Below are 72,089 nucleotides of genomic sequence, written 5' to 3'. Positions count from 1 at the left end.
TCAGGATGTTCTACCAGTCTGTTGTTGCCAGCGTCCTCTTCTATGCTGTAGTGTGTTGGGGAGGAAGCACAAGGAAGAAGGATGCGGGGCGAATTGACAGGCTGGTAAGGAAAGCTGGCTCTGTAGTGGGAGCTGAACTGGAGTGCATCACTTCACTATCAGACAAAAGGACCCTGAACAAACTGATCAACATCTTGGACAATGAGTGTCACCCACTCCACAGCACTATTGTTAAGCAGAAGAGCCTGATCAGCTGGAGACTTCGCTCACTGCCTTGCACAACGGACAGACTGAGAAAGTCATTTGTCCCCAGGGCCATTGAACTGTTCAATGCCTCACTTAAGGGAAGAGGAGAGATAGACTTCTCTGCATAGTCTGTCTGCCTCTTCACCCCCTTCATGTTTGGTACTGTCTGTCCACTAGCCACTTGTACCACTGTCTTTATGCCTCACTGTTTGCGTGCTATATTAGCACATATGCATAACCCCCCCCCCCCCCATGCCACAGCCGAACTGTGGCCACACTTATACTTTTTCTTAAATAGTTAAATATATAGATATATAGACTTTACTTTACTTCTGCACTGTTGCACTGTTGGACTTACTCATTTGCACTATCACCATGACCACTATCACCATTGCACTACCACCATGACACTCATTCATACAGAGCACCTTAGAGCACCTTACCATACCTTACTATGCACAGAGAATCACAGGCTCAGTCCCTGCCTCAGTCATTGCAAGCGCCTCTGATTGATTAATCACCACTATGTGGATACTGTTTTTTAGAATTGATTTAGATTAAGTGTTAGTTAGTATAATATGTATTTTTGTATATTTTTATATATTGTATTAAGTGTTAGTTAGTATAATTTGTATATTTAGCATATTCTTTATCTTCTACTGTCCTTATTGCTTAGTTGTGTTTTTATATTATATTATATACTTTAATTACTCTTTCTGCTGTTAAAGAATGTGTTTGTGTTGTATGTATGCTGCTGAGACCTTGAGACCTTGAATTTCCCCTGGGGATCAATAAAGTATCTATCTATCTATATTCTTACCAACGATATAGCGTGTGTGTGTCGTGTGTTGTGTGTTGTGTGTGTCGTCCAAAAAGTATTGCTACACCACAATACTCAATATATTGTCCAACGGTGAGTAATTTTTCCCTGTTGCACCGACACTGGATTTTAGGGTTCCCCCACCTGCCAAATCCCACTTTAACCACTGTCCGCACCCACTAAGAAGACAGTGTCTGTATGAGCCTATTCATAGGCTTAATAGCCTAGTGTGTATTCCACCCCTTAGACGGCCAGGTTAGACACTTCATGAGGTGGTTCCAGTGTGTGTATATTCCACCCCTTAGACGGCCAGGTTAGACACTTCATGAGGTGGTTCCAGTGTGAGTAGAAAGAGGTACAGTTGACTGATCTGATACAGCACATAAAGGGCTTTCACAGACTGAGGACACAAACGATACGGTCTTCTCTGCCAGTTTGGAGCTGTCCACTGTCTCAAAGTCCCCTTCCTGATTGTGGATGGTGTCACATCCCGTCCCACTTATCTGCCAGCTTCCACATTAACAGGTTGAACCTTAGCACTCCTTTCGTACTGTTCAGTCTGACTACGCTGCTGCCTCTCAGCATTCGACGGAGCCAAGGCCATGGACTCTCTCAGGTCCCTCCGCAACAATGCAACACTATATTGTGTCTATGTCTACTGTGTCCCCTCCCCATTCAGCAGAACCGGACATCAAGTCAATGGGCAACCTGGGAGTACGACCTTGCAAAAAAATGGGGGGAAAGCTGTGGTCTCATGAACAGTGTAGTTATATGCGAAGGTGAGACCATTGAGCCCACTTGACCTTTGATCTTTGTGGCAGGGCTCTAATCATGTTCCCTAGAGTGATTGATCCTCTCTGCTTGACCATTCCCCATGGTGCTCTGTTCAGCTCTCTGATTACTCAAAATTACCCCCAGAGAACCCGAGCTACAAATTTAGCAGACTGATGACTAGCAAAGGATTCTAACCAGACAGACACTTTTGTCTCAAATTTTGTTTTGTGTCAAAAAGAGTGCGTATATTTCAACAGAATAGTGTTGTCTCAAATTGAACACCAACTCTGTGCACTTAATTTTATTGGTGTCCTCTATTTGACAGTGACATCGTACTGTGTTGTACTGTGTCAAAACATGAACAGTTTATGTTATAACTTGCTTGTACATCTGTAATGTGTGTTTTTCCACTGCTGCACTCATCCACTCAGTAATCTGTGATTATCACAAGTTTGAAAACACTCCATTCCCTTCTGATATGTAACCAAGATGGTGTTCGTTGAGGGTGAAAAGTGTCCACTGTCCACCGTTCCACACTCCACCATTAGGGGACTAGCAGTGCACTTTGTGTCGTTAATTTTCAGTGTGAACGCACTTGTGCACTCAAATTAGGTAGTAGCAGATAGCATCCATCAGGCAAATGTTATTTAAATAAACTCCTGGTGTACATACAAACTTTTCAATGCCTCGTTTTATGAGTAAAGAACATACTGTAGAAGTTTCGTACCATTCAGGGCATTATTAGTGGGGTAATTTACGAGATAAAAGTTGGTTCCATTACGCCTGCAGAAACTCATTAGTTTCTGACAGGGCTACTCGACCTGGGCTCGGGGTCATGGTGCAAAGGACCCTAGGGTAAAATGTCGTTATTTTTCCCATCGACACTACTCTGCGATGTCTAGCGATCAAGATCCGTGTAAAAATCGGCTGGATTTCTCCTTTAAGTAGCATTGGGAGGTCTGGTCAGGCGATGCATAATTCTAGCCCTCAAAGGTTCTCTACTCAATGCATCCACCACATTCTTGGGGCCTGGAATACAACATGTCAAAATCAAAAGGAGCCAACTGATGTTCTGGTTGGGAGGTGAGCGTAGTGTGTGAGGGGCACAGAAATTCTGATTGGTGAGCTTCACAGTCGGTTGGGGTGCTGTTCTTCTTATGCACCAAGCATGCTCACCAATCAGGGGTGGCACAAAAGACAAATTTGGAATACTGAACTGAATCAAATCATTGAAATTCATAAAATATATCGCAAATTGCAGTATCCGACTTTCTTTGTGAATGAATAATGTATGGTAAATAAATAAATGTTCCTCCTTAAAATACAGGGGGCATAATGTGCACCCCTATAAATTCCCATAGAGGCAGGCATATTTTTATTTTTAAAGATCAGTTATTTCATGGATCCAGAATACTATGCATCCTGATAAAGTTCTCTTGGTCTTTTGAATTAAAATAGCCCCACATCATCACACACCCTTCACCATACCTAGAGATTAGCATGGGGTACTTTCCATAAGATCATCTCTCAATGCAAATCAAACCAGCTATTAGGCTAACTGAAATAAGGCCATGCAATCACTAGATATGGTGAAGGGTATGTGATGATGTGGGGCTATTTCAATATTTTGAAGGGTGGATACTTATGCCCCCTGTATTTTAAGGAAGGACATTTATTTATTCATTACATGTATTATTCATTCACAAAGAAAATTGGTGTCCTTTGGATTTTCCCTATTTTTTTGTTAATTAAGGCATTAAGATCAATTTCCAAAAGATGATTTTTTTTATTCCTCTTTTTAGTCAACTTTAGCATGGGTGTGTAAACTTATGAGCAAAACTGTACGCATTTGTTTAGTCCATTCATAACAAAATACATGTCCTTGTCTTTAAACACCATCAATGCAGCCACTGGTTGTGTTAAATGACACTTCTTTATCTGTTATCATAAAATCCGCTCTATGCCGGATAAGATTGGTTCCTAGGTTTTTGGTGATTCATAAACTGACAAAGGACCTTCAGATGGACCTGCAAAGCAAGTTATGTTATAATATGCTAACAAGTTTGTCTGGGTTCAACTAGGCATGACACTTGGCCTAACAGGTAGACATTTTGGACATTACACATTCATTCAAACAACTTATTATAAGGGATAATTTCAGTGTTTTCTTGTGTGTATTTAATGTAATTTAATGTTAATCAAATGGAAATTAAATACATTTTCCCCACAACATGTTCACTAATTCTGTGTTCTAGTAGTATGTTCCAACAATTTCACTTTTATGGGCTCTCCTGCAACAAACAATATTTTTCTTTGGCAAAGTTGCCAACTGGAAAATCTGAAAGGCAGAATGACAGTTCATCCCATGCAAAACCTGCCTCACAAACAGAACTGGATCACCCACACAAAAAATCTTGTGAAGCTTGTTGAGCAATGTGAGTAAGAACTGGGATTTACCCCCATGGCATGCATTTTCAACATTCTGATTATCTTTAGAATAGTTTTGAATGCAATGGCGGGTTCGAGGAAAGTCTATTAGACCGCTCTGCTTGTTGGAAGACAAAAGGAAGTAGGCTATAGCCTGCTCCATCGAAAAATGTCAATAAGGGTTATGTTCTGGACCAGCATGACCACCACAGTTAGTGTGTTGCTGTGACAGAGTATGCTGACAGAGTGACTGAGTCGCCCCCTATGTGTTGTTTGAATACATTGTTTGAAGGTAAAACACATAGCCTTAATTAGTGTTTCTTCACAATACTGAGGAATAGGCCTAACAAAAAATCCGTCATGACTCCCATGTGGTTCAGACTAGGCCTATTCATCATAGGTCACCACATTTCTGGGAAAGTGTCACAGATCTGCTTGAGCTTTAGAATCACAAAAATGCTTGAGGCCTCGTTTTCATTACACAGAGACAACAGCTTTTCAACAATGCATTTCAAACATCCCTGTAGGTCACGCAAATCTCTGTCGCTTGGAGAAATCCCAGAATCATCTTCAGCCATACGCAAACAAATGTTCTTCAGGTCAATGCTGTCCTAAGAGAGTAGAGGGAAAGGCAAGAATGAGACCAACAGCGGAACATGACTCAACCGGTCACTTCTCTAATAGTAGGCCTAAATTGGGTACGTACCTTTGGAAATATGAATAGTTTATGTGACACGTACATATCCTCCTCTGCCGCAACGATCTGGGAGAGAATGTCCATTAAGCGCGAGAGCACGCTTTTGCGCGCCCTTTCAGCGATTGCCAAAACCCTTCGAGGTGCAAGAGTTTGCGCCGAGATGCCGTGGCACACCCGGGTGACCAGTGGACTCATCTCCACGTTGCCTTTGCGAGCGGATGAAGTTATCCTTTCGCTTTGGGTGTTGTTACGAGAGCGCACCTGATGCAGAAGAGCCAAGGCTTCCAGCTGCCACGCGCGATACCGGCCATGCATCCTGCACCCAACTTGAACAAGAGACGCACACTTTAGTGACTCACTTGTGAGCTTATATAGCTCAGATCTACCGGTGAAAGGGCTGTGCATTGTGAGTTGAGACGTACCCAATTGACTACTAAACAACACCTTAACTGTCTGGGTGTGGTTAGCCTTCAGTTTCAATTGTTAACGAACATGACTGAGCTGACATTGCCTCAATATGTCAAACTTAACTCATTGAATGCCAAGCTGTTTTCGGGAGCTTTGTCCTAGAGTGCCAGCAATCTAGACCATTGTTGATGATTTTTGTACAGCCACAGCATATTCTGTGTTATAGCTATGAACACGTAGAATAGCTCGATTAAAAGGTGAGACTTTAAGCTCTCGGAGGGTGCAAACCGTGTATTTCTACACGCCCCTGTTCCTGAGAAATCCCAAGCTTAACAGTGGCTAGTTTTCATCAAAATTGCTGTTTTTTTCTAGAAATGGAGATATAACGTCTTTCATGAAATATGAAGTGTTGCCTGTTACTTATTTCTGTAAACATTCCGGGAAGTGATCAGCGAGACCTGGCGAGACTGCCACCTAGTGATAGACCCACGAAAATGGCCTGGTTTTGACATGACGTGCATGCGTCACTAGGCCCTTTCACACTGGCGAAATCGCCGCGATTTTATGTACCAGAATCGCGGAACGACTACTTTCACATAAGGCCCTTTCACACAGAGATTACGCAAAATTTGCGGGAAGAGGAGACGTCTTTTTGCCGCAACGTGTGTCTGAAAATGAGGTGAAAATTTGCCGGCCTGCTGATCTGTTCACAAGTCCCGGCGATTTGGGGAGCCAGGAGACAGGACCTATGGGTGGGACCAGTGGACCAGCTAGCAAATGTAAACGTGACGTGCAATAGGGGGCGTGTAGACTGATATGCGTGGGCCTTATGCACCCTTCAGATGCAGCAGGTGTGTAATTTTCAAAGCCATGGCAGGAGAACCGACAACACTTTGGCTAGCTGCTGCCCACATCTTTAGTAGGCCTACCTTGCAGATGCAATTGAAGTTGCTTTGCATCATCGTGCAGTGCTATGCTTCGATAGAATCGGATTCATCTTGCGAGCAACGTCTTCGGACAATAAAAAGTAATTTGGATGAGAAATTGAAGAGAAGCAGGGAGCAGTTGCATTAAGCATTACAATACCTACTCTTGTTCAAGAGCATTATCGCCTGTCCTCGAACAATACAGCAGGCATTCCTAGCATTAAAGTCCACAATATTCTAAACAGGTGCAGTTACCAAAGCAATCGGTATACAATGCATTAAGCATTACAATAAGAAGTGTGATTTCACCGATTAGACGTCCACATTTGAATAACCGCGGACTTAGGCTGTATTTGTGAAGTCTGGCGAATGTAAATGAGTGAAGTACACAGGAAGATTAAACTATAAATGTTTTAATAGAAAGAAATGTGCTTGAACTATTTACAAGTGCAAAATGAAACATCCAACAGTGCAATGTAGGCATATTATAGCCTAACTATTTACAAACATTAACTATTTACAAGTGCAAAATGAAACATCAGTGCAACAGTGTATTATAACTATTTACAAACATACAAAAAAGACCATCCATACCAAAAATAGAGCCCTATAACTGCAAAATATGCAGTGCTTAAAAATGTTTTTAAAAAATCGCAAAATTAAAAACAACAATATGATCAGTCCAGCTGCTGATAAGACGCAGACGGCCCGTTGTGTGACTCATCCATGTGGAAGCTGGGGAATGGTGGCGGAGGAGAGTGGTAGGACGCTGCAGCAGGTGCACGGTAGTGGCGTGGGGTGCTGTGCTCTGGTACAGGAGCTGGTATTCTTGCAATCATGTCCCGCATAAGGGAAGACTGCGACTGCATGTCCCTTTGGATACTTAGTCGGGTTGTTTCATAGGCAAACAAATCGGTGAAACACACAGGGGAATGTTATGGCCTGCAATTGCGAAAATACGAATTAACCTGGTTGGTTATCGGTGGCTGATTGTTGGCTTTCGGTGTTGGAATCGCTGGTGCTGGTGTCGGCGCCAGAACAGACACTGGGTGCTGGGGATGCAGGTGTCGCCTCCATACTGCTCTGAAGAGCGACAGGGTTGGCCGAGTGGCTGCTCCCCCAAATCGCACAACAGAGGTGGAAATATGGCCAATCCAGTCTCCCCTGCCACTTCTGCCGTTGTGGTCATTGACGCTGTTGAATTTTTTGCAGGCTTTTTAATTTGCTGGTGACCTGCATCTTGTCCCGTGCATAGCCGAGGTCGCAGAGTTTTCCGGCCAGTCTTTCCAATAGACCATCCTTTACTGTCCCGTTCATGTGGCGCCTCACCTCATCTTCTCCCCTAAGGGCAAGGAGCGTCTGGATTTCTTGGTCTCCCCAGTGTGCCATGTTTTCTTTCTCCTTGTTGTTGTTGTTCTTCTTTGTTCTGATCAGCTGTGTGTGTTTTTTAAATCTACCGGTGGTGGGTTGCATAGCGTCACTAGACACCCCCGCCCACGTCCCCTTCCCACGCCCACGTTCCCCCTTTCCGCCTTGACCCATTCACACTGGTGGCGGAACGAAAAAACTCGGCAAAATGTCTAGGGGGCTTGGTAGTAAATTTGGCGAGACCCTTTGTCCCGCCGTTCCGCCTCGTCTATGTGAAAGGGACACTCGTTCCGCGATTCTGGTACATAAAATCGCGGCAATTTTGCCAGTGTGAAAGGGCCTATAGACCGAGGCGGAACGGTGGGATAAAGTGTCTCGCCAAATTTACTACCAAGCCCCCTAGACATTTTGGCGAGTTTTTTCGTTCCGCCACCAGTGTGAATGGGTCAAGGCGGAAAGGGGAATCTGGGCGGGCATTTCGATGCTATGTCCAGCCCACCACAGGATATTGCAAATAAATCTGATCAAAAGCAGCAATAGCAGAGACAGCACATTATGTCAATCTATAAATTCACAAAGTCTCCAGTCATTCAATGCCTGCTAGAGTTGACTGTAGCTTGGAATGCAATCAGTTGTCATAATAGGCTATCATAAAATCCAGCGAAAAAACAAAGCATGAACTCATGAGCGTCTTTCTGCCCTATATGTATATCCTCTGATTGTAATGCTTACATATATCTAGGCGATATTTGTAACATTTGTTTTGTATTTGGCCTGTTATAAAATCATGTAGACCTATTGAACAATTTAAACACATTAGGAACCGCAAAGTTGGAGACATGCATAAAGACATTGCTGCAAATTTAAAACGGGATTACTCTGGAATGGCTAACTGTACAGGGACATGCTTTACACCTTTGTGTTCCGTAAGGTCTGCTGTTTATTCTGATATATGGTTTGTCATGTGTTGAGGTAAAGTTCGCGAAGTATTCCACCAAGATGAATGGATAGGGAGACGGGCGCAAAAAATATGATTAAATTAAAGTTACTTTTCTCGCGAACCGTTTACCACAACAACTAACCACTAACATCGTTTAAAAGCTGAGAAAAAACATGTGATGTCTGTGATGAATAGGCTACTTCGCAAGTAGTTCAGCAAATTTGGGTGGGACAGAATACCTTTACAGAGCAGCAGCTCTGGCCATATCGGCTTTGGCTCACATGATGTACTGCTTTAAATGCATTATCGCTTCACTACCCAACACGCAAACACGAAAGAAAAGACAAAAGAAACCAATGTGCTTATGTCGCGATTTCCGATAGGCCCAGGCCTAGAGAAAAGACATCTATGGTAACCTAGCAATTAGGATTTGCTTTGCCTACACTGCTGTTTGGTTGTCCCAAACTTTGAGACGATCAATACTCGCATTAACTGAATCTTATCAACCCGAACTGCGATGTTCCAAACAGAGTGACATGATGCAATGCCTAATAATCTCACTGCCTTCGGCATAACTGCTACAGTGCGCCTAGGCCTACTGTTAAACACCTGAAAAATATTAAGCTGCTTTTTTCTTTTCATGACGAGCACTAGGCCTACGCTTAAATGATTTATGACTGAATGGAACGTTGCGTTTTTAAGCGCCAGAACTGCTTATCACGTCGTGTGACAGTTTACACCAATCATCATCTTCTATGTTGAGATGTCCATTCTCTTTAGCCTCGTGAGACCATCCTGATCTCGCGAGCTTCAGGGTTTCACTCGCAGATCAGTCTGGATACTTTCCGTTAAAGAGAATTTGGAGCAGTTCACCAAACGAACGTCCAATCAGCGTTGGCTTTGAGGCGGGTTGAGGTGTGACGCAACGAACAACATGACGGCATCCACAGAGATGAGCATAGCTATCGCGCAAGTTTTATTCAAATTAGAAAGTATTCCTGGGTAAGCTGTGAAGCTATGAGTCTCAGCCATGCAGCTGGGAGGAATGAAAGACACAGACATCCTCCACGGCTGATTCCAGTTCACAATGGAGGAATATAGCCTACTTTCTTCAGAAGTGTAGGGCCTACCGTGAAAACTTGATGGGAATTGTCGTTGATTAGGTTCATGTCACATACAAATGGTAAGTTAAAACATCTTAACGTTAGTCACGTTACCTAACTTAATTGTATGTTAAACGAAGGCATTAGAAGAACACTTTGTTCATCTAATTGGTTGATTTGGCCCGTCGATAACCAACAAAGGTAGTGATAGACAGATGGTTTATCCAATCAGCTAACCAGTATTTCCGCCCCTTCCCAAAAGTTCTTCAATGAAAAGTTCCCAGATGGATATGCGGAGCAAATCCATCTGGCGGAGTCAGGTTACATTCTCTTTGCCCTAGGCTATAATTTGTGCGCGAAGCATGTTTTTTAATTAAGACAATATATAAGCTATTTTTTATTGTTGTAATATTGAATGATTTCATGAATAAATTGTACGCACAGTGCGTACAGGATTACGGCTGGCGGCGCCACTGACCAAGGCCACAGTAGCCTGTGAACCTCTGATTTTCAAAGGGGAATCACGGCGAACGCAAGGGGCAACTCGTCTCTTCAATTTCCCTTCCAAATTACTTTTTATTGTCTGAAGACATCTATCGCAAGAATCTAACATTCTAACAGCAACAGCAAAGCAAATGCAAGCTAACCAAAGTGCAGTCGGTTCTCCCGCCATGGTTTTTGAAATCACACACCTGCTGTATCTGAAGCCCCACGCACGCATAATAAGGCCTACGACTATCACTCTACACGCCCCCTGTTGCACGTCACAATTTAATTTACTATAGCTGATCCTGCCTCCTGGCTCCCCAAAATGCCGCATCATGTGAACAGATCAGCAGGCCGGCAAATTTTCATCTCGCTTTCAGACACAAAAAGACAGCAAAAAGACGTCTCCTCTTCCCGCAAATTTAGCGGGATCTCTGTGTGAAAAGGCCTAGTGATTCGACCCAAAGCGGCAACCGAGTGATAAAATGTCCAGATTGTGCGTTTTCATGAGTTTCACGATCGTCATATATTTCATTTCCATTCATCACAGAGTTCCCAAAATCACATATAAGGTGTATTAGAGTGTCTAGTTTCGTAATTTAAAAAAAAAGCTAAAAACGTAATATTACGTTTTGGCACTCAACGCATGGGAAGGAAAAGGCACTCAATGAGTTAAGAAGTAAACGTGAACCCCACCATGAACAAATGACTACATGACAAGATGATGAGGAAAAGACAGCAGATTCTGAGACGTGCAAAATGATGAAACTGAAGATGAAGATAAAACTGGGTGGCGCACTCAATTTTCAATCAATCTTAGGACTTGGTAAGTGGTCAGATGGGGGCTGGGAAAGTCACAAATTCAGATGTTCGCAGTGATTGAGAGAGTCTGACAGTCAGTAATAGGGTCCTTGGTAGTGAGACCTCATGCATAATAAAAGGTCCTGTTCATACCTCAAGGCCCATTGATTTTGTAAACACTGTAACAGGTCTGTTCTGGGAAAAGTATGTCATCATTTCTGTTTTCATTAGATGGGAGACGAAATTAGGCCAGTTGGCAATAACGCTACAGTTGATTAAAATGATAAGTTATATTTTGTAAAATTTGGTTGCGCCAAAGAGACGTTGGCAAACATGCAAAAGGTAAGCCTGACGAGCCAGACCCACATCAAGATGTAGGGTCTGGGAACTAGGCACTGTTATGTTCTCCTAATTGTATTGTTGCATATCCAACACCTTAGGTGGCGCTACAGAGACAATCAGACTACAGATTACCTTCAAGTGACCAGTTGTAGATGCATGAAGAAAGACTCAGTAAAGTTCATGCAATGAGTACTTCTGTCCTCCTCTTTTATTACTAGTTAAGAATAAGAACATCGCAAATCGCAAATTGGCTACGAGGATGGCTGTGTCCAGGGGCGCCGCTAGGGTTGTATTCCATAGTACGCACCATGGCCCAGCACTAATCCCCCCCCCCCAAAAAAAAAAAAAAAAAGAAAGAATGGTGGCTACCCTACACGGTAGAGGTGTTTCAAGCTTGTTAAAAGTTATGGGATGAGGAAGATTGCACCCCCGGGATTTTTTTTATTCTGGCTGCTAAACACACCATTTTAACGCGTGGGACAGAAATACCTTTACAAAGCAAGCAGCTCTGGCCATATCGGCTCTGGCTCACATGACGTGAACATTGCTTTAAATGCATTATCGCTTCACTACCCACTATCGCTTCACTAACACGCGAACAAGGGAAATAAAAGAAAAAAGAAACCAATGAGTTTATGTCGCAATTTGCGATAGGCCTAGGCCTAGAGAAAAGACAGCTATGGTAACCTAACAATAATGATTTGCTTACACTGCTGTTTGGTTGCCCCAAACTTTGAGATGATCCATAGGCTACTCCGCATTAACTTAATCTTATCAATCTTGAAACCCAAACTGATGTTCCAAACAGCGTGACTGTAGGATGCAATGCCTAATCTCACTGCCTTCGGCATAACTGCTAGAACAGTGCTCCTATTACTGTTAAACACCTGAAAAATATTAAGCTGCTGTTTTCTTTTCATGACGAGCACTAAGCTTGAATGATTTATGACTGAATGGAACGTTGCGTTTTTAAGCGCCAGAACTGCTTATAATGTCGTGACAAAGTTTACACCAATCATCTTCTAATGTATCCTTATGTTGAGATGTCCATTCTCTTTGCCCTAAACATCATTTGTGCCCGAAGCATGTTTCAATTAAGACAGTACACAAGCTATTTTTATTGTTGTAATATTTAATAATTTCATGAATAAAGCGTTGAAAAATTGTAGGCTACACACAGTGCGTAGGCTGGATTACGGCTGGCTGCGCCACTGGCTGTGTCTACAACTTCATTACCTCCCACTTTCTTAAAATGTCCGGGAGAACCTGCGATTCCGTTTGGAAAATGGCTTAAAATGTTCGAAAACTACCTAGGCTAGTCGCGATAGACGCTGAGGGAGCGAAATGGCCTGATGCCCGCGTGCGTGCTACATTGCTACACTGCATAGGAACCGAAGGACAGAGGATTTTCTACACCTTCTCAGATACCGGTAGACAGGCTGTTATTGCCCTTACTGCTCAGGTTCATGTCAGGTTCTTTGCTTCATAAGATGTCGCGGGCGATCGGGAACGCGATGACCAGAGGGCAGCGTCGCGTAAAACAACGTGAGACCGCAACGGCCATCGGATTCGAACCGGCGACGCAATTCTTAAAATGCTATGTAGCACAGCTCTGCCTTTCCTATGTGTGCCACGGAGACACTGATTAATGCAGTGCTCATTATATACATGATTAGAGTCTCGTGACTGCCGGCTACTGCGTGTGTAGGTCAAAGTCCGCCGATCGTGGCATTCCCCTATTTTGTAAAATTAATTTGTATTCCTCTGGGTGTTGCAACTGATAGCAATGAGTAATATGATTGCCCTCAGTAAAAAAGCACAAGAAACAGGACGCAAACGGTTACAAACAGTCAGGTTCTCTGCTTCATAAGATGTCGCGGGCTATCGGGAACACGCTGAGCAGAGGGCAGCGTCGCGTAAAACAACGTGAGACCGCGGAAACGGCCGTAAAGGCGGACGGTGCTTCAGGCCGGATGCTAACCGGCGACGCAATTCTTAAAGTGCTATGTAGCACAGCGCTGCCTTTCCTATGTGTGCCACGGAGACGCTGATTAATGCAGTGCTCATTAGTATATGGGTATTTCCCAGAATTGGGGCCTATTTCTGTCCACAGGGTGTAATTCTATTAAAAACACATTAAATCTAATAATGTTTAGCATCACTAATAGTCAGGACCAGATTTCAGGATTCTGTAACCCTGTAGGCATTTTTGAGGAAAAGTTGTTATACAGCATTTTTAGATAGACCAGTTCTATCTAATTTTCATTCAAACATAGATGCCTTGCACTCAGGTGATAAAAATACTGGTAGATAGGGTAAAATTTTAAACTTTTATGTATCACCACAAACCTTTCCCAGTTTGTCACTTACATTAAGACAAGTATTTTTTGTATTACAAGTTTTCTGAAATGTAATGTTTAAATATGCAAATGAGGCTTAATCTACTGAAATATGCGCTAATATGCATACATTTCCAAATTTGACACGTACACATTGGATGAAGCCATGTGAGGGTAAAAGTTGTTATACATGATATTTTGAAGGTTCAATGTCTCCTGAATATAAATCCACTATACAACATATTCATTAGGGTACCAGTTCTTAATATTTTGTACTGAAACAATATGCGTCTCAGACACTTTCAAAACACCACCGTATGAATGGGGCAAAAAAAAAAAAAAAAAAACATAGATCACCGTAAAACCCAGTTTTCTGAAATGTTATTTTTACTTATTATTGATTCATACAAGTATCACATGAAATTCTGCATTTGCTAGCAGCAGTACATGGGTTAGGCTTACAACTGCATCTAGCTGTCTTGCATCCTTTGGTGCAACCACAGGAGATAAACTCCTCACAAGCATCCGGAGGTAGTGACATGAGTTGAGGAACAAGTGAACTTTCCTCCATTTTCCATCCCATGGTCTCAGGGGGTGGCAGAATTGGCTGCTGCATGTGGGCCTGCCGCCAGACCAAAGCCTGGAAGTGAGAACGCTGAATGTGAGAGTAGAGAGAATCTCTAGTTGGTGGCAGTCTTTCTATTGTCATGCCCTTCACAAACATGCTTACTTGAACGTCGTTGATGTTGTTAACATTCATTGCTCCATACAGTTTGCAGAAAAAACTTTCTACATTCTGAATGGTGAGTTCACTAAAATCAGGACCTTCACCAAGCCCCTTTAACAGATGATGATGCTGTACAAATACATCCCAACATGACTTTTTTGTGCGTCCAGCAATGTACGAAGTCACTTCCACTCAAGCGCATGAAAACCTGGAAGCAGATCGAGGACCTGTGGTTCCATCTGCAAATGTTCCACTATGGCATGAACTGGAATGTACTTTTTGTCCTTTGCTGTACCTGCCTTCATCCAGATCATGTGGAAATGGGCAATCATCAGTACCAAGATGTCGGTGTCTCTCGATGAGACAACAATATTTGATGCGTTGCTTCTAATGCAGTGAAGAACAATTCTTGTGTCTGCTTCTTCATGCTTGGCTTCCAAGCAGTCAGTGTTAAAGGTTGAATTTAGAGGCTTCAACTCTCTCTTCATCACTGAAGCCACCTGCAGCAACTATGATCTTATTTGCTGGAGCTCCAACAATCAGCTGTTGGGATAAAAAGTGTGCAAGATCAGCCTTGTTGTCTGCATGAGCAATAAAGTTCTCCCACTTTGCAGGAAGAGGCAAATCTCTGCTCTCAATTGGTCTTCTGATTGCCACCAAGCCTTTTCCACGGCGCTTTCGTGTTCCAGTTTTGATAGAATGTGTGTGGTAGCGATCAAACAAAACATCAATTCGCTGGAATTGTGCTCCACTTCTGAGAACAGATTCCACAAAAACATCAGCAAGGTCCCCAAAACTCTTTGCTGCTTGTGGCTTTCCAATGGCAATGACCAGAGCTTGACCATCAATGATGAGCATTGGTTCATCCCGAAGGTCTCTGTTATCAAGGTGGTTGGGACATGGAATGCCAGCAGCTAGAATCTTAGTAAACACTGCCTTTGAACCTGAAAGAAGCTGTCCATTTACATCTGCCAGAGACAAGGGCACAACAAATAGTTCATGCATCATAATGCTGTCAAGATTGACTGGGCGCCCTGCATCATATGCAGCAATGAGGCGTTGCAGAATGTTTCGGTCTGCCTTGACAGTTTTCACCTTTCCCGTTTTTAGATCTGACTTCTTAAAGGAGAAGTTCGGTGTGAAATTGACCTTAGCTGTACTGAAAGATGTTGCCGAGTACTTACATGTGTCCAATATGCACCTTCGCTCACCCCCTAGCATTCCGAATTATGCAGTTTTTAGCCGAGTAGCTGTGGGGGGCATAGCGTAGCCTATGCAGCTAAATCGCTATTTTTACACAATTAAAAAGGTTCCAAGACCCTCAGAAGTCTACCAATGCAGTGTGGAGTTACTTGGAACCTTTTTAATAGTGTAAAAATAGCGATTTAGTTGCATAGGCTACGCTATGCCCCCACAGCTACTCGGCTAAAAACGGCGTAATTTGGAATGCTAGGGGGTGAGCGAAGGTGCCTATTGGACACATGTGAGTACTCGGCAACATCTTTCAGTACAGCTAAGGTCAATTTCACACCGAACTTCTCCTTTAACTTCAAACAAAGACGCAAACGTTATACTTGTTCTTTTTAAGTTTGTCCCTGAACGAGACTCTCCCCCCTCCCCCAGATGGCAACAGCCTCTCAACAACAAATGTATCTAATTGACTTTGACCTTTCTGTGGTGCTGTCAACAGCTCGCTTTCAATATCCTGCGTGGCCAAGTTTTTGTTTGCAATGTGTTGCAGGGTCTGGGACAGGTTGGCAAAGAAAAGGCCAAACCTCTGCAAGACTGCAAGCAAAGCATCTTCATCTGCATTGTCCCGTTTCATTCGGACTTTTGTCGTTTCACTATGGATGTAGTTATCATCTGGTCCCTGGCCAAAAGCAACTTTAGTGTCATGGGCAAGACTGGATCGGAGGTTGAAAGACAGAGCCCACCTACTTAGTGCTGAGGATGTCTTTGTGTTTCCAACAATGCCTCCGCCTTTCTTTCCAATACACCATAGCCACTCCTGACTATGATCAGGGTCCACTTGGTTGAAGCGGTGACTACAAAGTTTCCGGCATCAAACTCCGTTTTTACTGGTTTAGGAAGTTGGTGCATTTCATTCAGGTACATAGTGCCCCACCGTGCATAATTGATGTGGTTATACCGCATGAAAAAGGGCAACATTTTCTGGAATGCACAAAGGTGCAGATCCCAGATTCCATCCCTCTGTGCACAAATGAATAATGCTCGAGTTATGTAGGAAGCCTGATAATAGTACAAGCAAAGTGTCCAGTTGTGTCAAGCCGCCTTAGTATTTTAAAACTAGCCATTTTGATGCGATCATAGTAGTACCCCTAGCCTAAGTTTGGAAATGTGTGCATTAGTGCATATTTCAGTAGATTAAGCCTCATTTGCATATTTAAACATTACATTTCAGAAAACTTGTAATACAAAAAATACTTGTCTTAATGTAAGACACCAACTGGGAAAGTTTTGTGGTGATCTATAAAGGTTTACATTTTTACCCTACCAGTATTTTCTCGCCTGAGAGCAAGACATCCATTTTTTAAGGAAAATTCTGAGAAACTTGTGACCTAAAAAAAATGTTATATGGTGGATTTGTATTTAGGACCCTTTGAACTGTCTAAAAATGCTGTATAACAATTTTTCCTCAAAAATGCAATTGATGCTTCATCCAATATGTGTACGTGTCAAGTTTGGAAATTTGTGCATATTAGCGCATATTTCAGTAGATTAAGCCTCATTTGCATATTTAAACATTACATTTCAGAAAACTTGTAATACAAAAAATACTTGTCCTAATGTACGTGACAAACTGGGAAAGTTTTGTGGTGATCCATAAAGGTTTACATTTTTACCCTATCTACCAGTATTTTCTCGCCTGAGAGTAAGGCATCCATTTTTGAAGGAAAATTCTGAGAAACTTGGGACCTAAAAAAAATGTTATATGGTGGATTTGTATTTAGGACCCTTTGAACTATCTAAAAATGCTGTATAACAACTTTTCCTCAAAAATGCCTACTGCCTCTTTTCTGAGGCCTTTTTTCAATGTTTGGTCCAGACTATAATTAGTATAAAGAAAAACAAGCCTAGACTTTTTTAATGGTTGCTCCTACTCATGATTTAGACACATTTTATTGGTGTTTTATGGTACAATATCAGTGTTTTGGTGTTGTCCGCAACCAGAGTTTGCACATATTGTGCCATATCTCAAACACTATTTATCAAAAATGAATTAAAAAAATCATGCATATGAATTAAATGTTATCTGAACTAATGAACTGCATGCACACATTATGCATATATATGCATTTCCTGCTTTATTTTGCTTAATGTTTACCTGTCCCATGGTTTAGCCGTCATTACCAGCACACTCTACATAAAAGCACTTTGCTACTGTTTTTTCATCAAAAAAATATTTGGTAACCATGGTCACCTAATATCACAGTGGAATACATGGGTGTCAAGCAGAAAGATTGATGCCTTGATGTCCAGAAACATAAGAAAATCTACTCTTTATCCCTCGTTTTGGGCATGTACACTTATTATGTGTCATTACCATACGCATTGTATTTCTGTATTTTTGAATATTCCTGAAATTTTACAATTATTTTAATAGTTTAAATGATGTACATTACATGTAGAAAGCTAGCTACACTTGCATGGTGATCATTTTTGCTTCTCAGGGTAGTTTTTAATGTCATCACCAACACAGTCATTACCAGCACATTATAGCTTGAAATGTAGTGGTAATGATGACTGTGTTGGTGATGACATTTTTGCAGATACATTTAAAGTACTCTTTTTAAAAGAAATAAGTTTTTTTTTTTCACAAAGTCAGTTCAACTTGGGTTTCTAAATTATAAACATTTAATTGCAATAGATTACGATCAGTGATTTGTCATCACCACAACAAATGTCATTACCAGAACTGCAATGTCATCACCATCACCATGCATATTTTTGCCAATAGATTATGTATAAATTACAATAAATTACATTAATTAGATATTTTTGACAATGTTGGACAGTCTAAATTGCCACTGGATGAAAACAGATATGATATATGCCATTTATTTCAAATAAATGAAATTCCAAGCCAGGGTCGAGTGAAAAAATCCAAAAATAAGATACTTAAACGACTATAATTCATGTTGTAAGTAAAATTCAACAATTCTAATAAGTTCAAGATAAAATAGACTTCATGTGAAACCATAATTGATCATTGATTGATCATTGATTGACCATTTCATCTTTAAAATGTACATATTAGATGATGTGATGGTAATGACATTTACCTGAAAAATGACAAAAAATCATAAATTCCCTTAAATTGTGGTCTCAACCAAGCTCACAAGGTTACTCCTATCAAAACGACTGATAACTTGATGCATACCAATTAGTAAAATTTTGAATTTTATTTTTCAAAATTTCAGTAACCCAAATAGGCCTGAAATCTGAGAAATGCCCATATACATGATTAGAGTCTCGTGACTGCCGGCTATTGCGTGCGTGCGTGTGTAGGTCAAAGTCCGCCGATCGCGGCATTCCCCTATTTTGTAAAATTATTTTTTACTCCTCTGGGTATCAATGATTCATATGATTGCCCTCAGTAAAAAAGCACAAGAAACAGGACGCAAACAGTTACAAACAGTCAGGTTCTCTGCTTCATAAGATGTCGCGGGCGATCGGGAAGACGCTGAGCAGAGGGCACCGTCGCGTAAAACATCGTGAGACCGCGGAAACGGCCGGACGGTGCTTCAGGCCGGATTCGAACCTGCGATGCCATTCTTAAAGTGCTATGTAGCACAGCGCTGCCTTTCCCATGTGTGCCACGGAGACACTGATTACTGCAGTGCTCATTATACATGATTAGAGTCTCGTGACTGCCGGCTACTGCGTGCTTGCGTGTGTAGGTCAAAGTCCGCCGATCGCGGCATTCCCCTATTTTTTTTTATTATTTTTTACTCCTCTGGGTGTTGCAATGGATATCAATCATGGGCGTATATTTAGGGTGGGACGCTAAGGACTAGTCCTAATCAAAATTTTAAGATGACAAAATTGTCCCCACCAATATTTCAGCGAACTTATTTGTACTGCTGATCATTCCGACAGCCAGCACGACAATACAAGAAACGTCAGGGTTATCTGACACGCAGGCTACACGCATGGAGAATGCCAATGCACAGGCTACTTTGCAGTGGCAGTCAAGCCAGCAGGTGTGTTGTTGAAAGACGAGTGACACATCATTCAGGATTCCGTATTATAGCTTTTACTCAGGAACTCGTAAAGGCATAAAGGCATTACAGGCAACTTGGGTCAGACTCCTCATTCACTATAACGACTACGCGCATGCGCAGTGCCCATTCAGAGTATTCAAACTGATCTCATTACTTATGAACATTTGGTGAGTAACATGACATAGACAAATGTTCTACATCTCCTTTCCTTAGCTTATGGCTGTGGGATAACAATAAACAAACCTGTTCTAATACATGTGCATTAACAAAGGATTACAATGCCGTTTTCACTTGAAACTGAGATGGTTAATTCCAAACTCTAACTGAATCACAGGTAAGGTCAATAATACTGTAGGCATGTCACATACTACAAAATTATATCACATGTCGATGTAACAATTTTTTTTTTCTTTTTTTTTCTTTTCTTTCAGGCCCTTAAGCTTACAGTGCTTACTGTACATCCTTGGGATTTGGCTTGCAAGCCCTCCCAGAGCGTGTAATGTAAGTATTGTTTGCTGTCCCATTGAAGGATTGGACTGGGTCTTGGCTCATGTTTTGTGTGTGGTTGATTGTTTGTTCTTCTGTGTTTTGTACAGGTGTGTATGTATGCTGGTCGGAGTGGGATGTATGTGACTGAACTGCAGGAGTGGGGTCATGGGGGTCTCTTTGTTGTGGTGGGGGTTCAGAGACTGGGAGAATATGCCTGCGGTTCCGTCTGTACTCGCCTCCTTCAGATTGGACGATGTATGACCTGGGTTCCTTGCAGACTTCCTTGATGGTTCCTAAGCGGTCATGCCCATGAGGGGTTTGCATCCGTACTACCTCGCCTTGATGCAAGGGACGAAGGGGTCTGCTGGATTTGTCATAGCATTCCTTTTGTGAAAGGCGTTTACGAATGAGCCCTGCCTTGACAACTGTGTTGTTCTTGGATTTTGGGACTAACAATTTCTTACTCACAGGTAGGGTCGTTCGTGTCTGCCTGGACATCAGCCTTTCGGCTGGGGAGCCAATGGTGTGGTCACGTGGCACATTGCGAAGATTGAGCAGGTTGAGGAAAACATCTGTTCCATCTCTCTTCGATCTTTCCATTAGTTGCTTTGCACTACGAACGGCACGCTCAGCTAGCCCGTTGGCTTGTGGGTATTTTGGGCTGCTTGTTATATGACAGAAGTCCCAAGCCAGGGCAAAGTCTGTGAAGCGTTGGCTGGTGAATTGAGTGCCATTGTCCGAAATGAGTTTGTGTGGGCTGCCATAGACAGAGAATTGCCTTTTTAGTTTTGTAATCACAGTGTTGGCAGTTAAGTCACGAAGTAGGTCAATCTCAAACCAACCTGAGTAGGAATCAACTAAAACTAAATAGTGTTGGCCGTTCCACTCAAATATGTCAGTTGCGACTGTTGACCAGGGTAGGTCAGGGACCTAGTGTAGCTTAAGTGGTTCCTTTTGTTGGTGAGGTTTCGTACTGTTGCACACAGGACATGCAATTGTGGCCCTCTCAATGTCCTCACTGATTGTGGGCCAGAACACGATTCCACGTGCTCTGCGTTTAGTGGATTCTGTGCCTGGGTGCCCTCTGTGAAGAATGGTGATGTAGTCCTTTTGCAATGACTTGGGAATGACTGTCTTTGGGCCCTTCATGATAACACCATCTTCAACAGCCAGTTCATCTCTGTAGGGGAAGTACTGGCGGATCTCTGGGGATATCTGAGTTTGTTTCAGGCCAGCCCTTTGATATGACGCTGCTCAGTTTCTGCATCATACGTTGCAATCTGGCTGGAGCTGAGTGTATGGGCTTGTTGAGTATTGTCACTAAAGGCTGATGATCAGTCTCAATCTCGATCCGCTTTCCATAGATGTAATCATTAAATTTCGAGCATGCAAAAACGATTTCAATTTGCGCTTAGCGCATTTCAGTCTGTGTCATTGTTCGGGAGGAGTATGCGATCGGAGCACCTTCCTGAAGGCATGCTGCCCCGAGTCCATACTGTGAGGCGTCACAGGTAAGTGTAACCGATTTCTGGAGATCGTAGTAGCGCAGAGTAGGTGGACTGGACAGGCACCGTTTCAAAGCGTCAAACGCCTCCTGATGTTGTTCCAGCCAGCACCACTGAATGTCTTTGCATGTTAGCTCGCGCAGAGGGGCTGAGATCTCGCTAAAATTAGGAATGAACTTTCCTAGATAGTTGATCATGCCTAAGAAACGCTGAAGGGCTGTGACGTTTTCAGGTAAGGGCATCTCACTAATTGCTTTTGTCTTTGCAGGGTCTGGCTTTAATCCTTCACTTGTGAACACATGTCCGACATAACAGACTTCTTTAAGTCGAAATTTGCACTTTGTGGGGTTGAACCTAAGGTTCACTTCCCTTGCACGGTCAAGCACTTTTTTGAGGTTTTGTTCATGCTCTTTTTCGTCTTTCCCGCCTATGATTATGTCGTCCACTATGACAGCGCAGGGGTACCCAGCAAAGATTTGCTCCATTGCACGCTGGAACACCTCACTGGCTGAGTTGATTCCATATGGCATTCTTAGAAAGCGGAACCTGCCAAATGGAGAGCTGAAAGTCGTCAGCATGGATGACTTGTGATCAAGTGAGATCTGCCAGAATGAACTTTTCGCGTCGAGGACAGAGAAGACTGTGGAATTGGGCATTTGTGCAGCTACTTCCTCTACAGTACGCATGGGATGATGCAGACGTTTCAGGGCTTTATTTAGATCCCTTGGGTCAATGCATAGTCTGATGTCATCAGAGTTTTTCTTATGAGTTGCAACCATAGAAGAAACCCATTCAGTGGGGTCTGCGACAGGAGTGATTACGTCTAAGTCAACCATACGGGTCAGTTCTGCTTTGACTTTATCTTGCATTGGCACTGGTATTTTACGTGCTGGTTTTACGGCTGGCGGGACCTCGGGGTCTAGCTTCATGGAATAAGTGACAGGAAGCTTGCCAAGCTCGTCTTTAAAGAGGTCTGCATACTCTGTAAACATCTGGTGTGAGAAATGTGTTTCTTTGCTGATGTCTATGTGATGAACTTCTTTGTTCAAGCTGATTAAGTCCAAGCGAAGACAGTCTGGTAGGCCAAGCAGAGGTTGTACGTTTTGTTTCACTATGTAGAATTGTAGGTTGTATACTCTGCCTGCAGAGTGACACGAAAGTAGGGCTAACCCAGCTGTATGGATTTCTTCACCTCCATAGGCTACCAGTTTAGTACCCTCTGATGACTGGAGGTTTTCATGCTGTCTCACTTGTGTGAAAAGATCCGCAGACATGACATTACATTTGGCGCCTGTATCAACTTTGAGTTCTACGGGTTTTCCATTAATGTGTACAGTGGAGAATATGTCATTCCTTTGTAGCAGATGGGAGTCAACAGCATCTACAGTTCCACTTGTAACACTAACTCCATCCACAAAGAACAGTTCCTCATCACTACTAGTGGCCTGCACAGTTTGAATCTGATTCACAGATCTCTTTTTGTAGCCTTGTGTTTGTGATGATCTACAGCATTTCTGGAAATGGTTCCACTTTTTGCACTTGTGACATTGCTGACCATAAGCTTGGCATTTCTCTCTTTTAGCCTCATGGTTATTTCCACAATTATTGCAGTTAGTTATGGAATGTGTGGGACGCTGATCTGAAAGTGATTGAAATGCATACTGCTCTGCGCCTGATTTTGGCTTTGGTGTCTGTCTTTTCCATACTTTGTGTTGTAAACTGTCCACGTTCGGAAGTGTTTGTTTCGGGGCTGCAAGGGCCTTTGTATGTTGTTCAGTCTGTTCATACATTTGACACATGTCAATGGCTTTGGTTAAAGTTAACTCATTGTCACGCAGGAGTTGCTTTCTCATGCCATCGCTTATTATGCCACACACCAATTTGTCTCTGATAAGCTCGTCTCTGAGTTCACCGAATCTGCAGCCCTTGGCTTTGTTTTTCAGGTCGGTCACGTAAGCCTCAATTGTTTCATCTGGTCGTTGGTTTCTTGTATTAAATTTGTGTCTTTCCATTGTTATATTTGTCTGAGGGTTGCAAAGTTGGCGGAATTTTCATTTAAGACATTCAGGATCTTCTCTCGATTCTGCTCTGGTCACTATACGTCTGTTCTCTCCCGCCCCCGTATAAACAGCGGGTGCATAAACGAAAGCACTTTCCCTTTCAATGGCTTCCGAGCCGGCTAAATTTAGGAGTATGAAAGCTTGAGTACGAGCATCCTTATCAGAGTGAGCAGCTGCGATGAATATATCATATTCTTGCTCGAACACACGCCACTTTTCACCAATGTTTCCATCAAATATCAGCGGTTCTGGCCTACGGAATCCTTCAGCCATGGTCGTTGGTAGATTAGCCTTTGCAACGATAGCTGTGCAGCGCTAGATCTAGCTGGCTGCGCCTGTTTGCTATGTCCTCAAAGCACAGAAAACGTCGTCTTACCACGTCATAGACAGTCCTTTCACTCACGACCAAACCTCAACTTCTGACACCATGTTGAAAGACGAGTGACACATCATTCAGGATTCCGTATTATAGCTTTTACTCAGGAACTCGTAAAGGCATAAAGGCATTACAGGCAACTTGGGTCAGACTCCTCATTCACTATAACGACTACGCGCATGCGCAGTGCCCATTCAGAGTATTCAAACTGATCTCATTACTTATGAACATTTGGTGAGTAACATGACATAGACAAATGTTCTACATGTGTCAACGACAACGGTACCAGGGCTGTCTGCCAATACATAACCCATAAAAGGCCAAAGTAAAACATTTTGATATTGAATTTGACTGACAGAGCTTTCAAATCGGCAGCCGTGGCCTACTGGTTAGCGCTTCGGACTTGTAATCGGAGGGTTGCCGATTCGAACCCCGACCCCTCATTGCTACATGAGCGCTGCTGTTGTTGCAGGCAGCTCACTGCGCCGGGATTAGTGTTTGCTTCACCTCACTGAGTGTTTCACTAATTCACGGATTGGGATAAATGCAGAGATTATATTTTCTTAAATGCAGAGATTAAAATATACTTATACTTACAATTAACCACATTATAATCAATAGGCCAAAATCATAATTGTGTATCTGTGCCGAATTTCGTAATTCAAGTCCAGTGTAGAACTGAATAAGAAAATCATAAGGCTGTATATCTTGAACTTCCAGTATGTGAGAAACTTGACTTGCCTTAATATCTCCAACCTCAAGTATGCAGCTAATAAGGAAATATAATTGTTATTTAATTAAACAAGGTGAACTTCTCCCCACTGTGCAATGCAGAAAAGGATGCTACAAGGAAGGGAATTCAAACACACTCAACACCTTACCATCTATTGATGTCATTGTGGTTCATTGAGATATCTGACATTTTTTTTGTTAATTGGCTTGGATACAAAAGGACATTGTTGCCTTTGTCGGTGTCCTTATGTGAACTTGCACAGGTAACCTTGCTCATCTTTACTTGCGTACGACTTCACACCAGTGCTTCAGGGCAGTCGTGGCCTACTGGTTAGCGCTTCGGACTTGTGACTGGAGGGTTGCCGGTTCAAACCCTGATCAGTAGGCACGGCTGAAGTGCCCTTGAGCAAGGCACCTAACCCCTCACTGCTCCCTGAGCGCCGCTGTTGTTGCAGGCAGCTCACTGCGCCGTGATTAGTGGGTACCTCACTGTGTGCTGAGTGTGTTTCACTAATTCACAGATTGGGATAAATGCAGAGACCAAATTTCCCTCACGGGATCAAAAGAGTATTTATACTTATACTTCAGACCAGAGCTGATGCTTCAGCAAAGGCCGTCACTGAAAAGCTGTAAATGTCGTTGAACACAGCTGTTCTCACATTAGCTGATTGCGATAAACATTAACCATTGTTGCCAAATTACCAATTATTCATCAAGTGGTATCTACTTTTTTTAGTGTTTTTCACATAGTATTTTGCAGTATTTTTAAAATACAAAAATACACACCAATAAAGTATTTTGATACAAAATACAGAGCCATTTCCTTCAACCCAATAAAATAAAAATTACAAAATACTATTTTGTATTTGAAATACATATTACATGTTTCAGAAATCTTGACATGTCTAAGTCTTGGGTTGCAATATACAGGTAGTGGGCTCTCTGTTAATTTTAATGAGTAGGCTAGGCCTAAGCCTAAAGTTACAGCATTTCTATCACACTTGACCAGACTTTGACCTTTGGTCTGCTTTTAACTGGCTATGATTGTTCCTTGTATTGCATCATGAGCCATCACTGTGCCGATTGCATTCTACTGTTGTTAGCCTTAAAGTGCGTATGTCAGGTTAAAAAACATTTTTGACAAATGAAGGGACATGAAGCAAGATAGTACTGAGTAGTGATTTTTCTTGAAAAATCAACTTTAAATACAATAGAACAATATTTACAGTTATTTTTATAACTGAATTTATGAACATTCCAGACACAGTGATGACCTCATAAGAGGGAGTCCAGCAAAGTTGAGCATAGGGGAGAAAGGGTTTTAACTGCATTTTCTTTTACACTGATAAGGCCAAAAATGTTCTCTATGATATACCAGTGGTTCATAAGCATGAGCTTGACTGGCAGGGACAAAGTAAAGACGAATAGGCTACAAAATTTAGGTAAATCATGGCCATCAAATCATCAGTGAGAAATTGATTAGGGGTGTGAGTAGGATCGGATCACTATTAGTATGTATCATGGCTTCAAAATGGCAGTTGTGTCATTTGCCATCACATAGGCTTTCATATACAACAAGTTAAGTAGAATCAGTAAGCAAATTAATAGTCTGTCTATAGCTAACATTAGTTGATAAGCAGATGTATATAAAGAGCAAATGTGTGTTAGCACATATACACTCAGGTCAGGTCTCTAAAGAAAAGCATATATGCCCATGGTTGGCTGAATACAGACTAATGAGGCTATATAATGGCCTATATGTGATGGCAAGTGACACAACTGACATTTTACAAGCATTGCTACTTACCCATATCCTCTTCATCACATTTTAAGATCAATAATGGTTGCCAGTAAAGAAAAAAAGGTATCAGGATATTTTTATGTCAGGCAGGTAGTAGACTCTAGCATGACATACTGGAATGATGTCATGTTTTTGGCCTCATCAGTGTAAAAAAACCTACTGTATGATCCCTTATCCCATGTGTTTTAATTGACCAACTTTGCTGGACTCCCTCTTATGAGGTCATCATTGTGTCTGGAATGTTTCCTGGAATGTTCATAAATTCAGTAATAAAAATAGCTGTAAATATTGTTCTATTGTATTTAAAGTTGATTTTTCAAGAAAAATCACTACTCACTACTATCTTGCTTCATGTCCCTTCATTTGTCAAAAATGTTTTTTAACCTGACATACGCACTTTAAGCCTAGCTCAGTCATTATGTTATACCACATCACCCTCCATTAGAAGTGCACCCTGCATTGAGCATAATAAACTGCATTTAGAATTCCAAATTCATATTTCTAGATATTTTGGTGAAAGTAACTCAAAAGTAATACAATAGTAGTGTAATGCCTTACAATTCAGATACATATTATTATCCTGGCTTCAGTGATCCTCCAATGTCCCAGAATGCCCATCGAAAGCACGTTCGACGTCTACCAGATGACGTGTCTGTCAGAGAAGAAAGTGGGTTACGCTGGCAAAAGCGGTCTCCTTATGGTAACTGTTCCGCCTTATCATCACAAATGACTTGGAATCGCAAGTAGGACGTGTTTTTGCATGTAGATACTCCCGAAGAAGCAATTTGGCAGTCAACTGCACAAAAATGTGCATCTTTCGCCGCTCTCACACTTTTTTAAGCGTTTTTTTTGTGGCCGGGGTCCTGCAGTACGCGACAAGTTTCTATCTTCCGGGTTTGGCCCCTGTTAATTTTTGTGAGAAAGATACGGGGAAAGAGAATGAAGTACCTGACTGCAAGGTAGGTGATTTTTTTATGGCAGTTGTAGCGTTTATGCTTACGCAGATTGCATGAAGTTGGTTTTGAGCGATCGTTAGTCAAGCTATTACCAATCTCTGGCTATCCTAACGTTAACATGGCTTAGCAGGTAACGTGAATGTTAACGTTAGCCAGTGTTACCAATGGCTTTAGTCATGTTTTCTTGCACGACACACATTACTCCTCTATACTCTATACAACTATGACTGTTAAGTTCCTTGCCATATTTGTCAGTTCGGGTGGTTACTTCCAAATTATATCGGTTAACCTTAACTGCCTTACACCCATGGTTTAGCTAACTTGCTAGCTATCTGCAAAGCTAATGGTAAGTAACGTTAGCTGTTTTTGAACGCCCTCTGACAGTTTACTTGCACAATGGGTGGCTGAAATTCGTTGTTAGAAAAGGTGAGATGGTCATTTACAGTATAGTTATTATTTAGATGTCCAATTCAGCTCGTTATCATACGAATGCGGACGATTGGAACGACAAACTGTGACTGTCATGCTAGCAAGTTCTCAACGGGTTAGTGATATGACAACGTTGCAAATCAGTTGGACTAAGACAGTATTTAGAGACCACTGTAAGTCCCCCTGTCTGATTGGTTTGTCAGAGTAAGAGAAAAGTAGAAGCTAGCGTGGATACTAACCAGTCTATGTTTTTCATTTTCAGTCAACCATTGAGCTGTTTGTGAATAGGCTGGATTCAGTGGAATCCGTTTTGCCATATGAGTACACTGCGTAAGTAACCATCGACTCTCTTGGATCTGATAGATAGACTATACATGGAGCGCATAGAGCATGTGTTCATTTACATCCTGGAATGTTGGGCATCAGCACTCATCATTGGGCATCCAATAGTGATTTAAAATAATGGGCCCAGACTAGGTACATACTCTTGCAAGTCAGGGGACACACTTGCTAAAGGTCTGGTTAAACCTGTCTGCACCAGCATGCAAATCACTCACTCGGAATGCATTCACTATCACTACACATACTTCATACGCCTCCCACACAGAAGTAGACAACTTAACATTCAGATCCATTGTACAAAGTAACATAAGTAACATACATTTCATATGAGCTATTCTCTCTCTCTCTCTCTCTCTCTCTCTCTCTCTCTCTCTCTCTCTCTCTCTCTTTCTCACACACACACACACACACACACACACACACACACACACACACACACACACACACACACACACACACACACACACACACACACAGTTAATACTGTCAGTTATGTTCTGCGGTAGGGAAATGTGCAGTCAGCTATGGCTGCTTTCTGCACTGAGGAGGAATTGTTCAGGTAGCAACAGTGACTCTTTTCACGGTAGGCCTAGCCTGCAGGGCCTATTCGGGGTCCTGATCGGGAATTGCTAGAAAAAAGGGAAGGCTTAAAATTAGGGATGCACGATATATCGGCGGCCGATATATTATTGGCCGATAAGTGAAAAAAAGAAAATATTATTATCGGTCCGATAACAGAATTCTGGCCGATAATTTGCGCCGATATTTTTTTAAGTCCTAATTTAGGCCTACGTAAGGTCTGTCTGGCTACACTGAGCTACTTGAGCTTGGTTGGCTATACTTTTTCCTCAATATAATGTCAGCGGTGTGAATGTATTTCACCACTCTAACAAAATCTCTGGATATGCGTTCATTTGGGAATCTGTGCATCTCAAAATCCTCTCGTGAATCAGTGTTTCCCACAGAATTGAATTCTATTTGTGGTGGTAGGTTTGCAGAATTAACTTGAATGCAACAGTTTTTAACACATTAGCACAGCGTGGTTATGATGCTAACCAGCTTTAAGCACAATTTAGTACAACCTAGAAAATCATTGTGTGGTGGTCAATGTTGATATTGTGGTGGGCCGCCAGTCAATGTATGGGAAACACTGTGAATGATCCGCCATTTAACCTTACCAGAGCGGAGCTCAGCCCTATCTAGAGTCGTCTTGTGCTGATGTGTTTGCACTTTACCGCGCTGGTCGGGGAAACAAATAAACAAACTCGTTAGTGGGACGAGTACATAAGTAGGCCTAGTTCTAAGTTGTGTTTTAGTATTATATTTGCATTACTTTAGCTTGGGTTTTGTATTACCTAGAAATATGCTAACCATTCCTGCTTCAGTTCCAGACAGGTCATCATAATAAGTTATTAAAACCTTCGGGGCTAACCCCTTTCATTTCTGCTGCAGCAGGTTGTGCGCAACAGAGTAGACGGACATAAGATACAGTCTGAGGAGTTGCAGCTTTATTCAGTTACCCGCAGTTGAAACTAAACTTAAGTTTCCCTGGTCGCTATACTGTAGCTTATTCCCAGCTGAGCCGTTTATGAGTGTTTAGTCCTAAATGAAAACGATTCATACTCTCTAGCCACTCACTCGCAATTCACTGACGTCAGGTTCACTTAAAGGAACCACACATACTGTAGGGCTAGGCTACTGTTATGTTGACCGCTGTACTATTGAGGACTATTATGAGTTCTGTCCATCATTTGGTGGTAGGTAAAATTACTGCAATAAAATTATGCTTATTAAATGCTTTCCCCAAATCACTTTTCACAATTTTTTTTCAAGAGTAATATTATCGGTTATCGTATCGGTATCGGCCACAACAAACCAATAAATATCGATTATCGTTATCGGCCCTAAAATTCCATATCGGTGCATCTCTACTTCACTTCAAAAAATAGTTTGCCTGATACACTTCTTATGCACTGACTGTGGGTTTTTTCTATCTTTCATGTTTATGGAAAGTGATTCAAATAAATTGCAGTCATAAGCAACACAAATTGTGGAGTTAGTAGACCACTGGGCGATGGAACATAATTTTGAAGTGTTTTGTTTTGAGCCCTGTGTTGTTATCAATTTTATTTATGAAAGTATGTCACAGAAGCTGCAAATAATACAGAAGCCACGTGGATTTTCCATCCATTTATAGGAAATTACTGAAAGCAAGACAGTTACTGACACCTTCTGCTAATTATCGGTTTACTTTTTCATAATGTGCTCCTCTGTATTGAAATATTCATAAAATAAAATGTTTACTTTTAAATATAAATCCTTATTTCCACATTTGATATAATTAAGTAGATATATTATAATTATATTTTTCGGCCTACATAAACAAAGGCACAAGTGTCTAAAGAGCCATCTGAACCAAAAAGACAAACTGACTTGACACAAGCAGGAAAAAAGAATCGTGTTGGCTTCTGTAGATGACATGGCCCAGACAACTAATGAAGAACCAGAGGAGTATCATGTGACCCTGCCTTTCCAAGCCTTACTTTTCAGTGTTTCCCACAGAATTTAATTCTATTTGTGGTGGTAGGTTTGCAGAAATAACTTGAATGCAACAGTTTTTAACAAATTAGCGCAGTGTGGATATGATGCTAACCAGATTTAAGCACAATTTAGTACAACCTGGAAAATCATTGTGTGGTGGTCAATGTTGATATTGTGGTGGGCCGCCACAAATAAGTCAATGTATGGGAAACACTGCTTTTCAGCTGTGTGTTGCTGCTAATTCTTGTGTCCACACATGCATTCTAAAGAGGTAATTGTTAGTGTTTGGGGCAGCCGTGGCCTACTGGTTAGCACTTCAGACTTGTAACCTGAGGTTTGCCAAGTCTGAAGTGCTAACCAGGAGGTGCTTCACCTCAATGTGTGTTCATTGTGTGTGTGTTTCACTAATACACGGGTTGGGATAAATGCAGAGACCAAATTCCCCTCACGGGATCAAAAGAGTATATATACTTATATATAATTATTCCACTGCTTGGTTGAATTTCCCATTGTCCTACGTAATTTAGAACGATCTATGAACACCTATGAAGTAGATCCATTTTTTGGCCGTATCACACCTGTATATTAATTCGCCAAACTCATTGTGAAGTTTAAATGAACTGTCACAATGCATCCAAGCTGTAAAATACAGACGTTCAGAACATAGCAACATTGTAGCATATGACGGAGGTGGATTTTAGTTGGATGACATGTAGGCTAAGTAAAATAGCGATGTTTCAAAGCTAAAGTTAATAGGAAGAATCATGGGATATGCCCGCCTGACAACAGGAGAGATAGAACTAATGGGGTGGTGGACAAATAAAAAATACACCACAGAGCCTGTTTGATGAATGCTCTAATATGCTCTTAATTGTTTAGATTTTTTTTTGCTCTGTCTAAAATCTCAGGCCAGTATTTGAATAATACAACACTATTTCTGAATACAAGACCACATTCTTGTTTAGGTCATAAGTCGGAAACTCGAGGTAACATGATGTAGGAATTCCCCTTTAATCAGAGACATTCTCCTTATTGGAAGTCAGTGTGGCATCAAAATGACTTTGCAGCCATTATTTAAGGTAAAATAATTATCTTGTGTTGCTTAAAGACTGACAAGCTATCACCTACATATTTGTTTTGTATTTTGTTTTTTTATATACACGACAGTCATTTGCTCATCCTAGACATCCAGCCTCCGAGAGAACTATTACATTGGCTTCAGTTTTCTTGATTTGTCTTGTTTTGATTTCTCAGTGACCAGTGTTTCAGGTTACCAATCTCGCCAGGTCTGTCTTGGGACGTTTATCAGGGTGTTATGTCTTCCAAAACATCTATTTTCTGTTTTTTTTTTTTATCTATCACTGTGTGATGGCTTATAGAAAGGGGAATATATTTTTTCACCTTCAGTGTGTACTTTGTGATTTATGGAGCATCAGTGTGATACAAATGATGTTTTCTAAACAAAGTTCGGGAGGAGCCCTTAGGGGTGATTGACAGCAATTAACTCACCTGTCTTCCGCTGCCAGGGTATTTAAGCCGGCCTCCTTATCCATACGTCACACGCCGCGGCGCTCGCAAAATTATCCCTCCTCCTCCCCTTACTCCTCCATTTCACTGATAGCCCAGTTACACATCCTCCTTACACGGGGGTGCAAGCGGCCATCGCTCTATCGCGATCTCCGCTTCAGGCATTCCATGACCACGGCCAGCTACCATGCCAAACACGCGCTTAGCTTATACACTCAGTATAGCAATCATGCCGATGGGCGAACTAGTCAACAAACTTTTAAAAGTCTTTCTGGGAGGTCCCATGCCTATTACACAGCTACACAGTGTGGGTCTCCTGTGACGTGTAGTACCTTTTTTTTTTTTTAAATTATAGTGGTGGAATATGGCTGAAGCAGCATCAAGGCTGTGTGTATCAGAATGACAACGACTTATTACAAGTGCAAGTGGATCTTGTATTTTGATTATTCTCTATTAGCAGGCTTGTGTTTTTTTTTTTTATGTTGTGACGTGTATTATTTAGTTAGTAGCAATTCTAATCAGGCTTATTGTATTTAGCTGTGGGAAATTGCAAGGCTTTGACATTTAGGTTTTTTTACTCATAACATGTTGTTGTTCTGATTGTTGACCATGCCTGTCTCCTACAGATTTGACTTCTGCGCCAGTGATAAAGAAAAGCGTCCTTCTGAAAATCTAGGACAGGTTCTGTTTGGAGAAAGAATTGAACCCTCCCCTTATAAAGTGAGTAGATTTAAACTCATGTACATTCACAGAATGTTTGGTTCATTGTGGTTTTAATAGAATTGCTGATGCAATTTCATTGCAATGCTTTTTTTGAATTTGTGTTTATCAACATACGGTAAAAATTGGTCTGGCACTTGCTGAACTACAAGGCTACACTGTTTGCAACAATATTCCGATCTAATGTCATCCAGCTTATGTGAAACATGGAGCTGGTAACCAGTGGTTTAGTCAATAAGGCTGGAAGTGAACAACTAAGCATTTGTGAAACAGACATGTCATGAGCTGGCATTTTCCCAGAATGAATTAGTTTATTTGCAGAGCTTTTGGCCCTTTCCCTAAACGTGTGTGTCTGTCTTTGTGTTCCAGTTTGAGTTTAAAAAGAAGGAGGAGTGCAAGCATGTGTGCACCAAGGAGTATGACACAAATAAGGTCAACACTGACAAGCCCATCGTGGACTTCCTCAAGAAGGGCATGCTGCTCAACTACCAGCACCACTGGTGAGAGGACGGAACCCCCCCTCTCTTTCTCTCTCTCTCTCTCCCCTTCTCTCTCTCTCTGCCTTGTTCCAGGCGTGATAGCGCTGCAGCGCCGCGCTGGATTTCCGGCATACCGACGTGTCTGCGAAAAAAAATAAAAAATCAGGTTTGCGTGATCTGACAATTCCTAAGATCTGACAGGCGCTTTCACTGAACCACACCAGTAGGCCTACTTAAGCCAATCGGTAATAGGGTAGGGGATGGTCTTGGGTTTTGGCCAATCAGATTGATTCAGCAGTCACTCCATGTGCAAATTTGTTTTGTGTTTCCCATATACTACGAATATGTTTCCTACACTGGCATCGCGAAACGTAGCCAAAGTCATGGAGAACAACTTTATGAAACCAGGGAAAGACACCAAACTTGTCGATAAAGGTATTCGCCTTATTCATCCAGTGGCTAGAACGAGGCTACAGGGTACACTTGCCATTACACCTCAGTCCAGCAGATGGTGGTAATGCACTCTGTTTGCAAACTGCCAAAACAAACCTCACTGAAACCAGAGACTTTCTAATGTGGAGACACAGCACTCAAAAAATACTCCATAGAAATGCATGGGGCTAGTTTGTCACGCCAATATGGCCGTTGTCTACACATATCCCACCCCTTCCTCGGCAAAACGTCGACATGTGAATACATTGAGCCAATCATGTGGTGTGATGTGAATACATTGAGCCAATCATATGGTGTGTTGTGAAGACATCGTGCCAATCATGTGTTGTGATCTCGCCGCTGGAGCAAGCGAGAAGAGCACACGCAGTTCGACCCAAAGACTGTGCCCGATGAGTGCCCATAAAACGTTGGTGTATGGCCGCCGAGTGGAGGGACTTGCCTAAAAGGACTTTGCTGAAACTCACTGAACCCTTCTTCTATTTCTGTGAGGTTTGTTTTAGCAGTTTGCAAACAGAGTGCATTACCACCATCTGCTGGACTGAGGTGTAATGGCAAGTGTACCCTGTAGCCTCGTTCTGGCCACTGGGTGAATAAGGCGAATAAAGAATAAATGGCGCTGGTCTTGGATAGAGGAGGTGGGTAGAGACGAAAAGCCCTTTGGCCACGGCCCGAGTTAGACCCTAGTCATCAATGGGGACCCCTGGGGATCAATAAAGTATCTATCTATCTATCTATCTATCTATCAAGCAGCTGTCCGAGCAATTCAACACCCCTCACGTTTGCCAGGGACAAAAGCCACAGCAGATATCCGACCCTCAATGACCTATCTTGGCCTGCTTTAAAAATTTGCTTGTGCTCCTTCATTGCCGAGTTTGATCTGTCGTTTACATTCGCTCATCCACTTGTCACTTTGTGTCAGAAATTAGCGGAGGATAAACTCGCCCTTACACATCTGTCTGTCTCGAGGCAGCATGGGGGCTATCTTATTACACGTGGCATCTCGCCAGAATTTAAAAGACAAGCTTAAGAATGACATGTTTTCACTTAACATTGATGAGGCCCTGGACAAAAGCATGGATAAGATTCTAAATGTACTGGTCCGGTTTTATGACGAGGATGCATGCAGTGTGAAAACACAGCACCTTGCCAGCGAAAAGGTTAATGTTGCAAATGCCTCAGCACTGATGCTGCAACTAAAAGATGTCCTGCAATCATATGGGCTGGAGTGGAGAAAAGTCACTAGCATTTTTCTGGACAATTGTGCTGTGATGAGGGGAAAGAAACCTGGGCTTGAAATGAAAAGGAAGGAGAACCCTAATCTCCTGGATATATCAGGAGACACTCTTCATGTGGTGTCCAATACTGCTAAGGCCCTCATGAGACCTTAGCAGACCTGACCTTTCTTGGTATGGCTGTAGTATCTGTAGTCTCAGTATGCTATACAAGCAATAAGTATGCAGTTAAGTGACTAGTTAGAAGCAGGGATGGATTAATGAACAGGCCTACCAGGCCCAGGGTCCCAGGAGCTCTGGTGCTCTACACAAAGATGCTACTGTAATATAGGCTTGTATTGGGTTTGTTCATCTCATGTCTGAATGATGTCAATTAATATCCACAAAAGTCACCAGAATCTATCATTTAAGGGACTATTTATCAAAATGTTCTCCCAGGGGAGCACACCCCTGGATCCCGTTTGACAATTATGTTGACCAGGGCATATATCTTGGCTTAGGGGCCCGCTTACCTGAAAAAAGTTCATTTTTTTCTACTATCACCCCTGTTGTTCTCTCCCTCACATGTGCTTAGCTGCGAGCTGATGATTGTGGAACTCACTTTTTTAGTAAAGACTTACTTCCATTGGATCCGGAAAAGCGCACCTAGCAGTTGCTCCCTGTTTATCACACGTGTACCAGTGCATGGTCAAACACACACACATTAACACATGAGTGTTTTGGGTGTAGACAGGCCCTGTTATGAATGTTGTGGTCTGCAGGATCGTTGACAACATGCCAGTCACATGGTGCTATGATGTGGAGGATGGTCAGAAGTTCTGCAATCCGGGCTTCCCCATTGGTTGCTACGTGACCGAATCCGGTCGACCCAAAGATGCCTGCGTTGTCAATGTAAGTCTGAAGTGGAAAGCAGTTCTGTGTGTCACATTCCCCTGTGTGTGTGTTGATGTGTCTGAATGTAGGTGATCTATCTTTGTGAGTGTATATATCCTGTGCAAATACATACACTTGTCTCTTCATGTGTTTAGTGCAGTGTGCATGGCCATTGAGGGATATCTATTCTGTTGTAGTGCTGACTAAAAATGTAGTGACATCTCTATGACTTATTACAGTGAGGCCATAAGTCCTACCCCTTGCCCCTCCTCAGTCGAGCCCTGGTCATAGTGTCACTTTTTATTAACACAAGTCCATGTTCCTCTCTCCCTCTGTTTGGTTCGTTCTTTCTTTCTCTCTCTTTCTATCTCTCCAGTCTGAGTTTAATGAGAAGGACACATTCTACATCTTCAACCATGTGGACATCACTATCTACTACCATGTGGTGGAGAACGAGGCCGCCGGTGCCAGGCTGGTCGCTGCTAAGATGGAGCCCAAGAGGTGAGGGTGTCATGTCATCACCACCATATAAGTTTGGAAGTCTAGTCAAAGTCCTTTTAGGCAAGTCCCTCCACTCGGCGGCCATATTACAACGCTTTTTGGGCACTCATCGGGCATCCTATTCAGCAGAAATGCGCGTGCGCAAGGCTTCACAACACCAATCTTGCTCCAGCGGCGAGTTCACAACACATGATTGGGAAGATGTCTTCACAACACAACATATGATTGGCTCAATGTATTCACATCACACCACATGATTGGCTCAATGTATTCACATGTCGACGTTTTGCCAAGGAAGGGGTGGGATATGTGTAGACAATGGCCATATTGGCGTTACAAACTAACCCCATTCATTTCTATGGAGGATTGGTCTAGTCCTCTCGGTGTTGTTAGTTGAATGCTAACATGCCGTGTTTGGCTATCATTGTCCTAAAGCTACAAGCACAAGGAAGGCCTGGACTGCACTGGTGGCCCCATGGACCTGAGCAACAAGTTTTCAGGACAGCTCAAGATTGACTATACCTACTCTGTGCATTTTGTGGTGAGTTCTCATGCTTGCTCTTAATTATTGCCATTTCAGTCCACTAAAGATAATAGCACTGAATAGTGCAGTGAGCGGATTTTCATGCTGCTCAGGTTATTTAGCTTGATTAAGTGAATCACAGTGGGCTATTACCCATCACTTCACCAGTTCAAGACTGGATTGTTTTTTTAAGTGTTTACCACATGGTGGTGCACTTTGCTAGCCCCCCCCCCCCTCAGGAGTGTAAACCCCAGCTGATTAAGGGTTAAATGCATTACCTCTCCCTGCAGCATAATACATCACACTATTAAATTGTAAAACTATTAGAAAGTAAAACCCGCGAGACCACATGCAACATATTAGGAGCAAAATATAGGAACAGGAGGCCTGTTTGTTTTGTATTGAACCTTTCGTTCACATATCGCGCTCCCCACTCCAGAAAGCAATCAGTGCTCACCACTAAAGCTACACAAAACCAATGTGCCAGAACACTTTTGGGAAGTCCCTTCATTTAGTAACTGGGTGAACAACTCCGCTGGATGGTGTAGTTTTATCATGATATTCTAGTCTCCTTTAACAGTCTGCATTTCAGTGCTGTGATGACGACTATAATAATCAAATCTGGCTGCTAGGCAGAGTAGTTGTGAGTGTCAAGGTAGATAGATAGATAGATAGATAGATAGATAGATACTTTATTGATCCCCAAGGGGAAATTCAAATGGTCATGGTCAAGGTGATGGTCATTTTGACACCACAGATGAATAGTGATAGCCTAGAAATCTAGATCCCCAAGGGCTAGTCTAGCAACTCTCCGTTGGCTTGTGAGCTCGAAAAATTAAACTTCTATCAGGCCAATCAAATCGTGTATAGAGTCGTTAGGCGGGCTTAACATGATTGATGGCAGAGTTGCAACGGTTTGGCTTGAATTCCCTGCTACTTGAAAACAAATAAGATAGATGTTGCTGTTGGCGAACAGTGTGACACGAGTTAAGCTTTTATTAAGTTGGCAAAAGTTTGAACTAGCCAACTAGCTCCGCTGGTGGGAAACACATGGGACTCTGCGCTGTCCTATTGCATGCAGAGGGAATTTGAAAGACTACCGATTATCCCGCCCCTCGGACTGAGCACTGCAAACGGTGAGTGCCCAGACCCTAAATTTTAATGTGGGTCTGGCTCGTCAGGCTAGAATAGTGACCCAGTCAGACCAATAGTATGAAAAATCAGGAACAGAGTTTTATTTACAATGATGCGCATGACTTCACCTAAAGATCCATCAGCTGCTCTAACTAGACAAGGAAATAGTTAGGGTTTAAGTATCCTTCCAGGCTGACGGGAGATGGCGTTGGTCATCCGATCTCACGTGGACTACACTGAATCAGACTCTGATTAGTGCCAACCTGGCAATCCGGAGCAGATGGCTACTGACGCAGCCATGCAGAACAGTGAAACACTGCAAAGTCATAATATTCACGCTTATCTAAATACATAGTCACACAGATATACACAGGGACAGTACAGATATCATACAGTCATTACATAGAATCATACTTTTGGTGTCAAAGTGACCCACTAATGAGAAATGCAGAACATTAAACCACATATTGGAATATTGGACATAATGGACATAATGCAGAACATTAAACTACATATTGGAATATTGGACATAATGTGTTCCACTTTCTCTCAAAGGTCAGCATATGGTTGGGATTTGGGGTTTTGCAATTTGTGTCTGTGGGGCATTCTAAAGCCAGCTTGCACTCCTGTAGTGTTGTCACGATACCAAAATTATGACTTCGATACGATACCTGCCATAAATATCACAATGCTCGATACTGAAACGATACTACGGCAAAATCCTAAGATATCTGGAAAAGAAAGGACTCATACCTCCTCCAAGTGTATTGAGTCATTTGTGTTGAATTCGGTGCACTTTTGTAGTGTGCAGGTCAATTCTGGGTTCTAAACTTCTAAACTTCCTACATAATTATTATTTTTTATAGTCAGTCATACAAAGTAGGCCTACTATTTTACTAAGTCCTTTATTGTTTGTTATAGTTCATTTACATTGTGTTGTGTTTTGGCAATAAAGTAGCTTTAAATAGCCAAACTAGGCTAGAACAAGGTCAGTGTTGAAATTACTGCATGCAAATCACTGAATGCTATGCAGAGGGGGATAATCTTTAGGCCATCTTATGTACAGTATAGTCTACCCTAGGCCTTCCTGTGATCATGGGATTTCCTTGACAGTTGCAAAGGGAAAAATGTGAGGATCGTCTTCTTTGCGCCCAGTGTACAAGTACGACGTTCCAACCACTCAGGTCTTCGTTAGGCCTACACCATTACCTGTTGCGTGCATTCCTACATTATGTCTATTTCTTTGATAACATGATTTGCTCACGTAACAATAAGCCGCTATTATTATTAGGACTCAACACGCTTTGGTGGTATTATATGCTGTGGGCTTTAATTAGCGCATTTCGGGTAGCCTATCCTACATCTGGGCAATAATTATTGAACAAATTGCAATCTACATGCCATGACAAATATCACCAGTAGTACTGACAGAACATGAAATAGATTGTTTACAAGTTATGGTAATGTTATTCTGGCATGAACATTGCACTTTCATCACGTTAGCACCCTATGATTACAGCTCGTTATGTCTCAAATGATTACAGCTCGTTATGTCACGTCAAAATTGATGAAGGAAGGTTCGCTTTATCCCAGAGAACCATACTCGTTTCACTTAGGCTAGACTAAAACAGAAGAGAAGAACTTGGCACTAACCATGTAGTCGTGTTTTCTATAGCATATTCGTCAACCTGTCGTTCTTTGAACTCTTTACATTTTTTGGGATATGTCTGCGAGGTGTTTAGCCAAGTTCCATGTGTAGCCTACTGCTTTAAAATGACTTTGAAACATATTTTACAAACGGGCCTCTGTGTACCTGATGGCTTGCATTCACTATTCGCGATGTATTCGAAATAGTTCCAGATTTCACATTTGTTTTATCCACAAGGCCAAGGACTGTCGGGAAAGACTATGTAGACGTTGCCTGCATACTCACTCACTCGGAGCTGCCTGCTTGACACGCCCACTTGCCTAGATGCGTGCAAGGATCAGTGAGAGCAGCAGTTCACAGACACTGAACGTTATTATTTTAACAAAGTATCGTTTCTAAAAACGTCGGAAATCTTAGTTTTTTGTGTGAAGGCATCGTGATACCTTTTTAGTATCGATACACTGTGCAACGATACACTGCTGTGTGTGTGTGTGTGTGTGTCTGTCTGTGTGTGTGTGTGTGTGTGTGTGTGTCAGGAGGATCAGCACATCCGCTGGGCATCCCGTTGGGACTACATCCTGGAGTCCATGCCTCACACTAATATCCAGTGGTTCAGGTGAGCTACACACACACACACACACACACACACACACACACACACACACACACACAAACATACACACACATTCTCAAACTGTGCACATAAATACATCCCAATAATAATAGGTTAATAGAGTTAAGTGGAGATGTTAAAATTGTCAAAATTGAGTTAACACCTTTACAGCAGCGTTACAAAGTGTATGCTAGCAGAGTAAAGGTCCTCACACCAACTAACACAATAACACTGCTTCAACTTTTTTCCGAAGCATTGTTTTTTGTCATGAGCACATACACACAGAACACAAATGTTACGCAGCTGGCCTACAGTAGCCAGCGTTGTCTGTGATGTGATGCTGCTGGCATGGTGCTGTTTTAAAACCATGCTCACTTCTGATCAATCCCAAAATGAGTGATGAGACCAGTAGTTGTTGCTGCATGGTGTGGAGTTTTTCTACTATATGATTCTATAGCAGGCCTGCCTACCTAGTGGAACAACATCGTAGATTGATTTCTGGTTAAACGGGTGCTTCATGATTCTTCAACTTGGAGTAAATCTGGAGTAAATGTTGCTTTTACCATATCTTTAGCCTTGTTGAAGTTCACTTTGTTTATGTGAACTTTTGACTAGAAACAGCTTCTTGTCTTGTTGCATGCGTCACACAGCAGCCTAGGAATGATTCAGTTTTTTGCAGTACTGCAAAATACATTATGCAGTGAAGGAATGAGGGAAAAGCTATTAAATGATTATTTCCTCTCAATTGGAATCAATGAAGTTTGTATTTGTATGCAAGTGCATTTCATTTGTATTGGTATGACATGCATCCTATAGCAGAGGCCAGTGATGGGTTGGATTGGCATCCATATTCTTGTGGATACAGAATATCCTACAGTATACCATTCACCCAGTCTTGCAGGGACCTCCGGGGATCAAGCATGAAATAGAATGCAAAATAACGCCCTGCGTGTACATACTTTTTGCGCGAACTTTTTCAACACAATTTCGAGTCAAGGCTGATGTGTACAATCATAACGCATGCACACACACATTCTTGTTCAAATACGTTGTTATTTATGTTTATTATATAAGTGTGGTATATGTTAAAATAAAAATATCTCGCTCTTTCTCTCTGTGTCTCTCTCTCACACACAGAGCAAACAGCTTGTTGGGGTTCATGCCAACAGTTAGTGTGCTGACATGTTGTTTTCCCTCCTGGATGCCAGAGTAATGGAAGCAGTTAACCTGTTTTTCTCTTTGTGGTCTACAGCATCATGAACTCGCTGGTCATTGTGCTGTTCTTATCCGGCATGGTGGCCATGATCATGTTACGGACACTCCATAAGGACATTGCCCGCTACAACCAGATTGACTCAGTGGTGAGTAGCTCAGATCACATGGTTGGCTCTTGAGTGCACCAGTGTGAGCAGTAGCCCTCATGCACTGCACACACACAGCTCAGTGGCACAGACTCAGTGGCACTCTCAGTGTTCCTCTAAAAATTAAGCAGATTAAGCTGAGATTTGTTTTAGTTTTCCTGCCTGGATTTAGCCTTTACTCCATTTCACTAAAGAAGTGGCACATACATGGAAAGGGTAATGAAATATATATACACTACGTTTATGTTTTACTTTCATGTTTTACTATTTGTGGGCATGACAAGCTCATACGCATATATGGATAGACTGCATATTCCATGTATGTGTAGTCTGCATATGCATTCAGTCTGCCACTCTTTTTCTCGCCATCTTCGAATGCTGTTTTCTAACGGCTGTTGCTGACTTCATGTGAATTAGGCTATGGTGTGCGACATGCCTTTCTATTTCAACCACGAGGTCTTTTGAATCACTTACAACTGAGACTTTCAGGAACCACGTATAGCCAGAATACGTTGACCACTTGCCTTGCGAGTGGGATTTCTTAATTCTGTTTTTATGAAATAGCCGTCTGTTCCATTGTTTAGTCCTTAAGCTCACTATTCTTTCTTCATCAGCTATTATGCAATGGCTGTAACGTTCTGTATGTGTGTGCATGTGTGTGATATTCTCTGTATGGCTTTGTTTACATATAGCATGTGTATGTCACTCCTGTTTAAAACTGATCAGGGCACCAAGGATGAGCACACCAATATTGGTGTGATGATGAGTGACAGGGCACGCACGCACACACACATGTACACACACCCACGCATACATGCATGTAATTAAGGCTGATCAGAGGCCTAGACAATGGTTTTACACTGATTAGGAGTGACTGAGGTCCGAGTCTGTGTCATAGCCCCCGTGGCCCTTGGACTAGCACACACACACACACACACACACACACACACCTCCCGTCGTCTGGTCAGGCAGCTGGTGGACCAGTGATGGTTTGGGGGTTTCGGTTACCCCAGCATAAGCTGTACGTTAACGCTACACAAGGTCACTCACCCATGAATGCCATTGCCCCCAATTCAATTCAGTGCAATAGAGCTTTATTGGCTTGATGAAAACAAACTGCATTGCTAAAGCATTTCTAATTCAACAGGCACTTAGTAGTATATAAAGGAACTCCATTAAAGACAGGCATCATGCTTCATACATCCCTCACACTCTCTCTCTCTTCCTCTCCGTCTCTCTCACTTTCAAATTAAGGGACCTTTATTGGCATGACTGTAAACGTTCTCCTCTCCCTCTCCCTCTCCCTCTCTCTCTCTCTCTCTCTCTCTCTCTCTCTCTCTCTCTCTCTCTCTCTCTCTCTCTCTCTCTCTCTCTCTCTCTCTCTCTCTCTCTCTCTCTCTCTCTCTCTCTCTCTCTCTCTCTCTCTCTCTCTCTCTCTCTCTCTCTCTCTCTCTCTCTCCCTCTCCCTCCCTGTCATTCCTCCTTTGCATCTCCCTCCCTCTCCCCCTCCTCGTCTTTGAAGTGGCCCCACCCCTGCAGGCGCTCCAATCTGGATCAGACTCATTAACCCCAAACTGACAGACAGAGTTATTGCACTGAGCAGCCCTACACACACACTCTCTGTCCAGCTCATGACCTTGTACTGACCTCACCCTCATCTCCAGTGTGTGTGTGTGTGTGTGTGTGTGTGTGTGTTTGTGTGTGTGTGTGTGTGTGTGTGTGTGTGTGTGTGTGTGTGTGTGTGTGTGTGTGTGTGTGTGTGTGTGTGTGTGTGTGTGTGTGTGTGTGTGTGTGTGTGTGTGTGTGTGTGTGTGTGTGTGTGTGTGTGTGTGTGTGTGTGTGTGTGTGTGTGTGTGTGTAAGCATGTGAGAGTGATCATTTCTAGGAAGACGCTCCGATGAGGGAGTGTGTTTGTTTGTGTTTATGGAAGCATATGTGACGCCCTATGCTCATGTCCTGCAGGAGGATGCCCAGGAGGAGTTTGGCTGGAAGCTGGTGCACGGCGACGTGTTCCGGCCGCCAAGGAAGGGCATGCTGCTGTCCGTCTTCCTGGGCTCGGGCACCCAGATCTTCATCATGACCTTTGTCACACTCTGTGAGTACCACAGCAGCAGCACAGCTGTGAGGTTCATACACGGGACCAGTTAGACATGAGCACGCATTTGCGTATATCATTTGCGATACATGACACAAATAGGTTGATGCCAGTAACCACTTGAAATGTAGTGTTTTGTGACACAATAAAGTTATGTTTAATAACCTGTTTTTTCCATAAATCACTGTCCTGCGATTTATGCAAAATGTGTGTTATACACTGGAAATTACTTGAACCCTTTTTATCATTTGTGATTGTTTGACCTAGGCCTGTCCCAGTTTTGTGCTTGCGTATGTGTCCAAGTGTCTCTCTGTGTGTGTGTGTGTCTATGTACATTTGATCATGCATGTACTTAAGCTCACGTGTGTGTTCCCCCCCAAATCTAGTTTTCGCATGCCTGGGCTTCCTCTCTCCGGCCAACCGTGGTGCTCTGATGACGTGTGCCGTGGTGCTGTGGGTCCTCTTGGGCACGCCGGCCGGCTACGTCGCAGCCCGCTTCTACAAGTGTGAGTGGACCCTAATCTTAGCCTGACTCTGCCTAACCTTTAACCCCTCAAGGTCAAGCTCATTAGGAACCATAAGCGTCAGTGGAGCGTGATGCAGAGTGCTGCTGACCTATTGTCTGAATTCTCGATGGTGATGATTCAGTTCAATTCAGTTCACAAAAATGTGTTCGCGTGGGGCAATTATAGGAAAAAAAGACAGATCTAGAAACACACAACACATGTCAACATGTAGCAGGGACAAGACGACATCCAGCACACAACTATGACAAGACAGTGGCACACAGCAGTGACAAAACTTGACAAAGACTGCAGTAGGGATCAACTGTCCAGCAATAGGCCAACAGTAGGCCACAATGAATAACAATAGGGCTTTGGAGTGTGGTGGCCAGTTCAAATGGTGTGTGACGCTTACAGATGGATGTGGAGCACTATTGCTTGTTGACAAGACAAGAGACAAACTCCGGGATTAAAGTTGTCGCTATGACGGTAATCTGTCAATTGAGTGGCATAGAGGCCATATCATTGTAGATCCCAAAAATATGTGTCTCTTCAGGCGCATGTGGTTGGCCTAATAGAAAATAAATGTGAGTCTTAAGCAACACACACATACACACATACAGCACCACAGAAGAACCCTGGTTGCGGCTCATTCACTTTGACCTGTAGAACACATTTTCAGTCAGATTTTGCCTTTAATCCCTGCAAACTCCACCTCCATTGAGAATTGAGATTCTCAGTGAGTGTATTTACATGGACATTGATATTCTGATATAAATCCGAATAAGACGCTGCCATATAAACAACATTTTCTGATTGCCTTAACCCAAATAAGGTCATAGTTGGAATAAGCAGTAATCGAATTAAGACATGTGGAGCATTCTGATCTTAGTCGCGTTATTGAGGCACGTTGCATGCATGTATACACATTACGTCCTATCAGAATTGTCAGTGCAGAAACTTTTACAGAATCAGAGTCTTTTGTAGTAATAATCGGACTATGCTTTGTTACATGTAAATGGGAATATAAATGGAATATTCTATCAACAAGTCATGCAAACCCAATAATTGCAATATTGTCTTATTCTGAACAAGGTCAGCTAACCTTATAATATTGACGTCCATGTAAACAGGTCAAGAGTCAAGAGGGCATAGTCATCAATGGTCAAGCTATATTTCCATGAATGCCCTAATGGAAGAACTATTTATGATAATGATGATGGGTGGGGAATTGTGTCTGCATGGATCAAACGTGAATGTAAAAGCTGAGTTGGTGTCCTGAAATGTCCTGTCATTTCCCTCCGGTCCCTCTTTAGCATTTGGAGGAGAGAAGTGGAAGACCAACGTTCTCCTTACAGCTTTCCTGTGTCCTGGGTGAGATCTTCATTAATACTCCACTAACATCATTCATATCAATATGTAAAAAATGGTGTTATGTAGTCACTGTGTATGTTAAGGGTATTAGGATCAGTAAACACCAACAGCATAAAATGAGAGATTGTGTCCCCTTGCTTGACCTCTGCCCTTTGTCCACCAGCGTGGTGTTTGCCGACTTCTTCCTGATGAATCTGATCCTGTGGGGCGAGGGCTCGTCGGCGGCCATGCCCTTTGGCACGCTGGTGGCCATCCTGGCGCTGTGGTTCTGCATCTCCGTGCCACTCACCTTCATCGGGGCCTACTTCGGCTTCAAGAAGAGCGTGAGTGAACCCTACCCCCACCTGACCCATGACCTCCAGTGACCTTGTAACCTCATGAACTGCCTGCCTTTATCCTGTGTTCCTTCCTCACGCAAAGCTCTCAGTTTCTCTCTCCACGACCCTCTTGATTTTCTGTGCGTCTGCTAGTGCTGGGCGGTATACCGGTTCACGCCTTATACCGGTGTATATTTTCGTTATGATATGAATTTTTAATATACCGTGTATTTTATTACACAACGTTTGGAAAGCTGCACCACGCGACAGTGTTTCAGACGGGACTTTTTTCACACGCACGCATGGTGCAACTGCGAGGTGTAGTGAGGGTAAACACAAAACACCTTATGTTTTTCCCCTGAAGTATTACCCTTAAGGCTTAATTTCTCCTTAGGTAAGGGGTTTATTTAAGGGTGTTGCACAGAATACCTTAAAATGTTTCTTTAGTTAAGGAAAAACGTTAAGGGATACTGCATTGAAAGGGATTTACTGTCACGAAAATTCTATTGAGATTGTTCAACAGCTGTAAATATCTGGCTAGTAGGCGATGTCGTGAGTTAGCAACCCACCGAACACAGTGAAGTTTAATGTTCTTTCATCTCACCTTAAGAATATTCGCTGAAATTATCCAGGTAGCAAGTAAAGCATGTTATAGACATGAACTGATTAATACTAGCTGGCTAGTTAGAAATGATCCTGACTGTCATCAGTGCACCAAAACTAACTTTTTTGTTAATGTTTTGCCTAGCGAACCGAACCGAAGCTCATGGCAGGCTATGGCAGACATCCACATACGACTAACGTCATGTAAACCACACAATAACAATAAGGCATGTTTCTGATAGGCCTATTTGAAAGAGTAAGCATATTAGCAGAGAGGTTTCATTTTCAATTGTATAATTTTCAAAAAAGTATAATTATTGCAAGTTGCACTACTTTTTGTATTGGTTTTATACAAGATGTTTGTGAAATTTGCACAGTAAAAGTTCTGTATTTTGACTGCAATTGTTTTTGCATTCTGATTCCTCACTTCATTGGAATCATGAGTGGCTCTTGGTAAACAGCATCATTTTCTGGGGCCATGCAAACTTGCATTACCACTAGTGTGGAGTTAGTCAACATCATGACAGTAAAATAGACCAATCTACTGCAGCAATTCCTCTCTCAACCTGTAGAAAATGCTGTGAACATCTGATTATGCATGGAAAAAAAAAATACCGTCATATAACGTGAAACCATATACCGTGATATACATTTTTGGTCATACCGCCCAGCACTAGCATCTGCCTTCCTCTCTGTGTCCTCTGGCCTCCCATCACTAAGTCCTTCTTCCCCTTATACACTATGAACACGCCCCACAACTAACTTCCACCTGTGATTTTTTTTCATCTAGTTTTTATTGTCGGAAGTGTATGTAAAACGTCTAATGCAACATAACATGTAAAGATCATTTTATTGACTGCAGGCCATTGAGCATCCAGTTCGGACCAATCAGATCCCTCGTCAGATTCCAGAGCAGTCTTTCTACACAAAGCCATTCCCTGGCATCGTCATGGGTGGAATCCTGCCATTTGGTTGCATCTTCATCCAGCTCTTCTTCATACTCAATAGCATCTGGTAAGATGCTCAGCCAGGCAGCATGGTGTGTGTGCATGTGTGTGTGCGCACGTGTGCTTGCGTGGGTTTGCGTGTGTGTGTATATGGACAAGTGAGAAAAAGTCCTTTTAGCACTAACATGAACTGTTCATCAACTCATTGTTTTGATCTATTGTCCAATGTCAGGTGTTCACTTTTACCAGAAATATGTCATGTTGGAACCTAAGGCCTATTTAATGACATTCAGTGTACTTGTGCATCAGTTTGTTTCTACATGTTCATTTTGTTGTGTGCTCTTCCTCCCAGGTCCCATCAGATGTACTATATGTTTGGCTTCCTCTTCCTGGTCTTCATCATCCTAGTGATCACCTGCTCTGAGGCCACCATCCTGCTCTGCTACTTCCACCTGTGCGCGGAGGTGAGACACGCTCAGGCCACATTCAGACAGGACATGTAGCCACGAGAGCCAATGGACTGTTAATGATATTCGTAGGTGTAGTGATAACAGCAGAAATAACCATTGGTGACAAGATAGACCCAACTAGACTCTCTTGCAACTTTTGAGATGACAAGTGAATCGCTTTATGTCTGGATGTGGCTTCAAGTATGAAGGCGAAAGGGAAAGGTCCATTGAGCTCCGGGGGTTGTTGCTTGTCTTAGGGCTGTATTTTGGGTCACCAGCGCATGGCGTAATACTCGTTATTCACCCACGGAAAGTTGAATTTGGTATTTTGCACGTTTATTTTTTAAGCATTGCGCCCAGGGTTGTGGCAATTAACTACCTAGGGAAGGGACTCGCGCATTGTCTAAAAATCGCTATCATACACCACCTAAACCTGGTCAGAAGTCAATGGCGAGTTTTTTCATATGCTATTTTAAGAGTGCATGTCAACAGTCATATTGGCAGGTGCACGCACCATCCTTCTATCATTCATGAACGCACACCAGCGCACGTCCATGCAAAGCATTAAATTGCACGATTACAATGGGAAACATAATTAGAATAAAGATATTACGAAATACTGTACATCTCATGATGAGTAGTTATTCACCATCATTTGCAAATTGGTAATGACTGTTAAAAGTGATTAGGGGAGAGGCGAGACACGTATGGAGCACAGCTGAAGACGCACTGTCACGAGATATAAGCAACTCCTCTGCAGGATAAATGTTGTTTTATTCAGTCATTTGAGCAACATTAGGGTAAGTGTTGCTTTTTCCAGCCTATGTTTTCGATGGTAACCCATTGTCAGTCAATAGTGAAAGTAACTGCATATAACTGTCTTGTCGTTGACTGACTCCTTGGTGAAGTTAGTTTCACTTTGCCAATGAGTTCAAATAATAGACGAGTGCAAATGCGTGAAGGCTATGCTAGGTTTTAGTAAAGCATGGTTTAAGAATGACTATTCCATACGGTCTCGCAAGCAGCCTCCTTCAAATGCGCCGTTGAATGCCAAAATACCGATGCATTTATTTGACATATCGCGCGTTGCGCCGTTAAAGGGAATGACAGATGTCATTCTCATTGGTTTAAAATGATGTTACGCCCCAAACACACCCATATGACTGATTAAAAGACCTAGGAACACCTTGTTACGCCATGCGCTCCACTTTTGAGAACGAAACCCCTCCCAATGTGAACTGGACATCCTACTAAATTTGAATAGACTTTTGACGAGTGACGATGCACTTTAGAATGTCATGATAGGGCCCTTAGTCTTTCGGTGTTTATGTCTATGGGTTTACCTTTAGCCTCTTCACAACCGCTACAGAATACTCTCCACACACATTCATGTGTTTAAGTTTATTTTTAAAAGTTCAGAAGAGCTGAGTCATGTTTGATTAACGTGTGATGGCAGCACGTACATTCAAACAAGTGATGCTACGTTTACACGTGGCCGGCTATTTTCATAAACGGACATTTCACCCTCTCCGTTTTCAAAAATAACATCGTGCACACCTGTCAGTTTTCAGAAAAGTTTTCCTTTACACTAACCCGGGCATATGCCTTCAAGAGCATGCCAAACCTGTATGTGGCAGTGTAACGAGAAGCTCAAGCCCATGTTAGCCAATCAGAATCCCGAAAATATCCACAACAGCAACGAATCACTTCCTCTTTCTCTTTTGAACTGACTAAAAATCTCCGCCTCGTCACAAATCTCCGTTTGTACCTGTTTAGACGCAAACGAACAAACGGAGCTTTCCCAAAAAAAAACGATCAGCCCGGCGTTTTTAAAAACCTCCGTTTGCGGGGATAAAACCTCCGTTTGCGTCTAAATGACAGGGTCAAACGCAGAAAAATATCACCGGTTGCATCGTTTTCGTTGTCGTCTAAACAGGCCCTTTGACCAGTCTTCTAAAACTATTCTTATCCTCTGCCAACAGAACGCCTCACTTATGTGCCTGGTGTAGCCTGCCTGTAACTTCTATGGATAGGCATGAATCAGAGTCCATGGTCAGGACTTTGCTAATAGTGCTGAAATTTGGCAGTACCTTGTAATTTGCACCAAGTAATAATGATCCCCTCAAAGTGGGGGGAAAGACAGTTAAAAGCATAAAAATGTTCCAATGCAATTTAAATATTCAGTGGCTATATAGATTATTAATGCTGTTTTCAGTAGCCAACCACTTGCTATACTCTGTTAGTCAGTTTGTTTTGTTTACTCTTGACAAAAGTTGCTAAGGAAACAAAACATGCTTTCAACTCACCATGCCATTAATGTTGGCTCACATTGATGAAGATTGTAAAACAATGTTTATCTTGTACTTGAATCTTTCTAGCAAGTCATTTGAATGAAACAGTGAGTCAGGGTTGGAGCACTCTCACAAACTCAGGCATAGCTAACGTTGTTGTCCATGCCCAGCCAATGCACTCTACTTCAGATTTCTACGTTGTTTCATGTGTCCTCCCGCATGAAGTTGCGTGACCGCAACGTCAGTAAAGACACACACTATTGCCAGTGCTCTGCCGTAACTGGTTTCAACCTGGTTTAACAGTGTGCATAACTGTGTGTGTCTGTCTGTCATATAATTGATATGTGTAAGTCTGCTAAATTAATCTGTCTGTCCACAGGACTACCACTGGCAGTGGCGCTCGTTCCTGACCAGTGGCTTCACGGCCATCTACTTTCTGGTGTACGCCGTCCACTACTTCTTCTCCAAGCTGCAGATCAGCGGCCTGGCCAGCACCATCCTCTACTTTGGCTACACCATGATCATGGCCCTCATCTTCTTTCTATTCACAGGCACGTCTGACTACTCTTTGCCGTGTGTGTGTGTGTGTGTGTGTTTGTGTGTTGCGCACGTGTATTAGTAAGTGAGTAGTTGTGTGTGTGTAGTTGGAAATGGTGATTTAAGCATGTATGAATGAATTGGTAGTATTAAAGAGCCTACACAATGTTTGAGTGAGAGAACAAGATTTGGAGAGGCTCACTCACATTTGTGTGTGTGTGTGTGGGTGTGTGGTTTTGAGTGGCTAGAGTGGGAGCAGACCACAGTGGTGTGTGTGTGTGTGTCCAGGCTGGCTCATTAATGCAGGGTAATGGAGTGAAGCAAACAGGTTTTGGTCAGGAGGGGGGCTGGGTGGGGAGCTGCTCCAGAAGACCATTAAAGCCATTTTCAGAGTTTCAAACTGAAGCTTTATTCAGACTCTGTCTATCACACACATAGTCACTCATCTGCCAACACAAACATTTACACACACAATCATTTACTAACCTACACACTCTCACTTGTTGATTAGGGCTGTCAATCTTCTTCCATAACCCAATTCGAATTTCATTCATTATTATTTTTTAATAATCAAATTATATTTGAATATTTAATGCTCAAATTTTGCCTATTATTATTATTTACGATGCATCTGATGTGCACTCAGGCTGCTCGCTGCTACATATTCTGTGGATTACGACATCGTTAGGCTAATTGTTATTTTTCCGTTTTCTGATGGAAATCCAAAAAACGTTCCACACAGGAGTGGTGATCTCCGTGGGTGCATCGCTTCTGCCATATTTAGATTGCGCATTAGACGTGACAAAAACATTTAGTTTTCACATATTCGCTAAAGTTAGCCAACACATAAAAAAACTCCCCAAAACACCACATTCGAATAGTAATTTCCAAATTTGAATAGTATTGATTTTTTAAATATTCAATTTATATTCGACTTTAGAAATTCGTTCCAACAGCCCTATTGTTGATACAGACAGACACACATACTCACACACACACACACGCTGAGGAGTGAGTGCACAGTTCCTGGTGAGGTGTGTGTGTGTGTGTGTGTGTGTGTGTGTGTGTGTGTGTGTGTGTGTGTGTGTGTGTGTGTGTGTGTGTGTGTGTGTGTGTGTGTGTGTGTGTGTGTGTGTGTGTGTGTGTGTGTGTGTGTGTGTGTGTGTGTGTGTGTGTGTGTGTGTGTGTGTGTGTGTGTGTGTGTGTGTGACGTCCCCTCTGTAAGCGGTGCTGACAGCTCCAGCCAGCATGTTTGTTTTCACATCAGTGGAGTGATTCTCTCTGAGCAGCATGGGGAACTGCACTACCAGAAACTTCTTGAACTTTGACCCCGTCATGCACATGTTCTAGTGTGCACTGAGATGCAGCACTCTCCGTTCCAGAAGGTGCTTTAGTGCCGGAACAGAATTGATCGATTGAGGATGCAAAACTTTTGAAAAACTACCGTATTTTCCGGACTATAAGTCACACTTTTTTCTCATAGTTTGGCTGGTCCTGCGACTCAGGTGCAACATATATTTATATATATGTTTTTTTTCCTCTTCATGACACATTTTTGACTGGTGCGACTTATACTCCTGTGCGACTTATAGTCCGGAAAATACGGTATATGACAATGTTCACCTCAAATATGCGTATTTCTGTTTACCTGGCTTAATGTAGACACAGCCTTAGTGTCTGCTAAAACAATTGGGCTATTAATATTTGACAAAGGAGCAATGGCAACAGTAAACTCTAGAGTTGGCACGTACTGTCTGGTTGTACTGTAGTTGGACTAATGCTTTAGAGATCTTAAAGACATGATGTTATATGAAATGACAACACATCTTTCAAACATGTTATGTATGTTAAACTAACGGTTTTCTCATGTGTTTGTTCTGGTATAGGAACGATTGGATTCTTTGCGTGCTTTTGGTTCGTCACTAAGATCTACAGTGTGGTGAAGGTGGACTGAGCGTCATGGACATTAGGATGAGACTCTTGTTTCTTTTCTGCCCTCTTTGTCACACTGGTCACTACGTCTGGACAGAGAGAGAAAAAAAAAGAGAAGGATCTGCGCACTGTTTAAAGACTGTCCCTTCGCTTTGCAACCCTGACTCCATTAGACCGACATCAACCAACACAGTTTTAGGACATGTATGAGTGTGTGTGTGTGTGTGTGTGTGTGTGTGTGTGTGTGTGTGTGTGTGTGTGTGTGTGTGTGTGTGTGTGTGTGTGTGTGTGTGTGTGTGTGTGTGTGTGTGTGTGTGTGTGTGTGTGTGTGTGTGTGTGTGTGTGTGTGTGTGTGTGTGTGTGTGTGTGTGTGTGTGTGTGTGTGTGTGTGTGTGTGTGTGTGAAGGTACATACCTGAACTTGTAGAATGCATCTGAGCATCACTAGTTCTGCAGATCATCAATAGATTCACATTTTCTCAGTATGAACACCCACACACTTGCAACCACACAGACCTACACAAACACAAGGCAATATACTATATTAATGAGCCCTTTTGCGCTACATGGCAGTGGGCAGCAGAAGGAGATTGTAAACTGAAATGGTAACATTTGTACATACTACTTACATTTTGCTAACATTTAAAAACTGAAATTACATGCATCTAGCATCAATGTAGGTAGCTGAGGTATGTCACTTAGGTAAACCAACATAAGAGGCATCAGAATCTTGATTGTAAATAACTTTTCTTATGCTGAGAAAAACTGGGATGAAGTCTACCTGGTACTGTTCGAGGAAAAGAAATGATGGAGGTGGGGGGTAAAAGGTTAATGTGATCCATTCTTTTGGAGAGCTTGACTCGAGTTGTTATTAGTGTGTATGCTTTGTCTTTTCATCCTTATCTTTTGCGATTTTATTCTGTTATGCCCTTCATTCGCTGTGTAAAGAAAAGAAATGCTCGAGTGTTTATTAATCGACTGAGCCACTTGTGTTTATTTAACTACCTTTTTTATATTTGTTTCCATTTTTCTTTTTTGTCGCCTCAACACTCTTCTGTGCCTCATTCAAACAGTTCTGCAGTCCCGGTGTTTGTTTATGTTAGACATTCATACTGAAACCTTCTCAAGTCAGGAAGGGTCAGGTGTTAAGAAAGCCTCCAAGAGAGTGATGACAACAGAAGATGTTTTTTTTTCTGTTGTTGACTGTATGGTATACATACACACATACATAAATTATGATGGCCTCATTTCTGTCATCTTCTAGCTTGATTTTCTTTTCCTCATCACTGGTTTTGAAAAATACCATGGGATTGCAAATAAACAAAATACCTTTGAAATCAGTAGGAAAATAAAACCAAATGTTCTGTCCAAAATAGTTTCCTTTTTTGTTTATGGCCTGTGAAGTAGGACAGAAATTAGGTGAAGAATGAGAATGATATCCTAAATGCTAGCAGTCCACAATGAACTCCTTGGGTAAAGCTCAGCGGTGAGATTGGCTCAGATTAATTGATGTCTGTAGAACTTCTACAAATTTTGAATGTTCACTTGCAGTTATCAGTGATGACCAGAAGAAGGCGCACCAACGGTCTCTAAGACAGCCATATAGATCTGTATGTACTGCTCTGCTATAAGAGGGAAAAACTAACTGCAGCCAAAGTAACCAGAGAAAGGCTGAAGCAAGAAACCGTTATTTTAGTCTCTGTCCAGACACAGAGTAATGTTAACTTCATGGTTTTAGACGTAATAGGTGCTAATATTAAGCCACAAAGCATCCCTGTGATAAACTTAAGGAATCAGGTTAAATCTATGCCCAGATGGTGGTTTGTAACTCATCATGAGTCATAGATGCCACTTGTCTTTTATCTGAAGATGAATAATTCCCTGATTGTTCGCTCTTAGCCTACTGGCAGTCTCATTTACCTATTGCTTTATGTCTGATGCTACCATTTGCTAATACTCTTGGACCTGCGTCACGTCTTTGTGCGCCTCTTCATTTGCTTTAGATGACGAGAGAATGTATTCTCTCCTGGCTCACCCACCACCACACCCCTCAGCCCTGCTACCAGCGTTCCTCCAGACAGGGTTAGTTTGGTGGGAGGACAGCTCAGATGGGTGGGTGGACAGTCCCTTTCTTCCACATTCATCCAGAGTGAGTGATCGCCCCCTCTCTCTCTCCCCTGACTGACTCAGCAGGGCTTTTATAAGGCCACTCATTCACTTGCCCCTTACGCTTCTCGAGGGGGAAAACTCGCTTGTTTTGTTCCCTTCGGTGACTCAGAAGATCTCTTGTGTGTTAGGGGCTGAAACTGTGGTTGTTGCGTCTTCAATCTGAAATACCTGTGGAGAATAATACGGAGGGTTCTGTTGGTGCAAGGAGATGACACTGTAAAGCAGGCACAGTCATCCAACCGACTGATTTGTTGGGAGTCTGAATGGCTTACCTCACCCTTTGAGACTTGTTAATGAAGGAAAAGAAGCTGCTTGTGTTCTTGGGAAAGGGTTTGTAGGCTCATTTGGCGAGTCAGGTGTGGTCATTGCTGAATCGGGCTCACTGGTATTCTGTCACCTGTTCCGGTCCTTCTTCAAGTAATGCTTACATATTCACCATGTACTATATCACGGCTCCTATGGGTTTGCATTAGTCCCCATGGCATAGACATAATTGTTTTTCCCAAAACCTTTTATACATTTTTTGATGAATTTGTGTTTTGTGTTTCAACCCTGATTTATTTAAATTGCTCCGTGCTTAATATTTGCACTACTGTCCTCAAATGAGTATTCCGATAGCATTTTGACATTAAGAAGAAAAAGACTGGAAGTATGACCTCTTCCGTAGCTCCTAGAGGACAGCTGCCTGCTTCTTTAGTCCAGTCTTGACCTCTTCTGAAGGCCCATGTTATCACATGGCTTACCAAAGCAGGCTTTGACATCATAGAAAATCTTCATGGTTAGTGTTGAAGTGTTTGACTGCCCTGAAAGCAACGGTGTTGGTGAAGTCTATGATTGCACTGATAGACTGGAGGGTAGGAGAGAGAATAGTAAGGAAGATTGAAAGACCTTTGTAGTTTTATGTGATACCCATGACACTCTCATCACAGCATATAACACTGTTCTCAGATCAGGCCTTTAGCCTCCTGTCCATGCATTGGTCACGCTCCGGCTCATTTACTACCTTTTCTTCCCCAGAGTCTGTTCGTCTGCCCCCTCAGGAGTCTGTGGGTGTTTGTATGAGTGTGTGTGTGCGTGCGTGTGTGTTTGTGTGTGTGTGTGTGTGTGTGTGTGTCACTGTGAAAACACACAGCCCGTGTCCAGTCTTTCAGATCTGCCGGATTACCGTGGTAAATGCTATTGTCAGTCACTCCCTCTTTTTTCTCCTCTTTTCCTCCTCCTCCCTCCTTCTTATACCTCCATCCATCCCCCCCCTCTCTCTCATCCCCAACCACGATGCCTTATGGGCTCTTTTGTCCCCCTCGTCATTCTCCAGACGGACGCCCCCACCACCCCCCCGTACCCCTTTCACCTGGATGGGGAACAGTTGTTCGCCCCCATCCCCGTTCCCTGCGGGCCCAGTGTCCTGTCAGATTCCGACCGGCGGGGTGCCCCATTGTCCCCTTTCAGCGGGGTCACAATGGCCGCCGCGAATGCCAGCGTGTCCATAGCCGGGTTTGGACAATGGCCGGGGAGTGTGTAACGGATCGCGCAGGCTGCTTATTTGGCTTTCGGGGAGTCAATAAAAACGCTGGGAGTTTTTCTTTTTTTCTGTTTTTGAAAAGGTGACCTCTTGCGCCTCCCCAAAACCACCCCCCGCCCCTCCCTTACACTTGTTTCTCCTCCTTCCTTTTGTCACTGTTTACTCCTTCTCACTCAATCACAGATGCAGTTTGGTTACCGATTGACCAGGAGTCTTGAGACTGTCACATCTGTGTGTGTCTGTGTGTCTGTGTTTCTGTGTGTGTTTGTGTGGATTTTCTGCTCCTGGCTGGTCTATATTGACTTATGATACTCCTCTCTGTTGTTCTCCATGGCAACAGAGGGACATAGGGAAGAATAAATCATTATGCAAATGCAAATATATAATCATCAGATTGGGAAACTTATTTTGTTATCATTTCTGATTTGAGCATCAAATTAAACATTGTGTAACTCAAATAATATTACACATTGTAGACTTCTACTTTAGACATATGCAGGGGCCAGAACTGGAGTCATGCATTCTTGCCCTTCTGCAGCACAGCCTGGGGAGCTCTGGAGTCTTGCTGGGGCCCTTTTGTGTTTCACAAAGGATTTTTTTCCTCACAAAATGACATTATCCATGGAGGCGGGGTAATTAACTGACAGTGAATTCTCTCCATTCATCCATTTTCACCTGGCTTGCATGAAGACACCGCTGTTTTGTGCTGGAGGTAGGGAGATGTGATTATACTTGGATTTTAATAATGAATTTGGCACAAAACTGGGCAGTGAACAGTGGCAAAGACATTTTGTAAACAGAACTGACCCAGGCCATATGGACGCAGATGCAGAGGAGACCTTGAAGTGTTTGGCTCTCTAACTGTGTAAACAGTGTGAAGTGTTTGAGTGTTTGCTCTGTGCTTTAAGTTTTTAAATTGAGTGTGAGTCAGTCATACAGGAGACTAGTGGAGAAACTCATTTGAATGGGATTAAAGTAAATCGTGGAGAGTGCCTTAATCTTATTGTGTGGATTAAAGAGGTATAATCTGATATAACGATGGTCCAGGGTTGGTTTCTAAAACCTGTCATACAGTCTGGTGAGTGTTGTTTGTGATGTAAAAGGACTTGCAGCTGAACAGCTTATCAACAACTTCTCAATAAAGAAGTAAAAGAGGGTAGTATGCTTAGCCATCCTCTTATTAGATTACAAAACAACCATTACGGTGGAAGTTAACTCTGTAGTTGAACAGCATCTCACAGTGTGCAGCAAAATGCTATTAATTTAAGAACGTTCATTGTTGTTTTTTATAGGTTGACAATATTAGTCGTTTTGGTGTTTAAATCTGTAAATCTGTATGCTATGCTAATCCAAACTAGTCATAATTAATTAACTAGGGCAAGAGAACAGAAGTATGTGTAAAACAAAAAGATGATCTAATACATTTAAATTCATTTTAAATAAATTCCAAATGTGCCAGTTAGTAGTCTTCCACCTGCAGTGGGTTTTTCCTCCCATACAAATAACTATAGGATGCCAGCTGTTGGCTTCAGTGTTTGAGTGAAGCAATTCTTCAGCTCTGACTCATGCTGTGGGAAGGTCATACTCCGCTAGCTATTCATGTGGATCTCATCTTCTTTCAACGTGATCTTTAGTTCATGACTTTTAATGTACAATGCCACAAGAAGAACAGACTGAAGGGTTTAAAGAAAAGGAAATTAGCAACACCAAAACCAAGTCAATATAATAATTTTATTACCTAACAACTTGTTTTTTGGATTTCTCATTCCATCTGAATAATGACCATCTGAATGCTCTACTGAGTCTTCCTCTTCTCAATATCACTTGGTTTACTACTATTTAAACGATTGTTTAAATACCTTTTACAGAATTCGGTTTGTTTTGTCAAATGGAATACACAAATAAAACACGACCCTTAGAGATAAACAAACTCACATCTCTTTGAAAGTGAAAATCACAATTCGTTTCCAAAATGGCATTCTTGTTACAAAATGATACACACACACACATTACTCTTTCAAATCAGCAACAATACACGGATGCACTTTAAAAAAAAGTTATATATATATATATATATATATATATATCTTTCTTTCTTTATATAGATATATATATATGCCCAGGACCAGGACATGAATACCATAAGTAAGAGGAGGAAAATGTCAAGGACCAGGAGATTCCATGACGCCCAGCACAACATTGCCTGTGATGTGGATGAAATATCACACTCAGATCTAGAACACCTAAAATCTAGCTTATTGATTTCTAGCTAAAAGGAATATTTTTGTCATTTGTATTTAAATAATTATCACATTGATACCTGCATGTTTATGGTACTACATGTTTGACAAAACTGCTATTCCCTGAAGTTTGCAAGAATTATGTTTTTGCATTTATAGACATTTAAAATGCTTTGCTGGTTTGATCTAAGCAATTTTATTCCTAGCTGACTTGGAAATGATCCGTGTCCGTGTCAACCGTGGACTGACCCCATCTCAAAGTCTCCATATACCTCTTCCATTGTTTGCAGAAGAGGCAGGCAGGCACTGTATGTGTGCTGTATAATAGAGGCCTAGGATGGTCATGGAGAACTCCTTACCGACTAATGGCAATACAAAAGGTGCTACTTCTCCCATGCAGCCCACATTTACAATGGCTCTTTCCCCCCTCCTCTTCTCTTCTTCTTCCTCTTCCTCTCATTCTCACTCTATCCATGTTTGAGAGTTTCATACAAAAGTACTGGGCTTACCTGAGATTCTAGTGCTAATGTTCAGAATGGTGCTAAATGACAGGACATTTTGTATTCATGGATGTGTTTGGAGTTTGAAATAAATATGTGTTCTGTAATTAAATCTCATTGCAACTTTACTTCCACCATTCTATTTTAATTTACTAATCTATATTTTATGTCATCATCCTCATCTCTTAGTCATCTCTTTTGTTTTGTACACAATGGTGTATCGGCATTCGAACACTTTTTTGTGACATATTAAACAACAGCTGATCTTCATCCTGCCGCTACAGTTAGCTGATTGTTATCATCAGTCCCTGTGTTAGTCAGTGCTTAATTCTCATTCTCAGTGTCTTTTTAATGGAGATGCTCCATTACATGAGCCAGCGTTAGCACAGCAGTGTCTGCCTGCAGGCCATGTAGTGCCTCTGGGCCTGAGGGGACTGGAGCCCGTTACTGAGGCTGCAGCTCCCTTTGTGGGAACACAAAAACAAAAGACTAAAAGAGAGGAAGACAAGCAGTGTGAAAAAGAAAGAAAGAAAGAAAGAAAGAAAGAAAGAAAGAGGGGAGAAAAGGACAAAGACAAGAGAAAGAGAGAGGTCACTTCATTTGTGGTTTTAACAGACTTTCACCTCTTTGGAATTCAATACCCATTGTATTCTTTAATGTCACAGAGTAGGTCTCGCTTAACTGATTCGCTAATGATGAATCCTGTTTAGAGTGAAATGTTTGACAATATAGACACCAGTGACAGTCACTCTCCATAACAGACAGTGTCTGTTATCAGTTCCACTAACCCTCAGCTTTGAAGTATGTATAATATTTGAGGAATCCCATTTTTCACTCTGTATAGCAGCAAAGCAACCTAGTCATAAAGGCCAAACAGCAGGACTCCACATGACGTGTGTGTGTGTGTGTGTGTGTGTGTGTGTGTGTGTGTGTGTGTGTGTGTGTGTGTGTGTGTGTGTGTGTGTGTGTGTGTGTGTGTGTGTGTGTGTGTGTGTGTGTGTGTGTGTGTGTGTGTATGTAGTGATAAAGAAGGGATGGGAATAAAGAAGTTTCCAAGGAAGGGGGACAGGGGGTTCAGGGGTCATGCAACAAAGCCTGGTGATGTGGAGGTCGAGCCCTGAGATGGACGGCACATTGGCCCCCGGGTGCTGGTCTGGGTGACCATCAAAACCTGCGTCTCGCAGGCGTCTGTGGACAACAGGTGATCATGCCAGGCCACAATGGGGTCTCCTCAGCCTTTACTTTGCCATTATCCCCAAATAGCAGGGTCCTGACACACATTAACGCGCACAGCTCGGGAGCTAAGGGGAGAGCTCAGATGGGGCTGATTACCAGCGGTTATAAATCTCCTAACACTCTTTAAACGCTCCTCTTGACCCACATATCACTGTGGCAAATGGTAGCTGCCTGTTTGTTTGTCACATTTGGAAAATGAGGATACCTGAGGAATGTAGTTACTATGAAAATGTAATTTGTTTAATAGTGGGAATTGAATTAAACCTGCTATTAATATTATTAAAATTACTGTGACACACCTCATATGGTTACACTGTCACTCTTCTATGTGGGTTGAGTTGGTAGCTACAAGAGATACAAACTTCACAAAGGTGAGAGGGGGCATTACCAGAATTGTGTGTGTGTGTGTGTGTGTGTGTGTGCGTGCACACTTGTATGTGTTTGTCCGCATCACAGATGGGGCTGAATGTGTGGGTGTATGAAAGTGTTGACAAGCGTGTGTGTGTGTGTGTGTGCGAGAGTGTGTTCTAGGGGGGTCTATGTTTCCTTTGCCCCAATATTAGCATGGATCAAAGCCTCTGCACAAACAGGAAGGCTCATAATCAAGCTCTTATTGTTTGGAGGCTTTTTATGGCTGGAATAATAAGACATGAAGGCCTTATGGGCTCCTCAGAAGGGTGTGTGTGTGTGTGTGTGAGTGTGCATGCACACACACTTTACCTCTACCTCCGGTCTGCTCAGTGCTGTTTTATGGGTAATATATGGAACCTATTAACAGGAGCTCCTTCATTTGCCAGAGATGGAGGTGCTCTCTTTTCTCACTCTATTTTCTATGTTGCTGAGATGGTGATGGTAGTAGCTGCTTAGCTAACCTCTAACACCACCTCAGAGCTCGACACCATCCAAACAGCACACACACACACATACACACACACCATCCCATCCTGAGAGTCAAGGCACGGAAAAGTGAGAGCATCTTGGCCCATTTGATACATCATTCCAGATTTTTTCCTGCACTGTAGCTGCAGTGTGCGAGAGCCGATCCTCGGTGGAGGATTGTGGGATTAATGAACCCCTCCTGGGCTCAAAGTCATAAATTCCTCTTCCACTCCCTCTCCTTTTCTCCCACACTCATTCTCTCCCCCTCTTTTGCCTTACCCTTTATTCCCTCCCTCTTTATCGTCACATTAGAGAAGGAGAAGGATTGAGTGAAAGATAGATAGAGAGAGAGAGAGAGAGGGAGAGAGAGTCATGGCTGAACTGTCACTAAAAGATGGCTCTGCTTGTTGTGGCTTTTGTCTTGTTTCCCTCCTCCATTCTTTCCTGTTCTTCTCTTTCTTTTGTCTGGAGCCATCTCTCTCTTCCTGGACCGATGCAGCTTATTGGTGTATAACGAGACGCAACACTGACATTCTCACCAGCAGCCTCTGGCCGTGCTCTCGCACTGGACACTTGTAAGTGTGTCCCACAGTAGTGTTAACATTCACTTGCTCTGAATGGATGCCCCATGCAGGGTTGGTAGGGACTTTACTCAAATATGCATCAAGTGAACAAAACCGTTTTCTTTTAAGTCTCCATATTTAGGACATGCCTGGGGCCCTTTTCTGCTCTCTCACAATCAGAATGGCGCCCCTCTAGAAATGAAATGACGATCCTTCATTTTAATCCTGTAATCACTGAAGAAATACAGCACTGGGAAAAAGTGAAAAAAGGCAGTATTAAAGTACTATCAGACTCAAACTGCAAAGGTTAATCAACAGTTTATGTGCAATTACTTGTTGGTATGATTTGTCATTTCTGGCCCAGAGTGCAGAACACATAGTCTGGCAGGGTACATTTGGATGTTGGCTTCCAGGCTACAGAATACCGTACATGCATATGACAGAGAAACTGTCTGCATCTTCATGCATACAGTTATGAAATAACTCAGAAAGGTTTTCGACCAGAAAACCCCCTTTCAATGCTTTATCTACCCACCACTACCCCCCATTAACACACACACACACACACACACACACGCACACACACACACACACACACACACACACACACACACACACACACACACATTTTCCCTCCACCGACCCCCCCACTGTGAAATGATCTCTTCAGCTATCCGGAAACATTTCATCCCTCCCTCCCCCCTCCCTCTCCAGCTGAGAGCTTTAATTGAAGCTGGTTTACTTCTCCAACCCCCCAACCCCACTCTTTATTTTCACAGCCTGTTCTCCATGAGCAGGTATTTCCATCTCATGAATGCAGCATTTCCATGCTATTGATAGGGCCATTTGGTAAATATACATGTTATTCATAGTTCTGTTGCAACACTTTTACCTCTAATTATATGATGTGCCATTATTATTTTGCCCCAGGATAGGGGCAATTTGGTATTGGGCTTTTGGTTGTAATTTTGACTGTAAAACAAGAAGAGTTTTCCTCCTGCTTTTGTGCAAACTTTGACCCGTTCCTACTCAAACAGATGGACCCAGGGAGCAATCATCTTCAAACATACCAGCCACTCACTAACCTCTCTCTCTCTCTCTCTTGAAACATACACACAAACATACACACACACACGCACACATGCACACAGGCACACACACATGCACACACACACACAGGTACACACAGGCACACACACACAGGTACACACAGGCACACGCACACATGCACACACACTCTCTCCCTCACACACACACACACACACACACACACAGGGATGCAGCCCAGGTAAGGTTTAACAGCTGTTGTCGTTTTTATGTTTCTGTTGTGTGGATATGAATCAAGTCGTGTTTCAAGTATACACTAATAAAATGCATGTGCCACTAAGACTGGAATCATAAGAATCTTTTCCATGCAGAGAAATGCTCACCAAAGGGAGGATTCTCTAAACTGAAGAAGGTTCTTAGCACCACAGGAGTGCTACACAGACTTTTTTACAGTAATAGCCCTCATGCAGGATCTGACTCCTGAATGAATCAAGCCGGTCGCTGATTCAAACCTGATAGATCAGGGAAAGATGGTGTCCAGTGTGAATTGCTGGCCTATCTGGGAGGCCGATAACACCGATGGGCTGTGTTGGTATGGGCCATGCATGTGAAAAGAGCAGAAGGGATAGGCTGGACTCTTTCCCAAAGATGTGGCTGTTCCAAATGCTAGCTGTTTAACACATTATTTCATTTTTCTGTTGCATGTTACCTGTTCCCAGGTATGCATGCGCAGGCTATGAGAGACCAAAGCTCTTCTCTTTTTTGGTTACCATAGCAGTGTCTTCCCAACAGGAGAGATAAATCTGGTGGCTTAGTGGACCAGTGGGGAAATTCCACTATAACAATGGGGCTGTCTTAATACATGTTAAAGCTATGATAAATTATTTATAGACAAAACTAATAGTAATTGAATATAGGGTATACAGTATGAACTTCTTGGCCCACAGTCGGTTTTTAAAATATTTCTCTTCTATATTATCTTATTCGTTCACAATAACGTGCCTCTGAACTCTCTTATACACGTTTTCCTTGAACTTTACTCTCCTTTGAAAAGCTTAAGATGTATCCCTGGAGCATGCACGTTTGTGTGCTTCCACATTATAACTGTAGATAACCTATAACAGGGAATTTCTGTTTCTGTTGTTCAGGTCGAATTGTGCTAAGAGAAGTGTTGGTCTTCAAAGTGTTAGGTTGAACGTTTGAGTAGGCTATTGCTTCAAAATATCAACGATGATTATAAATAACCATAGCAGTCTGACAATAGCCTATGTGGAATTCAGGGATTTTGTCAACATTCAATTTTGATAAATAGATTAACGATTGTTTCCTAGAAAATACAAGGGGAAACTCAAATAAAATAAAAGGAAAGATAGGCCTTGCCTGAAATGAAGGGAGAATATAAACATCGAGGCTTGCATAGTTAGGGCATGGACATACATAATTTAACGACTATCTTTATATTATTGTGGTGACAAAAGGGGGCTAGAACATTTAGCACCTCTGACATTCTAACTCTAAATGTAAAACTAACAAAAAAGCCCTAATTTCCACTGACACGCAACTTCAGAAGCATTCACTCCTTAATTAATTTTGAGGCAAGGTGACTTGACCTTTTAGGAATATGGGGCTAGTCTCAAAAGTTTCATCTAGGCTATATATTTTCTTAATAGCATATCGGTGTTTTTTAGATGAAGGATATAGCTGTAGATTTGTGACTTCAGGAAATGTGAATGGAAAAAGATTTAGCAAAAAAAAAAAACGTTTTGCATAATGAAACGGTCACATATGGTTACAAATGCCACACTTGTTCATGTCCTATGCTTGTTTAGTCGAACATTTATCATGCTCAAGGTGAAGAATAAGTCAACAGGCATTTCCCCCCTAACTCAGGTGGAGAATTAGTAGGTTACAGTAAGCTAGTACATTGTTAAAAGACATTCGCTCTCCCTCTGATGTCATTCAAGCCACGGAACTGCAAACAGCTGGTTTAAGAGCGATATGTGCCGTGATTTTTGTTGTTTTGTGCTCAGTAAATTTTGGTTGGGAAAATATCCATTTGTGAGAATTTAATTCAGATGTAGGCTGTAGGTTTCCTTGGAACAACTGTTTTTAAATGGACAACCAACCTGTGTTTTTTTCTTCAGAATCAGTTATGAGGACTTGTTATTATGGGACAGTTATGAGGCTACCCAATGATGAACATTTGTTAGGCAAGTTAGACTAGCGCCCGTTAGCCCGTTACTGTGCGTCATTGTGTTTCACAAAAAATATCCTACTCGGAAAATCAACCCTTGTCGATTGACCATTGTTAACAGCAAATCAGAGGTGTGAACAAAATAGGAAACACACCTGAAATGTGTCAATGTATACATAATAAGACTAAAATGTTGCATACATTTGTTGCCGGCTGCATGTAGGCTAAGCCTTATGTTTTACATTTTTGCAGTCTGTAAATATACAATTAATTAGATTGTAGAAATAAATTAATAAACATGCTAAATATAGGGGAAAGATGAGGTATAACATAACAAAACCAGACATTTTCAAACAAGGTTTAATCGACAAGATTAAATCATCGAAAGCCTGTACCATCGATGTCGCTGAAGTGCAATATTCTCCCATAAAGCGTCCTCAGCAACAAGTAGAAAAGTATGCCAAAGTTATGTTTGTGTGCCCGTGGTTAGGCCTTGGACCTCCTAGTTAGGTAGAACAACGTATTTCGATCCATATGTGAAGGGAAAGGAAAACACAAGTTTTTATCAATGTTTTTTTCGTTGCCCCTTTGCCATTTTATATTCATTTGTAAAATGGGCCTATGACGCATAGGTAGTACTACTAGTAGGCCTACTACTGCCTACTTTATTCAAATTTGAGCACTGACAAGAAGTTGTTATATTTTCGTAGAAACGGCATCTACTTTAAATTGTGTAAGTTGTCTGCTTGTGTCCAATACATATATTGCAGATTTGCAAAATGGTCGGTCCTTTAGCCGAGAGCTATACTATTTGTGATTTTTTTTCCCGCAACAGCCACTTAGGCCTATATAAACCGACAATTTCCTATTTTCATTATGGGAAGGTATTGGAAGATTTATTGGCTACGTTTTAATTAAATTAATCTTGATAAAACAACAATACTATTTTGTGTACCAGAAAAGGGCAGTCAGACTGATTGCCAGCTCGCCAATTAACGAATTTAGACAAACAGAAAAATGCGCGTTTTGGTTTGCTTGAAATACAACAAGAGTTCAGAGTTAAAGACAATATTCCCTCCCTGTAAAATGTATCCCTTGAGTGGCCTGCATGGGACATTCAAAAGCCATTAGAAGCGCTCGTGTGACTGGACCAATAGGGTGAATTGGTGAGATGCTGTAGCCAATGAAATTGCCGTGTGTAAATCGTGGGACAGCGATTGTAAAGTGGGTGTGAAGCACCCACACATAAACGTAGATGGAGACCCCATTGATTGTTACTTTGAGTTGAACAACTGAGGTTAGTGGACTATCACCGGTGAAATTCATTGGAATCCAAAGACTCAACATTTATTCATACAAAACTAAGTTTTTCCCAAGGTATGGAGCAACTCTAAGTTTTTTACAGACAAAGTTTCGAATATGTTTTCAAGGAGTCTGTTTTAAATTCCAAAAGCTTTGCTTTAGGCCGTTTTCGACATCGTATAGTGTTTCTGCTGTGCGCAACTGAAGTCCCTTTTACGCGCCGTGGGATCGTAGAGTATTCGCAGTGATGTTACTGGATGCAGGCCACCAACTATCTAGTTTAGGTGTTGGTACATTCGCCAGGCATCACGAAAGCCAAGAAAGAGACTTAAGCTTCATGGAGTCTGCACACATGGGTGCGTTCAAGCTGAGCCACGATCTTTCGCCGAGCCAGAGTGCGGCATTCGCCTCCCAGGCGCCAGGATACTCCGCTGCTGCGCTCGCTCACGCAGCTTCTTACGCCAATTCGTCGTTCAGTTCCAGGGATTTCATCCTGCGAAGCCGAGGGTTTGGAGATACCAGCCAGAACAGCGGTCAGCAGCACCCCATCTTCAACCCAACGGCGAACTCGATCCATCACTCTCACGCAGAGAATCAGGGACATCTACTATTCCCAGGGATACACGACCAACACGGAGCGCACCACAGCTCTCCAAACATGCTGAACGGTCGACTTGGGTTGGGGGAAGTGTTCAGCAGGGCTGACCAGTACCACCAGGTGTCCAATCCCCGGGCCGATCACTACAACCAGTACGGGTCAATGGGACTGAACATGAGCATGAACATGGCGCCGCACCATCACCCGGGCGCGTTTTTCCGTTACATGCGTCAGGGCATTAAACAAGAGCTCGTCTGCAAATGGATCGACCCGGACAAACACACAGACCGCAAGAAAGGTTGTTGCCAAACGTTCAGCACCATGCACGAGCTGGTTACGCACGTCAGCGTAGAACACGTTGGCGGCCCAGAGCAGTGTAACCACGTGTGTTTCTGGGATGACTGTCCACGGGAGAGCAAGCCATTCAAAGCCAAATACAAATTGGTGAACCACATTCGCGTGCACACGGGGGAGAAGCCTTTCCCTTGTCCATTCCCGGGCTGTGGCAAAGTGTTTGCACGATCAGAAAACCTGAAGATCCACAAACGCACACATACAGGTACTTTTTTCTATTTGTGTAGGCTAGTTCATTCTTTTTGTGTCTTGTATTTCTATATAAGTATGACATAGCTGAATGTTTCCGGTTTTCTGTCATAAGAGTGGCTAAATGGTTATTAGGCCTAATCTATAACATATTAATTTGCCCATCTGATCCACCTTGCTGGAAAAAAAATTGCATGACAAATTAGAGTATAACTAGTATGAGTTCTAATTATCCCCTTTGCAATTCCAGGAGAGAAGCCGTTCATGTGTGAATTTGACGGTTGTGATCGCCGCTTTGCCAACAGCAGTGACCGCAAGAAGCACATGCACGTTCACACATCTGACAAGCCATATCTGTGCAAACTGTGCGACAAATCATACACTCACCCCAGCTCCCTCAGGAAACACATGAAGGTGAATATGTGGTTGATATTTAAAAAATAACCTACGCGAGGGAAATGCGCCTCTGTACTATACTGTATAACACGGTGGATGTATGACGCTCTGATTTCTGACTATGCTCAACGATTTAATCTCATCCTCAGGTCCATGAGTCCTCGTCCTCAGCACCAATTGCATCCCCAACCGAGAGCTCCGGTTACGACTCATCCACACCCTCAAGTTTGGTGTCCCCGTCCTCGCATGGCAACATGTCGCCTGATTCTGTTATCCTCAGTGGTCAAAGCAACTTTAGCGAGTGGTACGTCCCACTCTGAGCCTGTTCTTTCCACATTGGCAACACTGAGATGGACCCAATTTCTCTTTTTTTTATACAGAGAAATGTATGCTGGTTATGGACCAAATATAAGATGGATGCCTCTGTTAGTGGCTTGTCTTTAACACTGAGACTTTTCTGAGTCATCAGCTTTGCTGTACAGTGGATCTTAGGTGGATATCTCTGTGTCTCTGTCTCAAGTCTGTTCATAACTGTTGTCATGCATATTTGATTGTGTGACCAGACCAAAGTTAAAGAGTTTTATCTCATGAATGTATATTTTTGAATGCTAATGGTAATGGCCTGCAGATATAATGCCATGATACTGCAGAACTGTAAGAATAAATCATGTCCCTATTTGTTTTGTAATTTAATATGATACAGATTAAACATATTTATAAAATGAATCTTTTTATGTTGTTTTTTCTTTCCAGCTTTATGTCTTGATGATAATTAATAAGATAGCCTAATGGGCTAGGCCACTTTGCAAACTGTGTTGCAATGAACTGTTGCACTTTATAAGAAGTTTAAATTACACTGTTTCTTTCTTTCTTTCTATTTGGAAAGAATACCTACGTGACTTTAAACTATTAAAAGGTGAAGGAAAAAGTCAGGCATCATTATATTTACCTGAAGGCTAATGAATAGGCCTAATTTTAGATAACTGGTGAATTGCTCCTAAACTGGCAGCATGGGGCGTTCAGAAGGTACAGATTTTTTCTTTGCCTTAAAATGTCCAAACCAAAATGTCAAGAAAGAAAACTAATAGATTGCAAACACCAAAAGGATCTTACTGTAATGAAAATAGCCATATGCAATTTATAGAATATACTCCCCCCCCCCCCCCCAGTGGCCCCTCAAAATGTCTGTGCACATCCTGACAAGGGCCATTATTGGAGCAACTTTGGGTTAAGTGCACAACGGTGGAAGCTGGGAATTGAACCCACAACAAACAAAAAATTTAATGGTGAACGCCTGTAAACCTTGGCTACTTTACTCATCAATCTCATATTGCTAGCATGAGATAAGCCTTTTAAGGAATCATGTTTAAAAAAGCTAAAAAGTAGGCTAGGCTACATCAACCTGCAAGCCTAGAACTGAAATGGAAAACTCAGACTATGCACTTTTAGGGTAAGATGGGGTTATATTGGATAGGTAAGTGACGACCCATACCATATAGCTGCAAGCTACATTATAGCCTAGTTCAAACAAGCAAACAAACAAATAAACAAACAAACAAATAAAGCTAGGTCTACATTAGTGAACAATGAATGTTGTGTTCCTATTTGTATTTTTATTTTACAGTTTATAATACTGGATCTCAGACAGTATCTATTTGCGTAATGATTAGGCTACCTATCCTTCAAAGGTGCATTTGCCTGCTCTCAGCCGACGCACAGAGATATGATTGGAGGACCGAGCATACTCCCCCTTTTCTGCACAAAACGTAACTACGCAAGCGCCGTACCCTTACTCTCCGACTGTCATGGCGGCCTACAGAGTCACTCCAGCTCTGCAAAGAGTGTTGCACGCTGTTAAGGTGAGCAGTGTATCATGACAGGGAGAATATGTTTTGACTGTCAAAGCTGGCATAAAACTTTAACTCAGAACACCTCAGTACGGCACCTTCCTTGTGAGTTTAGGTGTTATTTTGGAAGAGTTGTAACGTTGCAGTACGGGTAGCCTATTCAGAACTGATAGCTTCGATAGCTGGCCAAATTATGCTAGCTAAACAGCGCAGTCGAGAAGGACTAACTGGTTAAGTGTCCTTTGGTGATGTGTTAAAGGGTGTCTGTCGCCTTGTACAACGTTTGTGATACTGTTCTCTGACCATTTAGTATAACATACCATATTGTCTTATCTCCAGTATATGAGAAGTTGTTGTCAATGTCAACGTACAATCGGTTGTCGAGACGTAGCAGCAACGTTACAACGCATAACACTGAATCTATAATGCTAGCTATAACTTTTCTTGCTAACATTCGTTTGTGTTTGCTAGACATCCATCAGTTACAGTCTGTATCAATTTGTGCACGCTCAATCCTAACATTTTGAGTCATTTGATGGAGTGTTTTTGCTCGACGTACGGTCTCACAACTGACAACAATGTTATATGATAACAGATAGTTACAAAGCCATGTATACCCTAATTCGAACACAGAAGTAGATAAATGAGCGCTATGATAGAAATGGGTGAGAAAATATCGCTCCCACAACACACTGCTTTGAAGACAGACATTCTAATAGATTACATGGCCGCAGTGAAAAACGTAATGTTTGTATTAAGATATTATTACTATTATTATAGTGAAGTGTATAGGTAAGGTTCACAGTTCACCTCAGTTCACTTCATTTCCATCTACACTTCATTATTAGTAAATGGATATGATTGTATTGCCACCATCACATTTGCAAGTTTCCACTGAGATTTCTGTTGTGGTTTTAGCATGCATCCTTCCATTCTCGCTGCTGTGTCCTTCTCAGTCGGGTTCAGTACTCCACTGCCTTTGACCACAATGAGAAGGTAAGGTCACAGTGATTCTGTTTATGAGTTCCTATAATCTGCTGTACCTACAAACTTTTTTCTCAGAAGCTGCCATGCTGTCTCAACTTGACTTCCAAATATGCAGTGTGTGGTCCCATACCACTGAATCACCTCTCTGGCTACTTGTTCTTCAGAGTGTTTATTTCCCTATCTCATATGTCCTTGAAATACAGTATATAGTAGCCCACAGTTTGTAGGGGAATATCTACAGTAGTGGGCTGTCAAGGAGGGGTGGTCCACTTAAAGGTGCAGTCAGGGATTTTATGCGTTTTCAAGCCCATAACATTTTTTGTCATATTCAGCAATCAGCTCCTCATGACCGCTAGCTGCCCATTCCGGCTACATCAACATCAATCAGAGTACACTTAAAAAAAAAAACCTGTTCTCTTAAGGTAGGGATGAGCTACCTCTTTGGCGTGTTTAGTTTGGTCCTTGGTTAAAATAGAATGTACGTGTTCTTGCAGAAAAGTATCTGCTAATAAATGTAAACAAACACAAATTCCTGTGAAATCCCTGACTGCACCTTTAAACCCCTTCTTCAGGTATGATTGCCTCTAATAAACACTATGCTGATGTGTTGTGCTGTAGTGCCAGTGATCCCCCTAAGGCCGATGTAATGTTCTTGACACTAACGGCAGGGATCAAGTGAAGATTTCCAAAAGCGTCACCTGAAGTTTTGGCTCCATTCCCTGAGCTTTCATAATTTTAGACTTTAAACACAGTCTTCCGTTGTTTGTCATTGCACTATTTTCTGTTGAGTGAATTTTAAGGAAGAGATTATGTACCGTCAGAGTACAGATTGCCATCTATTCAAAGGCACTTTAAATTCAGTGAGATCTCTTGTAGGCCCACCTCTGATCACTACTAGGCTACTGGTTTGGGTTTCAGTATTATGTATTATGATGTATTTTTTAGGGCTTCAAACCAGATTTTTTTTCATACGGTTTGTTCCGAGCAGAATCAGTATTTTAACGTTTCCGGTTTTGCTTTCCACCTTAAAATTACTGTTCCCGAACCGGTTAGAACCAAATAAAAAAAAATGGT

General features: G+C 42.2%; 3 protein-coding genes across 3 annotated transcripts in view; all 3 read left to right on the top strand.

Annotated features, from left to right (window-relative positions):
- The first annotated feature begins 27,271 nt into the window (after positions 1–27,271).
- Positions 27,272–53,269, top strand: tm9sf2 (transmembrane 9 superfamily member 2). Its single transcript, XM_076303735.1, has 17 exons — positions 27,272–27,572; positions 28,261–28,328; positions 33,035–33,128; positions 33,498–33,628; positions 36,054–36,183; positions 36,542–36,666; positions 37,102–37,207; positions 40,508–40,587; positions 41,837–41,945; positions 43,908–44,040; positions 44,427–44,546; positions 45,860–45,917; positions 46,081–46,240; positions 47,700–47,851; positions 48,137–48,248; positions 50,904–51,075; positions 52,948–53,269. The coding sequence occupies exons 1-17, from the start codon at positions 27,420–27,422 to the stop codon at positions 53,013–53,015; spliced, it is 1,971 nt and encodes a 656-aa protein (XP_076159850.1). The 5' UTR covers positions 27,272–27,419; the 3' UTR covers positions 53,016–53,269.
- A 13,622-nt stretch (positions 53,270–66,891) lies between these two features.
- On the top strand, positions 66,892–68,501 carry LOC143141844 (zinc finger protein ZIC 2-like). Its single transcript, XM_076302549.1, has 3 exons — positions 66,892–67,801; positions 68,036–68,199; positions 68,331–68,501. The coding sequence occupies exons 1-3, from the start codon at positions 66,892–66,894 to the stop codon at positions 68,499–68,501; spliced, it is 1,245 nt and encodes a 414-aa protein (XP_076158664.1).
- Positions 68,502–69,964: 1,463 nt separating this feature from the next.
- pcca (propionyl-CoA carboxylase subunit alpha) overlaps positions 69,965–72,089 on the top strand; it is a 33,163-nt gene continuing 31,038 nt past the window's right edge. Inside the window, exons 1-2 of the mRNA XM_076303734.1 lie at positions 69,965–70,040; positions 70,947–71,024. Of these exons, the coding sequence (XP_076159849.1) occupies positions 69,987–70,040; positions 70,947–71,024 (132 nt within the window). The 5' untranslated portion in view covers positions 69,965–69,986. The remainder of the gene's footprint in view (positions 70,041–70,946; positions 71,025–72,089) is intronic.

This window comes from Alosa pseudoharengus, unplaced genomic scaffold, assembly GCF_046254945.1.
Source record: "Alosa pseudoharengus isolate Yale_2024_CS ecotype anadromous, Long Island Sound unplaced genomic scaffold, YU_APseudo_1.1 YU_APseudo_1.1_scf_24, whole genome shotgun sequence".
In the NCBI taxonomy this organism is placed as follows: domain Eukaryota; kingdom Metazoa; phylum Chordata; class Actinopteri; order Clupeiformes; family Clupeidae; genus Alosa; species Alosa pseudoharengus.
Note: the sequence above shows the minus strand (reverse complement) of the source record. Positions and strands in the feature narration are given on the sequence as shown.

Excerpts from the sequence above, each read along its gene's own strand:
- tm9sf2 (XM_076303735.1), top strand. The coding sequence starts at position 27,420 with ATGTGCATCTTTCGCCGCTCTCACACTTTTTTAAGCGTTTTTTTTGTG. Across the intron at positions 41,946-43,907 it reads ACAACCAGATTGACTCAGTG|GAGGATGCCCAGGAGGAGTT; the intron begins GTGAGTAGCTCA and ends CATGTCCTGCAG. Across the intron at positions 48,249-50,903 it reads ACTTCCACCTGTGCGCGGAG|GACTACCACTGGCAGTGGCG; the intron begins GTGAGACACGCT and ends GTCTGTCCACAG.
- LOC143141844 (XM_076302549.1), top strand. The coding sequence starts at position 66,892 with ATGTTACTGGATGCAGGCCACCAACTATCTAGTTTAGGTGTTGGTACA. Across the intron at positions 67,802-68,035 it reads CCACAAACGCACACATACAG|GAGAGAAGCCGTTCATGTGT; the intron begins GTACTTTTTTCT and ends TTGCAATTCCAG. Across the intron at positions 68,200-68,330 it reads CCCTCAGGAAACACATGAAG|GTCCATGAGTCCTCGTCCTC; the intron begins GTGAATATGTGG and ends TCTCATCCTCAG.